The 72,089-nt window shown below is 35.7% G+C and overlaps 4 protein-coding genes, 2 long non-coding RNA genes and 1 other non-coding gene across 8 annotated transcripts; 2 read left to right on the top strand and 5 right to left on the bottom strand.

Annotated features, from left to right (window-relative positions):
• Window positions 1-22,444: 22,444 nt before the first annotated feature.
• Window positions 22,445-26,330, bottom strand: LOC121241938. Of its 2 annotated transcripts, XR_005935848.1 has the most exons (6): window positions 26,010-26,330; window positions 25,676-25,773; window positions 25,335-25,415; window positions 25,011-25,229; window positions 24,536-24,603; window positions 22,445-22,598 (listed from the first exon to the last, which is right to left on the bottom strand). It is a non-coding gene; the product is annotated as an uncharacterized LOC121241938 (long non-coding RNA). The 2 variants fall into 2 exon arrangements; XR_005935849.1 differs by lacking the exon at window positions 22,445-22,598 and having other exon boundaries at window positions 24,473-24,603.
• A 1,302-nt stretch (window positions 26,331-27,632) lies between these two features.
• On the top strand, window positions 27,633-31,625 carry LOC121243469 (transmembrane protein 147-like). Its single transcript, XM_041141583.1, has 7 exons — window positions 27,633-27,892; window positions 28,481-28,550; window positions 28,743-28,802; window positions 29,158-29,272; window positions 29,414-29,529; window positions 29,818-29,942; window positions 31,292-31,625. Exons 1-7 carry the CDS (start codon window positions 27,816-27,818, stop codon window positions 31,413-31,415), a joined length of 687 nt encoding a protein of 228 aa, XP_040997517.1. The 5' UTR covers window positions 27,633-27,815; the 3' UTR covers window positions 31,416-31,625.
• A 1,572-nt stretch (window positions 31,626-33,197) lies between these two features.
• LOC121243632 (succinate dehydrogenase assembly factor 1, mitochondrial-like) lies at window positions 33,198-33,785 on the bottom strand. Its single transcript, XM_041141753.1, has one exon. The coding sequence runs from the start codon at window positions 33,635-33,637 to the stop codon at window positions 33,341-33,343; it is 297 nt and encodes a 98-aa protein (XP_040997687.1). The 5' UTR covers window positions 33,638-33,785; the 3' UTR covers window positions 33,198-33,340.
• A 1,698-nt stretch (window positions 33,786-35,483) lies between these two features.
• On the bottom strand, window positions 35,484-41,410 carry LOC121242919 (B3 domain-containing protein Os01g0723500-like). The gene is given in 7 exon segments (XM_041140925.1): window positions 35,484-36,010; window positions 36,260-36,429; window positions 36,789-37,022; window positions 37,025-37,256; window positions 39,070-39,263; window positions 39,590-40,178; window positions 41,021-41,410. Coding segments are annotated over 7 exon segments (1,839 nt in total). The 5' UTR covers window positions 41,111-41,410; the 3' UTR covers window positions 35,484-35,680.
• Window positions 41,411-51,869: 10,459 nt separating this feature from the next.
• Window positions 51,870-51,977, top strand: LOC121243774. The gene has a single exon (XR_005936263.1). It is a non-coding gene; the product is annotated as a small nucleolar RNA R71 (small nucleolar RNA).
• A 5,271-nt stretch (window positions 51,978-57,248) lies between these two features.
• LOC121241856 lies at window positions 57,249-61,536 on the bottom strand. The gene is made up of 2 exons (XR_005935820.1): window positions 60,900-61,536; window positions 57,249-57,382 (listed from the first exon to the last, which is right to left on the bottom strand). It is a non-coding gene; the product is annotated as an uncharacterized LOC121241856 (long non-coding RNA).
• A 1,729-nt stretch (window positions 61,537-63,265) lies between these two features.
• LOC121242856 lies at window positions 63,266-66,379 on the bottom strand (the record flags this gene model as incomplete). Its single annotated transcript, XM_041140846.1, has 1 exon — window positions 63,266-66,379. A coding segment is annotated over one exon (2,925 nt), but the record flags the coding sequence as incomplete, so codon positions are not given.
• Window positions 66,380-72,089: the final 5,710 nt, after the last annotated feature.

Below are 72,089 nucleotides of genomic sequence, written 5' to 3'. Positions count from 1 at the left end.
ATTGGAAGTGGCTATTAGGTTTCCAATAGTAGAATTCAATAAAGGTTTAGAAGTTGGAGCATAGGAGTTGATTGCAGTTGGCACATATTATTGTAAGGGCTTTTGATCATTGGAATTTATTGGATGTTGTATTAAGGTTCTCGAGGAAAATGAGATTTTTTTTGGATAGCAGTCACTCTAGGAATACTGGTCGTGATGTGTCATTGGGGGACTAAAATGAGTATGTTGGATAGTGCCATGTCCATTGAGGAATGTGCTACGTGCCGTCAAGTTAAGGCTGAGCATCAAGACCTACTGGTAGACTTCAACCTCTCCCTATTCCAGAGTGGAAGTGGGATGATATTTCTATAATTTTGTTGTGGGTTTGCTGAGAACTCCTAGTGGGAAGAACTCTATTTGGGCGATTGTTGATGTCCAAGATATGTTGGCCATTTTCAGATCGTAGAGAAGGTTGGGTTTGTTGCTTATGGAGTGGCCTTGCCAGACTATTTTGGTGGTATGGACTATTTTGGTGGTATGTTCTTAGTCTGCTCTTAGTTGAATCTTATTCCTGTCTTAGTCTTAATGTTGACCTTGCCAATTTCGAGGACGAAATTTTATTTAAGGGGGGAGGATGTAACACCCCGCATTTTAGTGTATTTTTACTAAAGGATTATTTTTATTTATTTAAATTTTATTCTCGTATTTTAAAATTGGTTGGATTTTGAATGAGTTTATTTCCATGATTTTTATTTGGTGAAAATTATTTTTTATGTACTTTCTTAATATTTATTTATTGTTATGCATTTAAATTGCTTTTAATATTTATTTAATTACTGTGGAATTTAATTATTTCAATTTGACTTTACCATTACGTTTAAATTATTTTATTGAACTTGAGGTTTTGAAATCGTTTCCGTTGGATCATTTTTGTGACTCAAGTTATGAGGATTGGACCTCATTTCTTTTCCCTCTATTTTTCTTTTCCTTTTCTTTTTCTTTTCTTCTTTTCTTTTTTTTCTTTTCTTTTTTTTTCTCCTGCTGGCTTCCTTCTCGCGCGCGAATTCTTCTCTCTCTCTCTCTCTCTCGCCGTGCGTTGGTCTCCTCCCCAGCCCGCCGCCGTGCGCCGGCGGTGGTCGACACCGCCCGGCTCCACCGCTCCCCCTGCCGCCGGCGATCACCTCCCTCCATTTCCAGCTCCTCCATCGCCGCCGTTAACCACCACGAACCCATTGAAGCCGCGGCGTTCCATGCACCATTGCGCCGCCGTCGCGCCATCCGGCCACCATCTTTCTACCACTTCATCCCCAGCCTCTTGGCAACCCATTGGACCCAACCCCAGCTCCGATCCGTCACCGGTGAAGCCCCACCAAGTCCATCTCCAATTTGCACATTTTTGGCCTAAAACCACCCCTTGCGCCGCCACCCACGGCAAACCACCACCACCACTAGCTTCACCGACCTCCCTAGGCCCTACCCTATCAATCATGGGTCTTCGTTTGTCCTCGTTGAAAAGTTGGTATTTGTGACCCACGGCCACAGTGTATTTTACACTGTGGTGTTGCTCAAACGTCGTCTTTTTCAACTTCGTGATCCTCGAAAAATTATTATATTGCACTGTAAGTATTTCTCCAAAGAACTTTCGTAATTTAAATGTATTTTTACACTAACCTATTTCACTGTGTTTTTGGCATGCCAGACTGAGTCCTAGGAGTTCGGGGGTCGGATGGATTTGTCATTGGAGTTGTTTGGTTGATTTGGTTGAATTGGATATTTGTTGTTGATGGGTTGGTTGGATTTGTTGGTTTGGATATTGTGTTGGTACATGTGCATTTCATTATTTCATGCATGATCATGTTTGTAAAAGAAAACTGGGTTTTCGTGTATTGCATTCATGTTCATGTGATTTGAAAAGCTATGATTTTATGTGATGATATTTTCGGTACGTGTGTATCACGACCCCAAGCCGAGATGGGGCATTAACTCGGTGGAGCTCCTCTGGTTACTCGGGAGCGGAATATACTGAGTAAAGTCCCCTGGATTGTCGCCGGGCGACAATGGGTTCGGACGAGATGGTCTCGTGCCGACTCCGTGGTCCTTCTGCTGGCGGGGACTAGAGGATGTCTGGCCACGTACGCGCTGGGCGCGGAACTGGGCATCGCTCGTTGCGTAGTGTGAGTGCTTGGCCACGTACGCGCTGGGCGCGGAACTGAGCACCGCTGCGAAGCCAGGACGTGCGGATGGTCCATAGGGGAGACCATGGTGCATATGGAAATAATGCATGGTGCATTTGGGATTAATGCACTATTTTCTGGGAAAATAGTGCGAGTTGATTTTTTGAGTCAATCATTTTCTGGGAAAATGTTTTACGGATAATTTGGACCAAAATAGGATTTTGGTGTGTGTTGGAAATTTATCATTTTTGGAAAAAATGATGTTTTGTGGAAAAAAAAATGCATGTTTTCATGTGCATGCATGTTAGTTGCATTTAATGCATTTTGTATTACGTTGTTGTTTGGGTTATACTTACCTGCGAGACCATTTTGTGGTATCGCAGATTTTGATGCTGATGAGGAGGAGGAGGGCGAGCCTGAGGAGACGGCTCCGCCTGAGGAGTGATCTGGGATCACTCGTTTGTACATTTAAAACTATTGTAAATTATTTTATGGATGACTGTATAACGGCTATTTAAATCTTTACTGATGTTTGATTGTAAATAAATTCTGGTACTTAGTTGACTATCCGCTGCGTTATTTTATTTGAACACTGTTGTATGTACACACACTGACACTTCGTTGGGATGTGTGACCGTGTTGTCTCCATCCTGGCGTCTCGATCCCTGTGTATTTTTATAAGGGGGATTGGGGGCGCCACATATATAATTTTATTAATAGTCACTTTTTTAACTATTAAATAAAATAAAAAATTAATAAAAAAATTAAATATAAAATAAATAATAAATAAATAGTAAGAAAATAATAAACAAGCATGTGTTACCTTGAAATTTGAATCTCGTCTTCTCCTCCAGATCACCACTCTATCCTTTGAGTATCAATAGAAAGACAAAAACGAATGGAAGGAATACCGAAATCAACGCCGTTTAGGTTGATGTGAACCACGACATTACAACATATTATATATATATAGCAAATTAGCTTCGTCATCTCGTGTAGTATATATGACTATTCTTTTATCTTTTCAAGAAGATAAATAACGTGCTGAGATTTGACAAAGGGTAGACCAAGGCGCCTGAGATCAGTAGTGACTTGCAAACAATCAGTACTGACAATAATTAATAATGATAATTTTTCATGGTCAAAAAACCAACCCAAATTGAATACCTGTAAAAATTGGAAGTATGTTCTTCAACACTTACAGCATCATTAATATCACCATTAAAGAAGTGGGCTCACAGCTTCACACTCACAGACACGAGAGGCCTTGAGATCATCAAGATCAATATAGATTGAGAGCTCCAAGTTAGAATTACAAACTGACCCTTATTTTGACTTGTGAGCAAACAGGATTGATCACCTAACCATGAAAAAAGAAGTTGTGGTTGTTTAGAGGCCAAACAGATCGATGTTTAATTAGTTTATTCTTTGGTTGTCAGAATTTTGGCATATGTCATGACTTGCTAACAATCTGTGTACGTACCTGTTGCTTGGCTTAATTTCTTAGTTTCACTTCTTCCAATCTGACAACAGCTAATTGACTTTGGAGTTTAGACAGCTTGATGCAATTTTAGGAGTTGCCATTTGAGTGGGAAATATGGGTTAATCAATTTCCCAAACCCTATTAGATAATGATCATGTAACTCCACAACCCAAAAACAGAAGACAGAACCCTTTTTTTCTCAGAAAGTAGCATTTAGCCAAGTAAACAAGTACTGATCTCTCTTACTAGTCTAGAAAAGAAGTTGTGGATTCGAGGTGCATGGAAGTATCCTGCTTGCCTTCACCATCAAAAATCTACTCGGAAGAACTGTGAATTAGTGGGCGATATTTGGAAAGGTGAATGAGTTGGAAAGGACAGTACTAGAGGAAGCCTCTGATACCATTTAAGAAAATAGATGTGAGAATTATGATGTGGTATACTGTATTCTAAGATTTGAAGACTCGTACAGTTGTGCAGATAACTCCTCTTATTATATCATGATCCATGGCGGAGTTTAAAATACACAGTTGTGGTAACAATAGTGAATGATTAGTATATGAGATCATATCTATAGAGAATCAAGTCCATCACCATCTTATGCCAAAGGCCTGTGGCCTGATTGGCATAACTCCCAGCCTCCAAAATGGAAGTCTAGAATTCGAAAACCCTTCCTCCCCAACTCAAAAAATGAAGAAAAAAAAAAAAAAAAGTCTATCACCATCTGTATTGTTTAATATCTCGCTTACAAAAAGATGCTAAAACGATTTCTCTCAAGAATTGGAAGTAAAGCTACTTGGATTAAAGGGAAGATAATTGAAATGAAGAAAAAGGGTGGAAAAGGCCTAACATCAAACATTCTGAGAAACAGTCTCCAATACGACAAACGACAAAGTGGTTTACATTTTTAGACAGCCATATTGCTTAGAGGTTCTCCTGTCTTTCATCAAAGTTGGACCATTCGTTTGTTGCCCCACTCAGATCTAGGCAGATTATCGACTATATGTCGGCAACCAGCTCTTCATGTTAGGAATTTCAGAATGGCCGCTGAAATCTGGTACAAATCATTGATTCATTCTAATTAGTTCCCAAAGCTTCCCCAATTATTAGAACATTGGCAGGAGAAGATAGAAGAAGTTAATTAAGTAGGCACTGATACTATCATATTAGTTTTCTCTATATATAATAATCTGTGATGGAAAATGCTATATATACTTATAATTTTAGGCACATAACCTTACGTGATGATGTACATGTCAACTATTGAAATTGTGAAAATTTTAAAATTCGAGTTAAAAAAAAAAAAAAACTGATAAAATGAGGCGTATACTCAATACCCTATATATAATATTGTGCGTAAAATTGTACATACATACATGTAGCACTACTCAACCTGTGATATATCTGCATGATGTTTAGTACGTACTATATATATATATATATCTAAGGTGCTTCACAAAAAATAATTAATTTCATCTTTCTTTCCTTCTTATAACATGAATATATAGAGCGCTAGCTTTATGTTTCTGGTTTTCCATCAATCTTTTGATCATGCCATTTTCCTAAACTCCAAACTGGGCACTGTCATCATCTCCTTCGCTTTCACTCTCACCTTTTCCAACTTTTATTTTTACTTGCAATCTTTTCCTTTCGCATGGACCACAACACAAGCTTGGTACAATTATATATATATATTTGGTCCAAAGCATGCAGCTCATATATATTCTTTTTTACTCTTCTTTGACCTTTCTAACAGCGACATAAAGGTCGATGCTAGTACATATGCTACTTTTCATACTGTCTAATTAAGTAGTACTTCTCTTGATCATCACTTTTATGCAAGAAAACTAAACCCTAAATGTCAATATCAGCAAAAATATAATGAATAATGATATATACATATCCCAAATGTATAAGTTTCATGCAAAGTTCTTACAAAAAGGTAGACCCCACCACGAAAAAATGTAAAAAATTTACTTTTTTTTGTTGGGTCCGCTATTTTACAAAAGACTTGCGCGCTAGGTTTGTGCATTTAGTGCTTGTTCCTAGCATTAGTGAAATATAATTCCCCATTTTATTTTCATAATTAGGAGTAAGCTGCAATGTATGCATGCTCCACTTTTCTTTCATGATCATCTTCTAGTTGTAAAGTATGAAAGGAGCAGAAATAGTTGTTGATGTTCTAAGTGTATAAATAATTACGAAAAGGACATAAAGATGATCAGAAGCAAAAGGGAAATTAGATGGAAGGTCGGTTTCATCAGCCCTTGGATGTTTTTTGCAAGAACATTTTGTCTACCTGGTGATCATGAAGTTCTTTACCAAAAGAAAAGGGTTCCATTATTTTTTTAGTAAGCATAAAAAGTTAAGGTGATTATCTGTTTGTCAATGCAACTTCATTAGTTAATTCAATGAATATTATGTTTTTCTTTTTGGGGGAAATATCCAAAACTAGAAGCTTTCAAATTTGGGAAATGGAAATCAACACGCATGGCCAAAACATAATGTTAGGTACAAGTAGATCAGTACATCCAAATGTAGCCTGCAAGCTGCTTAAGTCTTAAAATTCCTATGTAGAATATGGGAGATAATGTGAGACAAGGAGAAAAGACAAATAATAAGTGAGAAAAGCATGGTATAAACAAAATAGAGATTCTTTTCAAGTTTCTACTTGTATTAGAAAGTTTAATTTAAATAGAGATAAACACATTATGTGGATCTTATAATATTGAGAATATTTTAACCGCAATTACACAAAAGTAAACCTCCAAATTGACGTGACTTAATGTGATATATTAGATTGTAAAATTATTTTTATTGTAAAGTAGATTTAACGTATCATATAAAATCACGCTAGTTTATGGGTTTACTTTTGTGGGATCTTTTCATGGTTACATCAATTCTCTATAATATTTAATATTTTTAGTAAAGCTATCAGACAATATGGATCACACGTGAACATTTATTAATATATCTTTTTCTCTCTAAAATCTCCCAATTTTATTTGTCATTTACTTTCTACTATTTAAAAAAAGTGATATAGACACAAAAATATTTTACAAAAGTAAACTTATAAATTGACGTATCTTCATATAATTCGTTAGATCTACTTTATAATATAAATAATTTTATAATCTGACGTATCATATTAAGTCATGTTAATTTGTAAATTTATTTTCATGTAATCCCTTACTACTAAAGTATTTCTCAATACTTGATGATAGATTTGAGTTCATATATTGGAGTCTTCTTAGTCGCTATGATTTATTGGGTCCGGTTTCTATTGGGTCGAGTTTCAAATTTCCAGCGGATACAGATATCTAAACTAAAACCCCAAGCCTGTTATAGAATTTTGCTCACACCGGGCTTCAACAAAGCCCAAAGACCCAAAAAGGGATTTATCCATTATTGGGACTAATAAGTGCATTTAAATGCTGAGATGATTTCAAATAATCTTAATTAATTTATGAATAATAATATTTTGTAAGTCTCATTAAGATATATTTGAATGTAAATATGTTTAAATGTGTATTTAAATGTATAAAATGGGTTCAGATGAATTTAACTTTTTTATAAAAAGTTAAAAAAAGTAATAGATTTTCATTAATGATTTGGTTGAGATATTAATTGAGATAAATTTAACAACCAAACACACCACTACATTAGAACGGATAAATATTCATACGAATAAGATATTTTGGGACGAATAAAATTATCTCAAAAAAGCAAAACCATTCGAATAAAAAAAAAAAATAGATTCGAACAAAGAATTAATATTTGTTCGAATAGTATATAATCTGTTCGAATAATAATTTTGGCGAGAAATTAATTTATCTTTCTTGGGAAAAGTTCATAACCGTTCAAACTTAAATTTATTTGTTCGAACTGACTAGATTTGGTGGAAAAACGTGACTGCAAGGTTGCTTTACCATTCGAACAAAAAAAATATCGTTTCAATTAGTTCAAACACCATATTTATTCATTCGAACGACTAATTTAGTTGGAAATTATATAAAAATTGTTCATCATCATTAATCAAATATTAATCAAATATATTTTGATTATTAGCATTAAACGACTTTTGAAAATATGATTTTTTTAATATTAATTTAATTAGAATATAATTATTATTAATATTAAATTGGTAGAATTATAAAATGTGATATAAATAAATTAAATAAATATTATTAATTTAATAATATTTTATTATTATATAAATAGTGAATGACTAATTCAATGTGGGGATTGAATTTAAATGGAATAGACAAATGCAAAAAAGTGTGATATTGGCTAAATTTTAGAGATGCATTTGGCCAAACCAATGAGGATGCTCTAAGGTGTAGCACAGAGCATCAGCGTCATGCTCTCCCATGGCACGGTAAAACTCACCGACAATATCTAGATATGCAGTCTCCCGCTGCTAACAGAGCAGTGTCCATCCCCGGTCGGTGATGATGGGTTGTATGCTTCATCCCTTCCATGAAAGATCGCATAAGTCATCCAAAATGATCTCCCGCTCAACAAATATAGGCCTCGTCTCCTAAGCACGAGCTACTCTACTACTTTGGCCGGTCTGATCTCTCGCACGTTTCCCTGGATGCCATTAGTATACTTTTTAACCACAAGGAAAGTAAGAATATAATTAAAATAATTGTATAATTATATTATTGAAAAATTATACTATATTGAACTGAATTGAAATAATTAGTTCGAACAAAACATATTATGTTTGAACTAACCATTGTAATGTAACTTCATAGTTCGAAGTAGGAAAATCTCTATTCGAATGGAATGTTCTGTTCATTCGAACAAATTTAATTTGTTCAAAAAGAAATATCTGTTTGGCAACTAAGCGTTTAAACGGATTTGAGTCCATTCAAACAGAAACAAGCCAAATAGCCATGACTAAGTCGACTCAGCCCCAAACGAAAAAACGCAATCTTGTGAGGATCCTTGGTTTTAATCGGTAGAAATGATTAAGGATTGAAACTCCAACATTTCTACCGATTATTTGGTGTTAATTCTATGGAAAATACCAAAATGGGGGATTTCAAATTCGAAATCCATACCCCCTCAAACACAACCCATTCACAACTCATTCACAACTCATTCGAACAAAAAAATGAAACAATAGATATGGAGACTTGACCCATATATCTTAGAAGTTCAGATGTGGGCTTGCTACGGAGAATGAGTGGCGGATGAGTGGCGAAGCTATGAATAGGCAATTGGTCTCTCGAGGGATATTTGTTCAAACTGGGAATGTAAATGACAATCTATTCGAACTGGGTATATGATGTCTGTGACGTCTTGTTCGAACAGTACAAAATCCGTTCGAACGATTATTATACTAATAAATGTTGTTTGAACCGATAGAAAATCATTTCGAATGGTTATTATACTAATATATTTCTAATTATGTTACTAATATTAATATATAATAATACTACAAAGTACAAAAGTAAAAAAATAATACTAATAATAGAATTATAATACTAAGTAAAGGTGTAAATATCAAGTAATAAATAAAAACTAATAATAGTTTAATGATAATAATAGGCGGTAAAACCAACCATATGCATGAAATAAGTAGGACAAGCTGTCTAACCGACCATATGCATGAGAAAGTAAATAATATACAAAAGATATACAAAATTAACTTCATTAAAGACATAATACTTACAAGGAGATTAATTCTCAGAAAAGTTAGAAGCAGAAGACATGAAGTAAGGAGTGAGGAGTGAGGAGGACTAGAGTGATTTGGGCAATAAAGGAAGAGGCTTCAGATGAGAAATTTTGAATGCCCTTCTTTTTTTGTGGACTCCTTTTTATGGACACTAGAACAATATAAAACAGTAATTCTAATAATACATGAACAGTATCAACCGACACTAGAACAGTACAACCGACACTATAACAGTAGAGAACAATAATTCTAATAATACATGAATAGTATCAACACGTGAACTAGAATAGTATATATAAAGTCATTTGTCGTTTTCCTGAATAATAATTTTGGGCAGCGACAATAATCTGACAACTCGAGTAAGGAGGAAAGAGTTGAAAGACACGGGTGCGAATGGGGAATCTGTTGAGGTTCAGGTCACAGTTCCAAGTGTTGTGAATGATCCTTTGCTTGAACCTGAGTATGGGGTCCAGAAGCGGGGTGAGAAAGAGAATGGGGACCAGAGGGGTGGTGAGCCTGAGGGGGAGACTTCGGGTGCAGTTGTGAATGGGGATCTTGTTGACTTGGTGTCGAGTGCAGTTGTGATGGTTCCGTGCGCAGTTGTGATTGATTCGTTGCTTATGGAATAGGTAATTCTTGAAAATGAGGTTGAAAAGGAAAATGATAATGAAATATGTGTTACGGAACATGTCGTGATATTGCCTATGGATGATGAAACAAAACGTGAACCAAGGCAAATGGGCTCCGAAAAAGAGTCTAATTCTGCTGTCATGATGAAACAGAGTGTGAATCAGGAGGAGGATGCAGATGCTGAGAAACAGGTTGCAAAATGTGCTGAGGATAGCTTGAGTTTGGAGGTTGTTGTCTCCGAGCCAGAGATAGAATTACATCCTGAAGTATTTCCACAGGACAAAGAGTATATGACTGAATCTAAGGCCAATGAAGGTAAACGAAAGTACAAGAAAAAAGAGTTTTGTTAAAATGAGAAGCTCTTATCGGGTCCTTGCTCGAGCCCCTAACCTTCCTCAATGATTGGACCTATTTTTGTATGGAACATTAGGGGAGTTGGGACTTCTAAAGTTAGATTTAAAAAGTTGGTAAGTTAAAACCGAAAATAGTTGCCCTTTTGGAGCCTTTCCAAAATCTGGAAGTTGCTAAGCGATTGGCACTATCTCTACATTTTGATAATTTCTTATCAAATGAGGTTGGGGGGGGGGGGGGGGGCATTTTGGATTTTCTGGGATAGCTCAATGAAGGTGAATCTGATTCGTATGGGAGAACAATACATTTCTCTCAAAGTGGGTGAAGGGTTTGAGAAGTTTTTATTAACTGTGATTTACGCTAAATGCACAAGGGCTGATCGGCGCATATTGTGGGATGAACTCAGTGCCCAGTATGTGGGCTTAGACTCGTGTATTTTTTTTTTTTTGGGACTTCAACATAATTCAGAATGACTCAGAGCGACATAGGGGTAGGCCTTGGCCACTTGAAGCTATAGAGGATTTTAATAACTAGATTCAACAGGGGGGTTTGATTGAAATGGCTTCAAATGGAAGTGCCTTCTTTTGGTGTAATGGTTAGCATGGACTTGCTCGCTCTTGGGCACGGTTAGACCATGTGTTGCTTGATGTATCCTTCCTCTTAGTTTTCCTAATGTTATTTGTTCCTACTTGCCATGTTCCACTTCGGATCATGCTCCTATGTGTATTGAGTTCAAGCAAGACCTTTTCTCCTATGGTCCAGCCTCTTTTCGATTCCAACAGATGTGAGTGGAACATCATAATTTTCTAGATTGTGTCCGGCAAGCTTGGGCATCTCGATCAGGTGGTTCAGCCATCCAGAATCTGATTTTGAAGCTAAAATAGACTAAAGTTGCTTTGCGTGTTTGGAACAAAAGAGTTTTTGGGCATACAGTGCGTCATATTGCTTCTCTTGAGAATAAGGTTGAGGAGCTTGAATTAAAGCTTCAATTACATTGGGAAGGAGATATTGATCGAGTGTTTCAGGGGGCCATTTCGGATGTGACGCCCCGACTCCCACGTACAAAAAAAAACAAGGGAATCGTGACGTCAGGATGGTGACAACACGGTCACACATCCCAACGAAGGGAGGTGAGGTCGCCGGAGGGAGGGGGAGCTGGTCGGCTGGGCGGTGTCGCGCACGGCGGCGCGACGGCGGCGCTGGGAGGAGACGATGGAAACGGGCGGAGGAGAGGAGAGAGAGAGATCGCGCGGGAGAGGAGAGAAAATAAGGAAGAAAAAGAAAAGAAAGAAAAGAAAAAGGAAGGAAAGAAAAATGGAGGGAAAAGAAATGAGGTCCAATCCTCATAACTTGGGTCACAAAAAAGATCCAACGGAGACGATTTTAAAACCACAAGTTAAATAAAATAATTTAAACGTAATGGTAAAGTCAAATTGAAATAATTAAATCCCACGGTAATTAATTTAAATATTAAAAGTAATTTAAATGCATAACAATAAATAAATATTTGGAAAGCACATAAAAAATAATTTTCACCAAATTAAAATCATAGAAATAAACTTACTAAAAATCCAACCAATTTTAAAATAAGAGGATAAATTTTTGAACAATCAAAAATAATCCTTCAGTAAAAATACACTGAAATACGGGGTGTTACATCCTCCCCCCTTAAAATAAAATTTCGTCCTCGAAATTTGTAGGGCCAATCATCACTCTAAAGCAGGGTACCAAATACAAGCAGAACACTCTTAAGAAAATCACACAACCTCCAACACCCAACGGGCATGGATACAACTTGCATAACTTTCCAAAACCCAAGAATAAACCACACATGGCATCCATTACGAAAGGTAAGATTAGACCCATACCTGCCGTAACTCCAGCGTCCTGAGTCCCTGGAATCTCGTCGCCAGCACTACCAGGAGTCACTGCATACACCCGAGCCTGAACTAGTTGCCTCTGATTAGTCCTACCACCGCGATGACCACCCTGATTTCCTTGGGTCCAATTAGGGCACTCACGAGCAAAGTGTCCTGTCTGACCACACTCAAAGCACTGGTTCCAACCCTGACGACACTCGCCCTCGTGGGCTCTATTACATCTACCACAAACTGGAGCTCGGCCCCCAATACGTATACCGGAAGCTGCCTGCGCTCTGGCCCCGATCCTTTGCACAAACTTCTGTGGCGACCCGGAGCTGCTCCCTTCACCATAAACATTCAGTCGCTTCTTACCCGGAGGGGAACCTACCACAGCACCTCGCTCTCGCTCAGCAATTGAGGCCACATTGACCAACCTCTGAAAGTTCTGGATTTCCAAACATGCGACCTGCCTGCGGATTTGAGGGCGCAACCCTTCTTGGAAACGTTCAGCCCGTATCTCTTCCGTAGCAATGAGGTGAGGAGCAAACCGCCCAAGCTCCATAAATTTCCTTGCATACTGCTCGACAGTCATGTCTCCTTGAACCAAATTATTGAAATCCCGAGCCATTTGCCGTCTCACCGAAACAGGAAAGAATCGATCATCAAATTCTTTCTTAAAACGCTGCCAAGACACAACAGCCAAGGATCCCAACTCCATCTCTAAAAGTGACCGCTTGGTTTCCCACCAATTCGCCGCTTCACCTTGCAGCATATAGCTCCCATATAATACCCTCTGGGCCTCAGTGCATCCACAGACTTCAAACGTTCTTTCCAGATCTTGAATCCACCTTCTAGCCCGTAATGGATCCTCTTCACCAGAAAAAGCAGGGGTCCTATGCGCTAAGAAGCGCTCATAGGTGCACCCGGCCTGCATCGCCCTGTACTGCTCTCCTTGTTGTGGACGAAAATTCTACTGAAGAAACTCCGTCATCCTATTCAACGCCCTCGCCATGGCATAATTTCCATCACCCCTCGGTAATTCATCCTCGGGCTCATTAGCTTGCCTTCTTGGTCGTACCATTTTCCTGCCATAGCGTAACCCTTAACCCCACTATCAGTTTAAAACAAACTAAAAAATATAATTATAGTAAAATAAATTAAAATACAACCATATCACATAAAATAAAATAAAATAAAACCAACAAAATAAAATATCATAAGACAAAAGGAATAAAACAAATGAAATAGTACACAAGAAAATAATTGAAACAAGTAAAATTGCCTGCCATATAATAAAATAACTAAATAAACTAAAATAACAAAAATAAGATAAATAACAAACAATTAACGTACAATTAAAATAAATAAATTAAATTAAAATAATGTACTCCCAACAAAATAATTTCAAATCAAAATTTTAAAATTTTCTGGTACTACACCTATGGGACATGTGGTTTTACCCAGAGCCGAACTGCTCTGATACCACCTGTGACGCCCTGACTCCCACGTACAAAAAAAAACAAGGGAATCGTGACGTCAGGATGGTGACAACACGGTCACACATCCCAACGAAGTGCCAGTGTGTGTACATGCAACAGTGTACAAATAAAATAACGCAGCGGATAGTCAAATAAGTACCAGAATTTAAATACAAATATTTAACACAATTTATCTTTAAAAAAATAAATATACAGTCATCCCAAATATAATACAAAAGGTAAATACATAAATTGATAAAAACACATAACTCACTAAACAGGAGCAATCCCAGATCACTCCTCCAACGAAGCCAAGCTAAGGCTCGTCATCATCATCTGCATCAAAATCTGCGATACCATAAAATGGTACCACAGGTAAGTATAAACCAAACAACTCTCGGGATAAAAATACATTAATGCAACCAACAATATAGCAAAATACATTTAGCCATAAAATATCATTTTTTCCCAGAAAAATGATTATTTCCAACACACGCCAAAAATCCCATTTTGGCCCAAAATAACCGTAAAACATTTTCTCATAAAATGATTCACACAAACAATCCATTTATCGGACACTGTAGGCGGGAATCGCAGGCGGGACTCACCACCGTCCCTGCTTACCACCATCCCTACCGCGTGCACCGTAGGCGGGAATCACAGGCGGGACACAACCACCATCCCTGCTTACCACCATCCCTATCGCGTGCACCGTAGGCGGGAATCACAGGCGGGACTCTACCACCATCCCTGCTTACCACCATCCCTACAGTTCCTTTACACACAATGAATACTTAACAGAGCACTGTAGGCGGGAATCACAGGCGGGACACAACCACCATCCCTGCTTACCACCATCCCTACAGTCTCTTTTCCTTTTACTCATATGAAAATCCAATTTCCAATAAACACATGAACATGTATGCAATCATGCGAAAACCCAGTTTTCTTTACAAACATGATCATGCATGCAATATGCGATGTACGTGAACAAGTCATAACCAACAACTAACAACCACAATTCATAATGCAAACAAACACACAACTCCGTCCACAATCCATCCGACCCCCGAAACTCCTCGGATTCAGTCCGGCAAAACAAACCAATTCACAGATAATATGTGTTAGTGCAAAAATATATTTAAATCACGAAAGTTCTTTAAGGAAAATACTTACAGTGCAATATAATAATTTCCGGAGGATCTCGAAGTTGCAAGTGGTGATTTCTGAGCAACACCACAGTGTAAAATACACTGTGGCCGTGGGTCACAGATACCCACTTTTCAACGAGGACAAACGAAGACCCAAGATTGATAGGGTAGGGCCTAGGGAGGTCGGTGAAGCCAATGGTGGCGGTGGTTTGCCGTGGGTGGCGGCGGAATGGGCGGTAGAAGACCAAAATGCCCAAATCGGAAATGTAGTTGGTGGAGCTTCACCGGTGACGGATCGGAGGTGGGGTTGGGTCCAATGGGTTGCCAAGAGGTCGGGGATGAAGTGGTAGGAAGATGGTGGCCAATGGTGGTGCGACGGCGGCGCAACGGCGAAAAGAGTGCCGCGGCTTCGAAGAGCTACTGGTGGTTAACGGCGGCACGGATGGAGGTGAGGTTGGTGGGGTGAGGTCGGCGGCGGCTGGGGAAGCTAGCGGGCTGGGCGGTGAGGGCCACCGCCGGCTCACGGCGGCGCTGGCGTGAAGGTGGCCCGCGGCTTCGTGGGGGGCGTGTGGGCTACCGGCGGCGAGGTAGGGGCTGAGATTTGGGAGGTGAGGTCGCCGGAGGGAGGGGAGCTGGTCGGCTGGGCGGTGTCGCGCACGGCGGCGCGACGGCGGCGCTGGGAGGAGACGATGGAAACGGGCGGAGGAGAGGAGAGAGAGAGATCGCGCGGGAGAGGAGAGAAAATAAGGAAGAAAAAGAAAAGAAAGAAAAGAAAAAGGAAGGAAAGAAAAATGGAGGGAAAAGAAATGAGGTCCAATCCTCATAACTTGGGTCACAAAAAAGATCCAACGGAGACGATTTTAAAACCACAAGTTAAATAAAATAATTTAAACGTAATGGTAAAGTCAAATTGAAATAATTAAATCCCACGGTAATTAATTTAAATATTAAAAGCAATTTAAATGCATAACAATAAATAAATATTTGGAAAGCAAATAAAAAATAATTTTCACCAAATTAAAATCATAGAAATAAACTTACTAAAAATCCAACCAATTTGAAAATAAGAGGATAAATTTTTGAACAATCAAAAATAATCCTTCAGTAAAAATACACTGAAATACGGGGTGTTACATCGGATCTAGCAATTTGGAGGCGGCGGGAAGAAATTAGATTGGCTCAAATGGCCAAGCTAAAGTGGACGGTGGATGGGGATCGAAATTCCAAATTTTTTCATGCTTGCTTAGCAACTAAAACGCGAATGAGGGTTCTTGAAATGCGTTTGAATAAAGTGGTTTATGTGTCCCCAGAGTCCATACACCAAGGTGTAGTTGATTATTTCTCATCCTTTCTTCAGGGTGAGCCGTCGGTTGAGAATCCAAATTTTGAGGGGCTTATTGACCCAATTATCTCTGTGGAAAAGAATACCTCCCTTGTTCGCACACCCTCCTTGGAAGAGGTATTTGATGCTTTGTCTTCAATTTCAGTTAATAGTGCTCCTGGTCCTGATGGTTTTGGCTCTGATTTTTATAAAAGTTGCTGGGAGGTGGTTAAAATTGATGTGTGGAATGCAATGTCAGAGTTCTTTGCTTCCAAGTCTCTACCAAAATTTTTTACAGCTTCTTATTTGGTTCTATTTCCAAAGGTGGATTCTCCAACAGGTTTTGATAAGTTCCGCCCCATTAGTCTTTGCTCAGTTTTTTATAAATTTTGTTCTAAAATAATTGTGAATCGATTGACTAGTCTCTTGCCACGATTGGTTTCATTGGAACAAGGAGCCTTTATCCTGGGTCGAAGTATCTATGAGAACATTAGTCTAACGCAGGAAATGGTTCACTCTATCAATAAAAGAAACCACGGCGGTAACATCATGTTGAAAGTAGACATGGCCAAAGCATATGATCGTATGGATTGGAATTTCCTGACAAGGGTCATGCAAAGCTTTAGGTGCTCACCCCAATTTTGCAAACTGATTTTTTTTTTCTGTATTTTTAGCCCCTAGTATTCGATTATGATGAATGGGACAATGAAAGGTTTTTCCCGGAAGGTCGTGGCCTTCGACAAGGTGATCCTCTATCTCCCTATTTGTTTATTATTCAGCAGGAGATCCTTTCCAGGTTGATCCGCCGGAGTGTGGCGGAGAATAGATTTGGGCATTTTCATCAAGCCCGAGGTACGCCTATCATTTCTCATTTAATGTATGCTGATGATGTGGTTATTTTCTCTAATGGAAGTCAAAGATCAGTTCGGGTGCTCCAAAGTATTTTAGACCAATATAAAAGATGGTCGGGGCAGGCCATCAATAAACAAAAGTCTGCCCTGTATTGTTCAAATAAAATCTCATCTTCTCGCAAGTGCCATCTTCTCCGTAGTACAGGTTTTGTGGAAGGGCACTTCCCTTTTTAGTATCTTGGAGTTCCCATTATTCTAGGACGTCTAAAAATTTTAGACCTTGAAGGCATGATGAATAAAGTGAGACAAAAACTTAGTGACTGGAAAATGCGGCTCCTATCTTCTGGAGGGAAACTGGTTTTACTACGTCACGTCATTTCTAGTATGGCCCTTCACCTTTTTGTTGTTTTACAGGTCCCTCAAGTAGTCATCAATAAAGTCCATCAGATGATGAGCTCTTTCTTTTGGGGTGAATCAAATGGGAAAGATAAAAAGAAATGGGTGGCGTGGAAACACATTTGTAGACCTGTGACTGAAGGAGGGCTTGGGTTGAGGCATCTCAAGGACAATCAGACATCTCTGCATATGAGGTTAGCTTGGAATCTTTTGTAAGGTAATTCTCTCTAGGCAAATTTCTTTAAGGCTAAATATGTGGGTTCGAAACCTTGGGTCCTTATTGATGTTGATAAAGGCTCGAGATTTTGGAGAATGGTTGCTCGTTGTGTTCCTTTGATTTTGAATAATTCTAAATGGAGAGTTAGAGATGGTGATATTTTGTTCTGGTATGATAAATGGAGGGACAATGGTCATTTGTGCAATGATAGGCCTATTGTGGGTCACCCTTTGCTAAAACTCAAAGAGTGTCGATTGTCAAACAGTTGGGATGTGAATCTCCTAGAGAATTTGGTCAGTTTAGAGAACATGGATGATATCAAGCCTCTTTATCCAGGCTAAATTCGGGGAAGGATGCTCTTGTCTAGACTCCCTCCGAGACAGGTATGTTTTCTACGAAATCTGCATGGCATTGTATTCAAGTTAGAGGATCATCATTGGATTGGCATTCTTGGATTTGGCATAAAAATCCTCCCCTAAAAATGTCTATTCATTTATGGAAGGCTTGGCATAGGGCTTTGAGTGTAGATGATAGATTGCGCTGTGTTGGCATCCATATTGTTTCCAAATGTGATTGTTGTATTGCAGGTCATTATGAAGACATTAACCATGTTCTCATTGAGGGAGATTTTCCAAAATAGATTTTGGTCCTTTTTCGGTAACCTCTTTGGCCTCCCGGTTGGTAATAATTGGAAGATGCATGTCCCCTCTTGGTTCTGGCGTTCTCAGTCCAATTCTCAGATGGGTATTATTATTGGTTTGCTCCCTGTCATTATTACTTGGAGAATTTGGAGAAGGCGATGTCTAGCTCGAATGGAGGTAAATTGGAAGCTCCTGATGCGATCATCAAATCTATTTGTATTTGGATTGGTACTCTTTGTCAGGCAGTTGAAAATTCTTATAATTTGTCCCGTTATGATGCCATGATCCTTGAGTCTTTACAGATACAACCAGTTCCATTAAAGGAAAGGCGATGCAAATTAGTCAAGTGGCATAAACCGCCTTCAAGGTGGTTTAAATTGAATACAGATGGTAGTAGACTTGGGAACCCGGGTTCTAGTGGTATTGGTGGAGTTATTCTCAATGATCAGGGACGGCTTGTGCAGGCTTTCGCCTCTCCTATTGGTTTTGGCTCTAATAATAAAGCGGAGTTACTTGCGCTTCTTACTGGTTTGCGGCTTTGCAAATCTCTTCATATTCAGAATGTGATTGTAGAGGTTGACTCTTTGGTGATTATTTCTTGGTGGAATCGGGGGAGGTGTGGGATTTGGTACTTGGAGGATTATTGGGAAGAGATTGTTAGTTTGACTCAAGTCATTACTTGTCGATTTCAACATGTGTTACGCGAAGGGAATAAAATGGCGGATTGGTTGGCAAAGGATGGTGCCAATGGTGGCAATTTGGTCTATACAAATAATTCTATTTTGCCTCGGGCCCTTAGAGGTTTGTTGCGTTTGGATTTGTCTGGTATTCCTTCATTAAGATGTCGTTAAGTTTTGCTATTGGTAGTTTTTTGTGGTCCTTTTATAGAGGCTTGTTTAGTTGTGTCTTCTTTATAGGCTTATTTTTTATTGTTTATTTTGCTTTATGTTTCGTTGGTTGGTATTGTCCTTGAATGTAACCACGGTATTCCTCCGCCACAAGTGAGGGCTTGTTAATAAACTTGGGATGGGGCCGCTATGTGGGTGGATACTGACTCTTTCTAAAAATAAAAAAGAAAAAAGAAAAAGAAAGGATAATGATATGATAAATGATGAGATGATGATGAGTATGGTGATTAAAGAGATGTATCGTGATGATTATGAAGATGATGTAATGAGATCGTGCAGATATGAAAAGATGATGTAATGAGATCGTGAAGATATGAAAAGATAATAAGATGATAAATGATATGAAAATATAATGAGCTAAGCCAAGCAAATTGGTAAGTAAGGTCAACTTGGCCTACAATGCGATGGAGAGTAGGGCTACAACCCTACCTGCACAGCTGGATGAACTTTAATTCGCTCATTCGAAAGTCTAGGGATGGGTGCTGAGTTAGGCCTTGGGCCCACTTGGCCTTTAATATATACAAATACAAATATAAATATAAATATAAATCATAATATCATATATATTAAAAACATAAAACCCAAACTATAAATACCACTTTTTCTCTCCCTCAGTCTCTGTACTATCATTTCTCTCCTTTCCAGTAGCCATCCCCCTCCGCCTTCCTCTTCTCCCCCTCCCCCTTCTCTTTTCGTCATTCATTTCAAACTTTCACACCTCAATGGCCACCATCCCCTCTTCTCTCTTTTTTCTTCTCCTCCATATTTCCCTTCTTCTCCACCTCCTTTAAATGAGCTTCTCAATTCTCTCCATTATTGTGGGTACTCATGGTCAAGCCGCAATGTATGAAGGTAAGACCAAAGTTTGGCCGTGGATCTCTACGACACAATACAACGATTTTCGTCGTGGGTCTGTATGTTAGAGACTCACTGTGACTATGAGTGATGGGTCTGCAAGTTTAACAATCCATTATGACGACCATGGGCTATAAAGATCTGTGACCAGAAACCACAGCATGTGGGTCTGTGCATGTTTATTACTTGGTTTGGCTTATTTGTTTCATTTTATATGTAATTTTGTGAGTTTGTTTTTATTTTTTGTTAGATTTGTGATATTTTTCTCATCTGTAAGTTTTTTGGTTTTGATCTGTGAGTTTGTTGGTTTTTGTTTTGATTTTTATTGCACTTCTTTTAGTAAAACATGTGGTGTTGAATGGGGTGATCCAAAGATGATGGCACCAATATGCCCCCTAGTTTCCAGACGGAGGCACCCACCCACAGAGTTAAGCCTCCCACCCCCCATCTCCACGTCCATGCAAGGGCAGGTGCATGTAACAACTCTAGTGAAGAGTGGATGCTTAGCAAAATGATAGTAAAAGCCTCTATGCCTATTTCTCTTTAATTATTTAGCCTATCTCTCAAATCCCAAATAAGAGACAACATAATATAAATATATATATATATATATATATATATATATATATATAATGTTTCCAATGTAAACCACCAGCAATGGTAGTAATAGAGAATGCAAAAAACAATACAAATATTTTTATAACACTTATCTTATTTTTATAAAAATAAACATCAATTTGAATAAAAGCAATAAATGGTATATATCAAACCTGTAATTTTATAATTTCGAAATAACTTCATCTCTTAATAACCTGTCCTCACAAAATCTCTTACAAATATTTAAAATAAATTAAGGAAAATAAAAGTATACAATAACATATATCAATAATTATAACAATAATGAAACTAATAAGGATGAGCTCAAAACTAGCAATGATGATTATATGAAAAGATGATGCAATGATGATGCAATGAGTTCATGATGATATGAAGATGAGGATGTAACGAGATGGATTGTGACAGTCATGAAGATGTAGATGTGAAGAGATCATGATGGTATGAAAAGATGATGAGATGATAAATGATGAGTATGGTGATGTAATGAGATGAATCATGATGATTATGAAGATGATGTAATGAGATCATGAATACATGAAAAGATGATGTAATAATAAATTATATGAAAAGATGATGAGATGATAAATGATGAGTATGGTGATCCAATGAGATGAATCGTGATGGTTATGAAGATGATGTAATGAGTTCATGAATACATGAAAAGATGAGGTAATCATAAATGATATGAAAAGATGATGAGATGATAAATGACAAGAAAAGACAATTAGCTAAGTTGCACAAATCGTTAAGGATAAAACTCAACACCTTGGTCTACTATGCGATGGAGAGTAGGACTGCTACCCTGCCTACACTCCACAGATAGACGAGCTTTAATTCGCCTGTTGAAAGTCCAGGGAAAGGGTGTCAGGTTGGGCGTTCGGCCCACCCAGCCTTTAATATATATAAATATAAATATAAATCATAATATCATATATATTAAAAACACAAAATCCTAACTATAAATACCACTTTTTCTCTCACTCAATCTCTCTACTGTCATTTCTCTCCTTTCCAACAGCCATCCCCCTCCCCTTCTTCTTCTCCCCCTCCCCCTTCTCTTTTCCTCATTCCTTTCAGACTTTCACGCCTTAATGGCCACCATCTCACTATTTTTTTCTTCTCCTCCATATTTCTCTTCTTCTCCACCTCTTTTAAACTAGCTTCTCAATTCTCTATTATCGTGGGGGTACTCATGGCCAAGCCGCAGTGTATGACACAGTAAGACCACAGTTTGGTCATGGATCTCTACGACTCAATACCACAATTTTCGTCATGGGTCTGTATGTTAGAGACCAACTGTGACTATGAGTAACGGGTCTGCAAGTTTAATAATCCACTATGACGACCATGGGCTATAAAGATCTGTGCCCAGAGACCATGGCATGTGGATCTGTGCACATTTATTACTTGGTTTCATTTATTTGTTTCATTTTATCTGTAATTTTGTGAGTTTTTTTTTTTTTTTTGGATTTGTGACATTTTTTTATCTGTAAATTTTTTTGTTTTGATATGTAAATTTGTTGGTTTTTGTTTGGATTTTCATTGGACTTTTTTTTGTAAAAAATGCGGGGTTGAACAGGGTGGTCTGACGATGATGGCACCAATCTATTCCCTGGTTCCCAGATGGGGGCACCCAACCATAGAGTTAAGCCCCCCACCACCCCTCTCCCCATCCATGCAATGGCAAGTGCATGTAACAACTCTAGTGAAGAGTGGATGCTTTGCAAAGTTATAGTAAAAAGCCTTAGTGCCTATTTCTCTTTAACTATTTAGCCTAAATCTCAAATCACAAATAAAGACAACATAGTTTATGTATATGTGATATTTGCAAGGTAAACCACCAACACTGGTAGTAATAGAGAATGCGAAAAACAATACAAATATTTTTACAACATGTATCTTATTTTTATAAAAATACACATCTATTGGATAAAAGCAATAAATGGTATATATCAAACCTGTAATTTTATAACTTTGAGATAACTTCATCTCTTAACAACCTGTAATCACAAAATCTCTTTCAAATATTAAAAATAAATTAAGGAGAATAATAGTATACAACAACAAATATCAATAATAATATCAATGATGAAACTAATGAGAATGATCACAAAACTAATGATGACGATGATGATGATATGAAGATGAGGATGTAACGAGACAGATCATCAATGAGATCATGAACATATGAAAAGCCGAGCAAATCAGTAAGGGTAAAACCCAACACTTTGTGGCCAACCATGCAATGGAGAGTAGGCCTGCGGTTGAACACTTTTGTTGAGGCTGGTTAATGCTACTATAAGGAACCTTTAAGGGTGTGGTCAATTAGGCTTACGGAAGTGAAATATGAAAGGTGAAGGGCTAGGAGAGATCATGAAGTAGAAATTGAAAGGAACTTCAAGAAACCAAGGTTGGAAGATGTTGCTGCCACCTACAAATTGGGCTGGTTCTATGCCTACTTAAAGCTTATATGGTAGCTAAATGGTGCATTTACAAAGTAACATGGGTGGAGCATCTAACTATTGTTTGATGGAAGGGAAATTGAGTGGTGAAGGGCTGGATAAACAGCTGCTGCTGCTCTGTTGCAGTTGTTGCTGCACTACTTGGATGTTATTTGTTGTCATGGCCACTAAGTTTTGGTTTTTTTCATCACTTAGTAATGCTATAGTGCAAATAGACTAAAGGAAATGAAGGGAAGGTAAGGAAAATAAGTACTTTAAGTACTAGGCGTAAAAGAACCAAAATAATAGTAGAAGAGTGCAACTGGAAATTGGAGAAAGTTGAGAAATTGCAGCACTGCTGCTTTTTCTGTTTTGCTGTTGTTTAGGTTGCTATTTTCTGTTCCTGCCACTACTATGCGCTTGTTTATAGTGTTGTTGAGCTACAGGAATTTAATACAGTTATAGATGCTAGAAAGAAAGAAGAAGTAAAGTTGAAGAGAAACTCGAGAGACTAGGGGCTGCAAATTGCTGCTGTAATAGCTGTAGAATTGTTGGGTTGTTTCAGATGTGCTATGATGCAGCTGCTATTTGAAACTTCTAAAGATTAATTCTTATACAAGGGGTCTTGAATGATGTGGCCAATTATGGCTTGAGAGGAGAATTTGGACAGGTAAAAGTGGGACTGATTTGCAGCAATTAGATCAAACCAGAAACATAGTAAGATAGATGACAGTTTTTTTTTTCACTTTGAGTTGTTTCTCTAACCTTCGAGCTTCCTCCTTTTTCTATACACTTCACTATTGTTTTCGTGGTTTCTATGAACGTCTTTCCACCTCTTGACATGGCCTAAAACAAGGGAATGGTGGAGAGGATGAGAGCTGAACAATAAAAGAAGAGAGAGTAGCTGTGTGTTGCTGTTCCCTCGGTTCCAGCTACTTACATCTGGTTTTGGTCTGAAATTTTAAGATCATTTGGTACTCCTAATGTAACGTACTGAGCTTGAGTTAAAGAGATGAGATAAAGGCAAACTAAGGGGCTAGAACTTAAGAGGAATCAGAGCTAAAGTTTCTGAATTTTCTGCACTAGCTTGTACAGCCAACAAGTTAGTTATATACCTGTTGCAAAACCCCCATCCTTCAACTATCATCCCAACTACACAAGCAATGAACTAGCGTTGAAGAAAAAATTGGGAATAAGCATGATTTATGTGTAAACATAGCATAAAAACAGCAAGAGATAGTTCTTGATAAACCAGAAAATTCTAAGAGAAAACTTACTAGTTTGAATGAAATCCTTGGTTGTTTACTTTAGTTATTAGCTTGAGTAGAAGGTAAAAAAATACATACTGATCTCTACTAGTTTAACACATAAAAATGGAGGCCTAAACATAATTGAAAAGTGATTCAAATAGAGGAAGAAGTATAGTTAAAACTTAGCAGAACTTTTTTGTAGAAACTGTACAGCTTGGAACAAAACAAGGCAGAAAATCATCTCACCTCTTCAAGCAGTAGATTGCACGAATTATGCATGTTTCTACCTTCCCTCCACTTGGTTACACACCCAACTAAACAAGTATTAGGGGAAAATGTAAGGACAGATGAGGTTAGAAGACACCATGACAGAATTTGTTGCAGAAAATTTCAGAACTTGGAAGTGTGTTGCTGCAATCTTTTTAGGTGCTGAACGGAACTAAGAGAGGGAAAAATGGAGTTTTAAACTAAACTGAACTTAGTCTTCTTACAAATGAAATTTAAGCCAAAGTTCCAGCCTTGTAGAGTGAATATATAAGCTAAAAATGAAGGGGAAACTGCTGCAGCACAAATAGAAAACATCACAGATTTTCTGATGCACTTTGAGCTCTAACAGGTGGGTTTAATCCTATTTACAGATCCTACTTTCCTTCCTTATGATTATCCACTCAAATACACAAGATATAGAAGAAATATGTGAGGAAAGGTAGGTGAAACTCACAATATAAATTCTGGACAGCGGCCGATATTCAAGGAAAAGCTAAACATGGCTTATGTATTGTGCAGGCTGCTACTCTTGCTTATTACTTGAATTTCTACTGACATCCCTTGCTTCAACTGCTATTGTCCATTTCAGCTGCTACATGATGGGAAAAAGAAGAGGAAAACAAGAGAGGAAGAGCCATGGACTTTCGGTTGAAGGAAGTGAAGACGATGGGATCTGTTTTGGGACTCAAGGTGTCGACCGATAGTGGGTGTTAAGGAAATATGTAGTCTTAAAACAAAGATAGAAAAAGAAAGAGATAAGAATGGAGATGATGAGTACCTGGTAGGATCACAAAGAAAGTTTCAAAATAGTCCATACAGAATCCGTTCTCATTGAAGGGTGCGGATAGTCTGAATATTCCTAGCCAAGAGGATGAGCCAAACTAGAAAAGTATTAGAAGTGGATTTGCAATAAAACTACAAAATCAAAATACCCCCGTGGAGAATTATAAACATATATGAATCAATTTTCACTAGAAAGATTGGGGAAAAGAACGAGTAAAACAATGACTGCATTCGTTTCAGATACGAATTGATTTGAAGATATAGAGAAAAAAAAAAACACAAAACTAAAGATATGTTGCAAATCGTTAATATTTCCCCCCTATCACCTTCACTTACATATGACCCGCAGAGGCCTTGCAGAACCACGATCGTAGTAGGTCTGCCTTGTCGTGAGAAATCTTTGAGGTACTTCTCACTGCAGGATAGCTGAGGACCTGTGAGGCAAAGAAACATTAAAAATAGTGTAGACCCAACGGAATGATGTGAGGAATACTCAAGTTAGTAAGTTTTCAAGCTAATAAGAGGAAGAACCAGACAAGAAAAACCTAGCTAACAAAAGAACAAGAAGCATATGCACATCAATCCAAAAGGGAGAAGAGAAAGGGGCAAGCATATCGCAAATCTTTAACCCCGAGCAGACAAAATGGAGGAGATAAAAAGACGTACATACCATCAATCTTTAATTCGAGCAGACAAATGATTTCGTGCCCGAACACGTCTGATTCTCACGACCTCGGCTTAGATTAGAAATCACCGCTAGCATTGAAAACAATTAATCGAGAGGCAATTTTTTGCAACAGAGGTACACCGATTGAGCAAAATGGAGGGCAAAGATCATACCGACACAAGTGAGGATTAACTAGGAATTTCACCGGAAGTCTCTCTCTATTCAAATTGGACAATGGAAAGAAACTAACGGCTAAATCTATTGTCTTCCCACCGTCTCGTGGATGTATAAAAGCTGAGGGCTTTGTGGGTTTTTTCTTCTTTTTTTTTTCTTTTTTTTTTTTTTTTTTTTTTTTTTGCCGTTGCTGGATTGGTTTGCATTTTGTTTTTAAAAATTTTTAAAATAGAAATTGAACAACGGAAAGAATGGCTAAATTTCTCTCTTTTATTGTCTAAATTTGAGTTCATGTATTCGAGTCTAGGCTTCGTTTGAACCTCAATTCATCTCAACTCATCATTATAATTTTTTTAAATTTTAACATAAAATATAATAAACAATTCAATTTTTTTAAATTTTAAAATAATAATAATATTAAAAAATAATATTTTAACAATATTTTATCATCTCAACTCAACTCAACTTAAATCAACTTAGTTCAATATCCAAACATAACTCTATAATATCAGGGGATGAAACTGGTGTATATTTTCAGTATTTCACCGACAATATAGCTGGACACACTTGGGTCCCGGTTTCTAGAGTCGGGCGCGCTCACTATTTTTTTTTTTTTTGCAATATTTTTTTTATTTTCTATTTATATTTTCTTAATATTTTTTAAAAAATATAACAAAATACATCAATATATTTTAAATTATTTTCTTAATCACTAAATAAAAATTAAAAATTAAAAAAAAAAATTTTTTCCGAATAGTCAAATAGAACGACAAAAATTAGTGGGTAAAGTAATTTTTTCCCGGTTTCTATTGGGTCGAGCCGACCAATGCTTTTCAAATTTCTAAACTAAAACCCCAAGCCTGTTATAGAATTTTGCTCACACCGGGCTTGGACAAAACCCCAAAGACCCAAAAAGAGATTTATTTTATTTGAGAGCGACTATTTATCATTTTACACTATATATTTTATATATTTTAAAATTATTTTTTATTATTATTTTATTTTATTCTTGTTAAACTAATTAAATTATTTTACTTATTATTTATATATCACATACTTGTTATAGAAAAAATGAAAAATAAAATAAAATAGATATGGTGTGTGGTGTGTGGTGTGTGAGATGATAAGTAAAATTATTTTATTTATTATTGGGTCTAATAACAATAAAGCTGCATTTGGATATTGAGATGATCTCAAATAATCTTAGTTGATTTATGAATGATAATATTTTATAATTTTTATTAAGATGTATTTAAATGTAAATATGTTAAAATATATGTTTAAATAAATGAAATAAATTAAAATGAGTCTAATTTATTTTATAAAAAGTTAAAAAAGTAATGAATTTCGATCGTTATAAATTGAGATAATTTAATCAACAAACACAGCACAGCGGATATATAGCCCAATCTCACTTACCACAGAAACGTGGTGGTAGTTTCGTTATTTCCTTCAGTACTAAGGTTCATTTCATTCAAACTAATCTGTCCTGCTCTGCTCCGCTCCGCTCCATGCTTCCATCTCTCTGTGCTCCAGACCTCTTGTTTGGATTTATTTGTTCCTCCTCGTTGATCTCGCTGGGCTTCTAAGAAAGAGGGAGAGAGAGGGAGAAAGATAGAGAAGAGAGAAGAGAGGATGACGTTGTTCCATTTCTTCAATTGCGCAATTCTCACATTCGGCCCCCACGCTGTGTACTACTCCGCGACGCCCTTGTGAGTTGCGCTTTCCTTCAATTTCTTTTGTTCATTCTCTATGTTATGTCTTACCGATAATTTCATTTGCCGAAGCTCAATTCCATGTCTCTTATTTGGTATTTACTATGTTTTAAATTGGAAACACTAACTTACTTAGGATCACGATCTGATTATGAGGCAGCGTCGCTGGTTGTTTCGTTGGCTGCGGAGAATATTTTTTATTTTTATTTTTCTTGTTCAAATTTTTTAACAATCTCAACAGAACGTACATTCTAATTTCGCGGTTATTACACTAGAAAGTTCATTTGGACTTCGTGTTCAAGTTTTAGAAACTTCTATTGTAATTAGAACACAGTAAACAGTTCTTATGTTATTGCACTTAATTGAACCTGGCAATTCTAGTCTTTTCATAGTTATGTAGTAATTAGATATAAAGAATTAATCAGGTGAATTATTTTGGGTGAATATGGAAGTGAGTGGTGAAACTTTTTTGTACTAAATCAATTTGTTGGAGAGAGAGAGAGAGAGAGAGAGAGGTATTCTTGGGTGATTTATCTGCCGTATCAATATTAAATTGGTTCTGCTGTAACAAGAATGCCTATGCAGATCCGAGTATGATACACTAGGTACCTCTGTTAAAGCAGCTCTTGTCTATCTCGGAACAGCTTTAGTAAAGGTTTGTCAACATTGTTATAAACGCAACTCTGTCTCAGATTACATGTCTTCAAGTTACATCCATGCTTCTACCTTATGCTTGCTTTTTCTCCCCTATGAATTTTCCCCCCTGATCAGAGTTGTCTTGTGCTAATGCTTTTACCCACTTTCTTTCTGTTTTTGGTGGTGGTTGGGGGGGCGGATATTTTCACAGCTTGTTTGCCTGGCGACCTTCCTAAAGGTATCAGAGAATGATAGCTTTGATCCATATCAGGTATGTTTTTCTTTTGACTTAAAATTGCTTGCATTGATATACAGAGAATGGCTTGAGGGAATACTAAGGTATTAGATAAAGAATCCAAGGCTTACAGACTTTGCTATAGGCATAAAGATCTAATATTTCAACTAAACAACTTTCATTTTCTGTATATTTTACATGGAAGGAATGCACTTTTTATTTCTTTCCAATCCAAGGCGCTTACAGATCTTGATTGTCCTTTGGACAAGTGAGAGTGACATTAAGCTCCAGCATAATGTTTTGATATCTGCATCAGAACAATTTTTTTTTTTTTTCTATTGAAGATATATATAAGGTATTAAGTTTAATAACAGACACCTTTCGTTTTCAGGAACTGCTGAAAGCTCTAATTGGTTTTATAGATGTTGCTGGGCTTTACTTTGCCTTGACTCAGTTGACTCACAGAAACATTTCTCAGAATCATAAATTCCAAGCTGTTGGACTTGGTTAGTAATAGATTAAAATACTATGTTTTAGAAATCAGTGGTCTAGATCAACTTTCGAGCACTTGTAATCTTTGAGTATTCTTTTCTCTAACTGCATATATGTTAACGTTAGGTCTTTGACAAATTTTCACCTGTTGGTAGGTTGGGCTTTTGCTGATTCTGTTCTTCATAGATTGGCACCTCTTTGGGTGGGCGCTAGAGGACTAGAATTCACATGGGACTACATTTTGCAAGGCATTGAAGCAAATGCGAATCTGGTATATTTATTTCTTCTTGTTTCTAGTGTGTGCTTGTGGCTGCAGCTTTTGACAATGTCCTTTGCTCTAGGTTAGTGATTTGGGACAAATGATATGTTGAAAGCCAAAGATTCATGTAATGATCTTATATTGATCAGATACAAGAAGATTATATATAGATCACCTCATTGATGTGGAAACTTGGCTGTCATATTTTTAATTTGTAATATGCATGTTGACTTAATTCTTGTATGTAGCTCATTACTTCTTCCGTCTTCTATTGATATTTAACTTCTTTTTCTGAATTAGGTATTGAGTATATCCCTAGCTGCATTGGGTTCTTTGATGTGGCTCCGGAAAAACAAACCCAGGACTCTGATTCCAATAATATATGCATGTGCAGGAATTGTGGCAACAATGCCATCTATCACAAGGTTTGCTTCTCACAACTGCTTCATTTAATAGTTCGTATGTATTTTGCATAATTACCAGGGATATAAGGACAAAACCCCTTGTGTTTTTAGCACAATTTAATTTTAAGACCTTAGCTTTAGTCCGATTCAATTATAAACTCTTTTTTTTTTTGCGGCAGCACCCAGCTTCAACTAAAGAGGCTAAAGATAGGTTGCCATAAAGCACTTCCTACACGTCAATGAAGTAATAGATGATCCAGTATAACCTGTCACCTTCTCAGATTTTCCCACGTGACAATTTTTCCTAATGCTTCCACCCAAACAAGGAATACCACTCTCAAGGGAGCAGTACTCCAATATTCATCTATAGAAAATGAGAACTTCCATGGGGAGTCAACACTCAGTGAACTGATTTCCTCCAAAGGCTTTGGCTTTCTTTGGTTTCCTCAAATTTCCAAATTCTTTTTTTAGTTCTTTTTAAATTCAACTTCGATCCAAACATCTTTCAATCTCAAAAGTGTTTTTTCTATCTCAACTTTGCATCCAATCATTTGCCTAGATTTCAGTCAAAAATTAAAAAAACACAAAATTCAATGTAACTTTTACAAAAGCCGAAACAAAAATAGCATAAAAAAGTATATTCAAACAAATTTTCAACTCTATCCATCTACTTTCACAAATCTGAATACAAAATATATTTACCTTCACAAAACCCAATAAAAAACACCTCAAAATTTTTCAAAAAGTTCTCTAACATTCTCGAAATTTAATTAACCAAACACACCCTTTATCTCTCTCGTTGGCATAATTCCATACCACTTCCCCAGCAAAACCCTGTTAAAAGGGATAATTCCTGTATACCTCCTGTATACCACACTTCCATCTGTTTTTAGGGAGCAACCATGGCCCAACTTAATGTGGTTGATTATACCAACTGGAAGGGGAACCAAATACATAAAGTTGGCAAATTTGAAATAGTTGATCATTTATCAAAGTTATCATGCCACCTTGAGATCGTTTCATCTTACTCAAGAATTCCTTCCCAAATGAATTTGGCCTTAAAGTGAACTCCCCGTGGGAAGGCCAAGATATATCACATGCAAGGAAGTGGTATCTATTCTATATACGGTGTGTACTTGGATGGAACCTGTTTGCTAATTAATATAATTATCTTCTTTTTGACTTCTATTTAGTGACCCTCTTGCCTACTTGCTGTGTCTTCCAACTACGCCTTATGCAGTTTTTGAGTAAAATTCCAGATTACTTGCAGAAAAAATAGTAATAATCCCGATTTTTTAGTAACCAACTACTTATAAGTATGGCTCCTGTTTATGGTAGATCATGATGTTTTCTATTTCCATTTTTTTCAGCTATCTGAGGAGAAGTTTAGGCTGGCACATTCCAGAGGTGGTAGGCTTTGAACTGTTCACCTCACTAGTGATGGCTTTTATTAGTTGGCAGCTCTTTGCTGCATGCCAGAGACCCTCTTCCTAAGGTTGCCTTCATTACTCCGGTACCGTAGACTGACTATACGACAAGCAAAGCCCTAAAAAAGACAGCTTAAATTTTCTTGACGCGCTTTGCTTTATTATTTTAATTTCACATCATCTTGAATGTGGCCTCTAGGAATTTGTACGATCGATTGTTCTCTTTAGACTCTTTTAATCTGTTCGGATAGAGTATAACAAGATTTTGAATGGAAAATATATATATATATATATATATATATATATATATATATTGAGGTAAGTAGGGTGGCTTTATACTGAAATGATTATTCCTTGTCATTATTCTTTCATCATGTGACATCAAATGATCGGTACATGTCATATAAGGAGATACCTAAAAGTATGGATGGCATGTTTTGATCATATGGCCATATGGGAAAGAGACATTTTTTCTCTCCTTGCTGCTGTGATATTCTTTTTGTACATTTGGATTAGAAGAAGAGCAGCAGCAAAAGAAGGAAAAGCAAGAAAGAAAACTTGTGTGTTTGTTTGTGTCTGTTAAGGCTCCGTTTGGTTGTTAGACTATATTGAGATTAACTCAGTTCAATCTAATTTTAAACTGAATATAACATCTAAACATCCAACTCTCAAATCACTAAATTTTTTTCAACTCAAAATCTTTTTATACATGAGACTCATAATTTTTTTCAATTCAATACCTCTTTACACAGGATCTATAATCTTTTTCAAATTCTTATAAATATATTTAAACTCATTTTAACATCTAAATATATCTAAACTTATTTTAAGTAGGCCTCACAAAATTTACTTTATCATCTCAACTCACTACTATTCATAAAAAAAATTAATTTATCTCAACTCAACTTAACATCCAAATGTAACCTAAAATAAAAAATTGCTATACTAATCGCTTGATACGCTTTTTGCTTGCCAGAATTCTCTTTGCCAAATGCGGCTACTAAACTTGGATAGCCATTCTTTTCTTCTTTCTATTTTAATTTTTTGTATCCCTTTACGCCTTCTGTTTCCTCTTTGGCGCCCTCTTCATGGCTGTCGAAGTGGAAACGCACAATTCTCATGGGAAAAAACTATCTACTACTTTCTACACTAGAGTTTTCCTTCACCAAGAAAATTCTCATTTGCAAAGAAAATCTTGGGGAAAAATACTAGAGTTTTTCCTCACCTACCAAATCCAGACGGTTTTTGAGCCAAGTGTACATTTTCATCTACAGTTTTGAGTGCTGAAATGCATTTCTCAAACTGTCTCATTTTATCTATCTTTGTTAACTTTGGCCATAACATCCATTTTTGTTGTTTTGGCATGACTTAAAATGATTGTTTGCACTAATAAAGTATTAGAATCTTGAAGGGAGTGATACTCCAAAACCAAAGCCTTCACTACTTGGACTAACTCCTTGACAAAAAATCAACCTTCTATAAAGGAAAACTTCCGAAGATGCTATGCACGAAACTGAAGTTTACTCTACAAGGATAGATCCGAAGGCCCTGCCTTGGACAGGTTCTCCGACATAATTAAAAAAAAAAAAAGTTATCGAGCTTCTGAAAAATTTTGCAAATATTTTCATAGGAATGTGTTAGCAGAAATTGTCAACATAACTTAATTTCATTTAATCATTACAACTTTTTTAACTTTCAATACAAAATAAAATAAATAATTTAACTTTTTCAAATTTCAAAATAAAAATAATATTAAAAAATATATTCTAACAATATTTTATTCAATTTTTTAAGTATAATCTCATCTCATCTCCGAAAACAAACGAGTCCTTACATGCGGTAAATGTTCGATTGCAATGATAGGCAAGATTTAATCTATTTATTACATGTTGCCATTGAAGGTATCTTCTCTGTTCAACAATTATTCAACAATAAAACAAATTTCAGCTGGCAAATTAGTATAGCCATTGAATAAAGAAATGTCTTCTTCCTTCATGGCTTAGGATTTTTGGTTTCGGATGCACCGATGTTCAAAGATGACAACCCAACAGTATCAGGACTCTTGAGCTGATCGAGCTGTTTCTTACCTCGGCGTAGTAAGTACTCAATGTAGAGAAAACTTTTGCGATCTACTTTCTTTGAATTCTGACGAAACTCAGCTGAAACGACGGATTCGATCTTGCGTCGATCTTCGGCGGATTTTGAACGAGCTACTCGCAAAAACCCTCTGTATAGACTCAGTACTTCCTTCTGCATTCCAGAAAGCCTCGGACCACCGGAGGCTCCCATGGCATCTTAACGCCAAGTTCGCAACTGGATACACTTTTTGCGAGCACAGAGAGAGAGAGAGAGAGAGAGAGAGAGAAGGGGGGAGGGGTTGGGGTTATAAATGATAATTAGGGTTCTGAAATACTGAGCCAAACGGCTGCGTTTTGAGTTTTTCTTGCATTAATAGTGACAGATTCATTCAAAAAGAAAGAGAAAGGAAAAGCATTAACCATTACGGAGAAACTGAGAGAGAAGTGAATAGTTTGGAAATGGGTCCGATGAATGTCCTCCCTCCGCCCATTTTACTCCAAATCTTCACATGTTTCTGCCATTTCGGGTAAGCAGCAGCTCCGGAGGCGGAGGCTAATTAGGATCATAGCTAATTTAAGAGACTCTAGATTTTGACAGGAAATCAGACCCACCAAGAAATCAACAAAGTTTTACATTTTTCTCTGAGAAGAAATCAAGCAAGCCAATGTTTTCCTGAGCAAAATGACGCCTGGTTACTTGCGGAGTGAAGACCCTCTTCTTCTTATTCTGTTGAATGCTATAATATTTGCAGCAAATTGAATATGCGCTGAACTAGAAGAAGTACTGGCACGCGAGAGAGAGAGAGAGAGAGAGAGAGAGTTCAAACAGAGATAAGCAAGGCGAGGATTACAAGACAAGTTGAATGAGTCCAGTGCAAGTGTGCAATGACAGATGGGTTAACAGAGGAACTGGGTTCGTTCCTGACCGCAGAAAACACAAATCGCTGAAAATCTCCAACAGTCCCTTTTAGAGTATATTTTTTATACTCTAATATATTTTTTATGAATGTACTTTATTATTCTATTCATATAAATCTCTATATTGAAATAGTTATTTTTTTATTATATGATAATAAAATAATATAAGATGAATTTGACTTTAACTATTCATATCAAATCTCTACATTAAATTATCTATTTATTCATTATATAATAATAAGTAATTAATAATTTTAAAAATATTTTAATTTTTTTAATTATGAATTTATTTTATTTTATCATATTTTACTATTCATAATATTATATATTAATTAATAATCATATTTTAATTATATTTTTTCAATTGTCATTTAAAATAGAGAGAGAAATAATTAATATAAAATGTATTTGATAAATGAATAGTTCCTTTCAAATTTGAAAATAATTTTAGAAGTGATTGTAGCTAAATTACAATTATTTAGAATTTAACTATTTCAATGTGATCACATTTTATGGTTTAATAGCTAAATCTTTAATGGATTTAACTTTTAACTAATCCAATGATAGTGCTCTAAAGAAAAGATTACCCAAATTACACTTTTTATTAATATTTATGAGATTTCTAGGTGAATGTTTTATATTTTATATATATTACTTGTGGGTGGGTAGCAATATATTATGCATTTATAAATATTAATGTTTACAAGATTACAATCGAATAAATTAATTTTAAATGAATTTATCTAAAAGTTTTTCAATTTTGCAATGTCATAAATGAATGTTAATACTCAATTATTTAATAATATTAAAATTATGCTGTTTTAAGTTATTTTTAAGTAAACTATGTACATGAACTTATAAAAATTATTAAAAGACCTTTTATTTTGTAATAAATAATTCAAGTCTATAAATCACAATGAATTACTAACATTTCATGTCTAATAAACAATTTTATCTGTAAGACCACACACACAACTTATATATACCCATTGACACACATACACATACACATGCACATTTGTGCCAATTATATTAATAAGAAAATAATCTAAAAACATTGTTTTTTTTTTTTATCTTTTTGAACATTTAAGTCGTTCTCATTGTAAAAAAATAGGGTTTATATTTGTTTGGCTCCAATTACAAAAAAGCATCGATTTTTGTTCATGCAAGATTTGTTGATAAAGGAACTAAACTGGAATGCAAGCTCAAGCATGAAAAACGGCTAAACTAAATCTAAAATGGCCCCCGTGCATGAATCAAAAGACAAAGGAGTTGCTCATAGCAAATAACGTCAATAACATATAAGAGAGGTCGATGATATTTTTTTTTACATGGGTCATTGAGAAGGCTTACTGTTGGTGTAGGATACAACAGCTAATTCATTAGAAGTAGCTGAGCCACTTTGATGGTCGAGCCCTTTTTTTCCACTGCCGGATATATGCACGAGCATTTCACATTTGCCAACAAGTTCAAAGATGCAGACATCTCCAATCTTAACATCATTCCCACGAACAAAGGCCATCCACCCTCCACAAAATGTATGCCCCATTCGCCCTTTAGAGTCAGGGACAGAGTTCACAGTCCAAGATTTCCCTCTTAAATTACGAAGTACAATCTCACTCTTGCAGTCGGGGAGATGCGCTGTAGAAAACTGGTATGGAATTTTCTGCAAGACAATTGACCAATTGGGAAATGAGTAATGCTATTTATCATCATCCCGTGATGTGGTATCAAATGATTGTTAAACCATTTGCTATTTTTTACTTGTTTCAATTATTTGATGTCATGTTAAGAGATGATGAAAGGACATTGAATATCATTTTTCATTTGGAAGTAGAAATTGATGCCAGAAATAGTTTTTGGAAAACAAAAGAAAACTATATGAAATGTGCAAGCATGGATCTGAAAGACTCACCAAAGTATATGAACCACTGACGTTAAACTGCTTCATGATCCTCACAAAGATGGGAAAACAAGAAGAAAAAGACCGAGCTACTCTTTCTTCGTCAAGTGCTAACATCATTCTCATGCTGCCTTTATTTTGTGAGCTAATTTCATCTTCCTTGACTTTTTTTCTCTGAACAACTGTCTCCAATTTGAGTTCAAAAATTGATTTAGAATAGAAAAAAAGGAAGGACTTTCGAATGAATCATGAAGATGAAAAGCATCCCAATAGTTTGGCATATGATTGCAGGCAATATTGTATGAGGAACTGCATTTATACAAGGTGAATATGTGTCTAAAAATATAGGGCAAGAAATTGGACGAATTTGAAGTTCAAACTTAATCTTTGACCATAAATAGATTGCAACCATGGCCCCATCTATGTAAATAATTGACTGAGAATGTGGAAGCCAAAATCTTTGGTGAAGACATCAATCTTTTTTTTTTTTTTTTTTACTGATCTTAATTATTAACTGTAGAAATATAGTTAGAATCCTTACCCAACTTTTTGTTTGCAGATTTTGACTGAGAGGAAACTGGAACTTTGGTATAATTCTTGGTGCTACATTGTTTCCTGACATCAACACTGAAAGTCTGTTCATGGTGTCTCTTTGATGCTTTAGGAGATTTGCCTCTTGTTTTCTTTGGCAAACTTTTAAGATTTTTATGTCCGGCACTTGGCCTACTACAAACTACTTTTCCATTCTGGCAGTCTAGCACTTCCCTTCCAACCCAAGGATATGCACAAGTAACTCACACTCATGAACCAGTTCAAAAATGCAGATATCTCCAATCTTGATGTCATTACCACGGACAAAAGCCATCCATCCACCGCATAGAGTATGACTTGTATTTACTCTTGTAGTGGGCACAGAGTTCACAGTCCAACATTCTCCTTCTAAATTCTGAAGGACAATTTTAGTTTTGCTGTTTGGAAGATGTGCCATCGAAAACTTATACGGGATATTCTGCATGACAGAAACCAGTTAGTAAACACAAATCGATGAAAAAGACTAGGTCACAAGAAAAATAAAGTAAAAAGTTATAAGCATGGTAGATTCATGCAATGCGGATGAAACCCTTCAAAACCCAGAGTTACCCAACCTGAAACTGCCTGAAGAAGTTGCATAAGCAAGAGAAAAAAGGGAAGTAATGTGAACCACTTAGAAAACCACATTTGACCAGGAAAGGTCATTGTAATAACAACAGGGATTAAAGGTGCTAGCTCTTCATTGTGCCAGATTTAAGACTTCACCTGACAAGTGCTGGAATTCCCTCAGGAGAGCAGCACCATGCAACAACTAATCTGTTTTTCATTATTCTGTGAAGTCAGATGGTGGATGAATCAAGCACAGTTGGGCCAAAATATTGGAGTTATGGTAGAGTTCTCAAGATGCGGATGAAAACAAAGAGATTATTCAGGCCATGAAAGAACTTCACTCAAATCGCTTCATAATACAACATTTTAGCCTGTGCCTTTTTTAAGAGTAAGATAGAATTTTATTTATGATGGGAAAGGATGATATCCCATACATGGGAAGTATACATGAAGCCACCCCAAAAACAAAGGGGAAAAGTACTACAAAATCCTGAAAATTAGAAATAATGGGCCTTTGTCCAATGATACAAGGTGTTAGAATGCACTTTAGGTTGTGTTTGTTTCATTGTAAAAGGAGAATAAGAAAACGATGTTTGTTTCAATGTAAATCTGAGAAAAAATAAGAAAGCAGTCTGTTTCAATGTAAAATGATAAAAATAAGAAACATTTTCAATCGAAAATATTCTCAGAGAAAATTATTGTTTTCTACAAATGGGTGGAGAATAAAAAATGTTAGAAAAAATATTGATATTCAAATTTGATTGATATGCAAATTATTTACTCAACACCACCACCCAAAATCACCGTGCCACCAATTTTCTATTTCTACAACCATCATAATATTGTTGGAAACCACTACAATCAACACTCTCACATAAATTCTTGAAACTCCAATCCCAATAGGGGCAAGATCTTCTTAGGCTGAAATTTAGGTTGACTTGAATATGTAGGGAATGAATTGAGACTAAGCGAGAATAGACTTGATGGAGCACATGAAGTCTAATAAGTTGGAGTGCAAGATGGAGGAGAGGGAACCAGAGTCAAAGCTAGATTCCATGCAAAAGGGATGGTTATGATAGGACAAAAGGATGGCACATGGCAAGGGATTGTGTAGTTGAAGCTGTGGTCGGTGGCAAGTGGTTGCATTGGTGGACCAGCAGCGCCAACAAAGGAGTGGAGGTGGTAGGGTTGCTCTATAATGGTTGACAAGCCTGTTCATAGGATTTGGGCATGGGGAGAGAGGGGAGAGAACAGTGGGGGTGGCAAGGGGTTGTGTTGGTGGAGTGGGGTGTCTTGTAGAGGAAGCAGAGGTGGTAGGGTTACTCTATAGTGGTAAACAAGCCTGGTCGTAGCATTTGTTGTGGGGAGAGAGGGAGAGAGCAGCCGGAAAAAAGGATTATACATCTTGAGAGAGGTAATCATGTAACGTCGTAGAGACTTAATTTTCCTGTTTACCAACCTAACATTTTCCATTGACTTTAATTTTCACACATACCAAACATGAAAAGGTGGAAACATCTTTCCCAAAATATTTTCAGCCAAAATAAATGCAACCTCAGATAACAATGTGGTACATTATGGAAGTAATTTGAGGGAAAGACATAACATATCTGAAAAAGATTATTCATTTGAAAAATCTAAATGGAAGAAAAAAACACAACAAAACGAAGGAAATAACCCACCAGAGTGTATGAACCACTAACATTGAAGCTTTTCATGATTCTCAAGAAATAAGGGAAAGAGGAAGTAAATGATTGAGCTACTTCATGTGCCGACAACATTGACAAACCAACTCTACCATGCAGGTATAGATCATCTTCTTCACTGGTTCTACTCTGGATGGAAGCCTTTGTATTGAATTGAATAATATCCGACACTGCAAGACAACATTATTCTTTTTTCAGTCGGATCTCTGCATATGTATGATTTTTAAGTTCTTTTCCACATGCTTAAAATTTGAGTATCACTTGGTGTATGCAAACTTTTCTTCGCTGCAAATATACAGGATATTAAGCAAACTTGATTCTTATCATTGATTTCAGAACAAAATAATTTCTTCACATGCTCTATTTTACAAGCAGCTTACACAGGAAACATGGAAAAGTTAGCAGAATTCTCAGGTTAGTAAATCGCTGCCCTTTCTGTTGCAGTAGTCAAGTTCTTGTCCTCAAAACCTAAGAAATAAACAGCTGGCTTCCTTACCTCGTTTTTCCTTGACAGCTTTTGATTGAAAAGGCATATCAGAATTCTTCATTGGACTACCACCTTGCTTCGTTTTATTGGAGGAAATTGTTTCTTGACATGTTTTAGCCAAAACAACCAGCTCATGCTGGCACCCATCCCCATTAGACATATCCACCTTGCCCTCCTGGTGCTTGTGTTCAGATTCTTGATAGTGTTGCGAATAGCTCCCCCTCAATTTCTTTGGCACACCTTCAAAAATTCTTTCCGAAGAGGAAGTGGCTTCCTCTCTTTCTCTCTTCTGTCCCATACCTCTATTAAGGCTGCTAGAATCTTGACTGCATTTAGACTGAAATGCAGCTTCTTTCTCACATGCACTTTGATCAAAAACCTCCACTGTGAAATGCAGCTCGCTATCATATCTGAAAACCAAAAAATCACCGCATTCTATGAAATGATCCCTCACAAATGCTGACCATCCTTGATGGAGGAATAAATCATCATTCTGCTGAATTAACTCAACATGCCAAGTGTTCCCGCTAGGACCCACTAATGTCACTAATCCAGATGTTCTGCCTTTCATGTGTCTGATGAATCGTACTGGAAATTTCTGTGTCAGATTTGAATCGTCACCATCCAACCATGCAACACAAATTCCATTAAAAAAAACAGATAGCAGATAGTCACTATATGTGTATGATGATCCTAACTAGATATTAGGCAACCTAACAATTCCTTGGCAGACTAAAACGAAATGCAGAAAACACGTTCTCAAATTTAGCATATTTAAGGTATTTATACATGCAACTTATGGGTAAATGACATGCAATGACCTTTAGCTCGACTGGATAGCCTATCTGGGAAACTTGTTCCGCATGAAAAACAAACATATTTGAGGAAATAAGAGTGACTCTGATGACCGCTCCATCAAAGACCCTTGGTTGAAATTCTAGCAAAATACCAGAATACAATATTTGAAGAAATAAGCACCCAGGTAAGTTTGGGTAGTGAGAAGTGTTGTGAATAATAGTGAAAAAGTAATAAAAAAGTAATAATAAAATATTGAATAGCAGTGAAAAGTAATAAATAATAGCAAAAATAAAGTGAAAAGTAATAATAAAGCAACGAAGAGTAGCGAGTATTCTGAGAATACTATCGTGTGGGCTTCATTGGTAATCGTAACATACTTGGATTTGGATACTGATACTCAGTAAACTAACGGTAGACTCTAACATACAAAAACTCTTCTCAAATTACAATTGCTACCCCCACATTGAGATTTAACGTAAAAATTTTGGAAACCCTAAGAGTTATCTCCGCAATGAAAAAGAATAGTAAAATAGGGGTCGGAAGAGTTACAAAAAAGAGATAGACCAGATTATATATGAATAATACAGATATAGATGCACATACAGTGTAAAATGAGAGGAAAAAGGGGGAAAAGAACAATACCAGTCGATCTGAGCTTCTAGTGGAGGAGTAAACGTGAAAGAAACAAGGCCGCTTGCCATTCCGTAACTCCTCGAGAGTTTCTTCTTCCATCAAACCCTCTTTTCTCTATTGCTTTTTTTTTTTTTTTTTTTTTTTTTTTTACACACTAAACAGATTTTGACAGATTTTCCAACGAACCAAAGAGCGTTCCAAGATTTTCCCGAAAACTATTAAGATAAAGAAAAAAAAATTGAAAACAAAAGAAAGAGGTAGCGAGAAAGAGGGAAGATTAGGGTCGGTAGGGGGGAGAGGAGGAGGGGAAGTCGAGAAGATCAAATCGAAGCAGAAGAGAGTGTACTGTATAGCTCTCTGATTTTGGTAACACTGCCCCCCCATTTGCAGGTGCTGGACGAGAGGGCCACTGCACGTGTCAGGTTTTTAAGCGTGTGATTCGCACGTAGGAAATGTCATCTTTCTGTCCGTGTGAGGTTGTGTGTAGACGCTGGACGAAGGCGCGTGAGTATAAGATTACAATTTGGACACAGAATCTTCAAAATTTTTAAAATTTTTTAAAATTTTATTTTCAAACATCACTTAAATGTAAAATATTTTTAAATTTTTAAATTTTTATCTAATTATTACTTAATCATTATCTAAATATAAAAATTAATAAAAATAAAATTTTTATAAATTTTAAAACAAAATATTACTAAAAAGTATTTTATAATATTTTTGTTTAATTTTTTCTCTCTCATATCTCAAAATCTCATAAAACACCTTAACTCAAATTATTTTATTATTATTCACAAAATTATAAGATACTTCGAGTGTCCAAACGAACCCTTAGATTTTATATGTAATATCTTTATCCGAACGCTAAGCCTCGTTTGGATATAGAAACGGTTTCATCTCATATTACCTCATCATTACAATTTTTTCAAATTTTCACATAAAATATAATAAATTTTTCAAATTTTAAAATAATAATAATATTAAAAAATAATATTCTAACAATATTTTATTTAACTTTTAACTTTTATTTAAAACTATTTCATCCCATCTCACTATCCAACTGGGGCCTGACACGATAAGATTCAAATCTTACATTTAACAATAAATGTAACACAGGCCCAACACAAAACTCGCGTTTGAATTTTTTTTTATTTATGGATGAAAAATTCACTTGGGTTTTGTTAAGTAAATTTGGATTTCGACTACAGACCCAATTTATTTACGAGGACCTAGCCCTATATTTGTTTTTTTAAAATGTTTGTTATCAATTTCTAACGGTTTAAGGTTTCAATTCTAGAGTACTCTCGTTCCCATTAAAATCCTTAAACCTATTATGCAACTCGTGCATTATGGTAGACGTTTTATTTTCAACCTTGGTTAGTTCTTGGTTGTTGTCACCATGTTCACAACACGTGTAACGCCCCGACCCCGAGAGTCCAGAGAGTTAACTCATGTCACTTAAAATCATCTCCAATAATACTTTTAAAATAAACCAGAGTCTCCATAACATATTAACCTATTTGTTCAACACAAATATACATATTCATACATAAGGGCACATCAGAAGTATCTCATTAATATACATAAACTTTTCCACAGAGACTAGGAATATCCATTACTCAAAATACCAAAACCACATAAAATATCAGCACTACCAAAAGACTCTTCAAAAGTCCTTGTACCCTAAGGCACTTAGTCTTCTATGATCAACAAAACTTGCAAGTACTCCATATTCCTGACTTCCAGCTGTTGCATCAAAATTATCTGAAACATATTATGGAGATATGGGTGAGTTATCAACAACTCAGTAAGCAGAAAACATATACTAGTATGCAAATATGAGCATTTACAGAGTTCAGAATGCAAAACAAAATACTTTTTCTTTTCAGAATGCAGAGTCAAAATATGTTATCAAAAATATTAGAGCGAAAGTTCAAAAATATTCTTATTCAAAATTTCCTTGGCACAGCATAATTGAAACATCATATCAGAACAGAATTACATGTTTAACTCCCATGGTAGGATTATGCAAACCCCAGCGGCCAACCAAGAAGAAACAGAATGTGAATCTTCCCCTTATTATTCTCGGAGCCCCGAATGTGCACATAGGAAAGACCACGCAGAAAACCACTTTGTTTCCAAAGTAGGTGCACCAGAAACAGAAAAGTTGATACCAACCAAACAGAGGCCACAGTTTTACACTCGTGGTAAGGTTAAAACAGAACAGAAACAGAATGTCATGCCAGAGGTTTCAGAAATCTCATCATATCAAATCAAAGTACATAACATTTTTCAGAACAGAATAGAATCAAATCACAAAAATATAATTTATGCACAATTTTTCGTATTCGCTCTCTTTTACATAGTTTAGAAACAGAATGCCAAAACTTTGCGCATGTCTACACTAGTCATGACAGAAAATACTTTATTCTTATACAGAATTTCATAAGTCATGCAGAACAAATAACTGAGGTCGTTTCAAATTTCTTTTCATAACAAAACATGCATATTTTTTCAAATATCAACCTAAGTCCATTTTATTTATTTTAATGCAAAGTCTAGTATAGAAACTCTGCTTACCTAGACTACTTAGTCTTTCAAAAAAATTTCTCAATAAAGCCGAACAAATATTAATCGTCACCTATAAAAATCACGTAATTCCCGTAAATTTTCAATCAACCATGTATTTCGATATTTAAATCTAAAATGCTAAAAGAACATATTTTAAATCCACAAAACCTAAAATTCTCATAATTCCTAAAATACCATCATTTTCTAAAACCATCAATATCCACTTAATCGAATTCGTACCGAATAAGAGATTTAATCAAACAAGTATTAAGACAATTACGGAACTTAATAAAAAGTAATATTTAAAATATCTAAAGTACCAACAATGTATTATAAATTAATAGAATACTTAGACTACTTTAAAAATCTTATAAAATACGTCATGAAAAACTCCTCTATTAAAAATAGGTTTACTTCCTTTAGTTAACAATATTATTAAAATATTATCTAGACAAAAATAATATTTTATGAGACTTAAAACAAAACTCATTTAAACATAACCCAAAAAGACCTATCTTCCGAAAACATATATCTGGAAAGTACACTAAGGGTAAATTAGTAATAGTACTCAACTATTAAGTTAACACTTTATATATATAAATATATATATATATAATATATATTATGTACGTATATAACTTATAAGAATAAGAATGGATGAATAAACACAAGGGAATAACACCAAGTATGCGGTGGCAAGGGCTTACCCAAGGGAAACCAAGGCATGCGTGGAGGGGTAAGGCGCGACGAGGCTGGCTGAAGGGACTGTGGTGGCGCGGCAGAAGAGCAGGAGTGCGGCAGAGCTTCCGTCGAGCTAGGTTGAGCACGAGAGAAAGAGAGGGAGAGGTGAGCGAGAGAGAGAGAGGGCAGAAAGAAACAGATGCTCACCGTGAGGGGTTGCTACAAGCTGCTGAGGTGGCCTGTGGATGTCCGGCGTCCTTTTCCGTGCAGGTGGTGACAGCTTGGAGCGGCTGGCGAGGTACGGTTGTCTAGTGGTAAGAACTCTCTGTTTTGAGTGAGAAAAATAGAGACATGGTGCTCTGCTTTTCGAAAGTGTAAAAAGAGGTGGGGTTTTATGCAAAGAGGGTGGTGGTGCATGGCTGAAGTGGTGGACTTGAGTGGTTGAGGTTCCGTGCGTGGACTGAGTTTGGGGGAGTAGCAATGCGTTGGCTTGGCTATGGGGGTGGTGGGGCTGCTGAACGCCACTGAGGCTTGCAGTTTTACAAAGGTTGGGCAAAGGCCAGCGACGATGGGGAGAGGGAGAGCTGGAGCTTCCGTGCGTGGAGTTGCAGTGGCTGGGTTGTGGCTACTTGAAGGTGGTGAGGCGGCCTGAATGGAGGTTTCAGTTTGATATTCTGAGAAGAGGAGGACGAGCGGCACAATTCTAGGGTTGAGGATGCTTAGCATATATATACGATATATATAGTAAAGAAATAAAAACCTAGAGGAAAAGGATGGAGGGACTGCATGAAAATGGAAAAGGGACGTAGCCGTGCAACAGAGTCTAGAAAACGCTTCCATGGGCTGGGCTCTTAAGTCTAAAAAGAAAAAATATATATATACTTTGGCCCACGTCTTGGATCCTGTAGGGATTATTGCATGGCATTTACCTTAAGTTTTGGGTCTCGACTCAACCTAAAAAAAATACACTTATCCCATAAATTTTTCTGATGAACATCCACTTGATCCATAAAAGATTTTAAAACCTAATTATCAAACCTATTGAAAAATTATATTCCACCAAAAAATATCTTAGGCCCAAACTCTCTTCTAAAACTTCTACTCGTAATCCCAAACGAATTTTCATAACTATAAACCCAAAATTTTGTAAAGCAGTTTGACTGGCTCGGGTGTTACAGCATGTCCTTCATGCACTCCCCAAACCATGCACGTTCCTTTCCCATTATGTTCACGGCGACAGTTCATTTAAGAGATATATTTATACTCATGTATATGCAGTTATTCATTAGTTTTGAGAACTAGGGTTGCCGCAACTTCCTCATAGGTTTTAGGAAACAAATTGACCAAGAGGTAGCAAGACGTTGCTGTCGCCAGCCAGACTCCTCCGCCGCTGCTCCTGGACGAACCGAGAGAAAAGGAAGCTAAGCCATGGCTCAACCCACGTTCATCATTGCACCATAGCCCCTCCCTCCATTGTAAATGAGCAACACCAAAGCCCAAGCCCACTGTGCGCCACCACCCTCTTCACAAACTCAGCCACCACACGTGCCTTTCAAGCTGCCACTCCTCTCCATCTTGCAGCAAAACAGTCCCGAACGGGAGAACCAACTAGCCTAGGTATTTCCACACACGACAGAAACCGTCGGGCCATAGTTTAAACCTCCACCCAACACCACCACGCTGCCACCGTGCGATGCTCACTTCAGACCATTGACTACCTAGTTGCACCACCACAAAAAGGCTCTGTTTTTCACTCCCAAAACAGAGCACATGTTTTCCTCCACTGTGAGTCACAACGCTGCTGGCTAACTACTCAGCCTCAAGCAAGAGCCACCAGAAGACGTTGATTGTGCAGCCAGGTCGGCCATGACCCTCTCGGTAAGCCCACTCCCATCTTCCCCCACGATCTCATCTCCGTCTCTCTCACCACTCTCGGACTCTCTCTCTCTCTTGCTCTCTCTCTCATCACTTTCTCTCTCTCTTAGTGCTCTTCAGCTGAGCCGTACACTGTCGATCTAGTCCAGCCGCTGCTTCCATCGTCCCTAGCCATTTCTCTCGATGAGTTTGCCATCGCACAACCTGTTGGTTTTGCATTTTATATACAACTCTTGCATGTCTTTTAAGTTGTTAGAATAAATACGTGCTTACGTTCTTACCCTTACTAATTTATCTGCTGCTCGTAGTACTAGTAGCCTCGTTGACCGTTGTACCTTGTTTCAAAAATTATATTTTTAAATGTGTTGATTTCACATGAGTTTGATTTTTAAATTGGATTTGTTGTAGTTTACAAAAAATGATTTTTAATGAATTTTATTTTTATTAAGAGACTAATGTATTATTTTTATTTTAGATTCTGTTTAGTATTTTATTAAATTAGGCATGAACTCTTGGGGATAAAAATATTATCTATAAACTTGATTTCACAGAAAATATTTAAAGACTTTAATTATATTATTTGGTAATAATTTTATAATTTGATTTTGGCAATAAATTGTAAGTGTTTAAACTTTTATTTTTAAATACTTTAAGCCTATTATATGAAATAATTCTTGGATAGTTTTAAATTAGATATGATTAGTAATTTACGATAAATTTTAATATAATTATTATTAAGAATAATTTATGAATTACTATTGCTTAAGAAATTTATGATTTCCTACTAGATTATATATTGGCAGTATTAAATTATCATTTTAATAATAGTGTATGGAGATATGAGTTTTAAATATGATTAAGTTAAATTTTCAAAATGAATTTAAGTTGTTTTACTGTATTTAATAAAATTATATTATGATAAGTTAAGATTATTTTTTATGATAATAGTATTTATTGGATTTCTGATAACTAGATAGTTATCAATGCTATTTTTCGTAGTATGAGTAGATGGAGAATTTTAGCAGTCTTTTTAAAAGTTTAGTAACGTTTAGTATTCTGTATAGGTGACGATTGATATTCATTTGACACGATTGTGGAAAGATTCAGAAAAGTTAAAAAGTCCAGTAAGCGGAGTTCTTATGCTAAATTTGCATAAAAAGAAATGAACTGAGGTTGGTTTCTAAAAATGTACATGTTGTTTTAAAAAATAAAAGGTGAAAAACAACTTCAATATATGTTTTGCATTCATTCATGAGATATGTAAGAAAGAAAACATAAATGTTTTTGATATGATTAGTGTAGACATGAGCAATATTTGACATGTTTCTTAAATGTGCAAAAGAGCGAATAGATATTTGTGAATTTTTGTATATGTGATATGAAAATGATTTGGATCTGTTTTTTATTAAATGGAAATAATATAAATATGTTCAACACGTGGCTTAATATGATATGGATATGAAAGCTTTTGGCATTCTTATTTGTTTTGATTCTGATTTTGAATATGGTTCTGATATGATGATACTGGTTCACGTGAAATGATTGGTACCAACATGATATGATATGATATAAGTGCATCTACTTTGGAAACAAAGTGGTCTTTTATGTGTTCTTTCATGTGTACACACTCGGGACTCCGAGATTAAAAAAATAGAAGTTTCACAATATGATATTACCTAATTTGGCCATCGGGGATAGCACAACCCTACCACGAGAGTTAAACATGGTATATGATATGATATGTGACATGATATGAAATGATACGATACGATATGATAAAATGAAGATGTTCAGTTATGTTATGCTAAAGTGTTTTTGAATATGAACAAAGCGTTTTTTAATATGAAAATTGTCTTTGAATAAGAAAAATGATCTTTTAATATGAATAACTGGTTTTTGAGTATGAAAAGATTGAAAAGTCACTCTGATTTTTTGATAACACGTTTCTAAAATCTGCATATGAAAATGAAATGTTTTGTTTCTATATACCAAATTTTCTGAAAATATTTATGTTTATATACTAGTATATGTTCTATGCTTACTAAGTTGTTGATAACTCACCCATTATCTCTATAACATTTTTTAGATAATTTTGATAGTACAGGTAAGGATCAAGACTAGAGATCTTGTATAATGCTACATAAGCATAGTAGAATAAGTACAAAGATGATACTTTAGTTATCTACGTATTGTATTCAATAGTTCTGTTTTGCTTTGTCGATTGGGTTTTGATTACGCTCAAACTAGTAAATCTGCTTAGGAGTATCCGAAAGTAAATAGAAATTCAAATCATCGAAGAATAATACCTCTTTTTTTTCTTTTCTTTTCTTTTTTTTTTTTTTTTTGTTCTTTCTTTCTTTCATTTTTTTTTATATATATAATTTGGTGAACAATAATGTCATCATGATATTTTGCTATTTCTATCCAGCCTTGGTATTTTTGCCTTGAAAACTCATTCACTTGAACACCTTGTAACTCGTGTTCTTCCATTTTTTTTTATTCCGTGCAAAAAAGAAGAATTTCACATCTAGTACACACTTTGAAGTAACAAGAGTAGGAAAAATCAATATATAGGTTATACTCTAATGTGGAGAGGTATGGATAATATAGGTATATGAAGAAAAAATGTTATATGTGTTTCTTGGCTCAAAGTTGGCTACAAGGGATCTATAATTCAAAAGGTTGGCTTGAAAGGCTCAAACCCTAAATTGACCTTCATCATATCCTAATTATATTCACCATCATACCACAAACCATACAATAATATTCTCAAAAGAAGTGCCTAATTCAAAAAAATCAATGATCGTTTATCACAATTTTCAACATTTTTTGGCTCCCAATCCTCTCCAAAACTCACAAATAAAGACTTAAGAAAAAGAGTTCTCTAGGTATATGTGTCAAACCACTATCTTACCATAAAACTTGGATGAGTGCATTAGAAATCTTGTGAGTACCTCAGTATAATGATCAAGATGGGTTTGTTAAATTCACTAAGATGGTTATGAATGAGAATGAGTACACATGTGAAAAGAATGTACGTGTGATGCAAATTTTAAAATAATATTAACACATGAAAATATGCCATAGAGTTCCAACAAGCCTTTTAAATACTGAATTTGCACCACCACCATCAACTTAAATGAAATATTATTCTCAATGTTTAAGACTCAAAATTGAATGGAGAGTAGTTAAAAATAGTAGAATACACCTGATGAGTGACGTGTGTAGCTCGCTAAGCACCAAAGATGGTAACTTGAAATAAAAAAAAATGAAATTAACCTGCAAACAAAAACAAAGAAAACAACATCAAACAAAAAAGAAAATAAAAATAAAATAGGAGAAAATAAAAATAAAACAAAAAAAATAAAGAAAAATATACCGGTGTGGTGTGGTCAAGGTTGATAGACAGGATCCACAAGTGGAATGTCTTTCACTTCCAGAACTTGCCTATCAATTAATACTTTAAGGCGTTGACCATGTACTTTAAAGATCCGACCATACTTAGGATCTTCTATGTCTACCGCTCCATTTGCAAAAATATTATTCACTACAAAATGGCCTGTCCATCTAGACCGATGTTTTCCTTTGTGCTTATGGAGTCTAGAATCATATAAGTATACTAGGTTATTAGACTTAAATGTCTTCGTACCAATATTTTTATCATGAAACACTTTCGTTTTAGCCTTATAGATTTTAGAATTCTCATGTGCATCATTTCTCAACTCCTCCAACTCGATCAATTGAAATTTCCTAAGCATACCATCATTCAATTTTGAAAAAATACTAATAGGAAAAGTGTCACCTCGGCCAAGAAATGCATGCTTAAGACCTGAGGACAGTGGCTTCAATTCTAATTTAGGACTATCCACGCTTGAATGAATCTGTTTTTCACTTTTCTTAGACAGCTCCTCAAATTTCGGTTGCCAAATATGTGGATCATAATCTTGAGATTCATCAAAAATAGCACAAACATCAATAATATCATATGAATCATTCATTGTATCAAACTTAAAATTAACAAGAAAATGTTCAAGAGAATCATAATCATGAGTTGTGTGAACTCCCTTATCTATAAGTGTGTCAATCATGTACGTTTGGTGACACTCATCATCTTCTATTGGTTATTTTTCAATATGAAAAATATTAACCTCAAGAGTCATATTCCCAAAAAAAAGGTTCATTAGACATTCCTACAATTAATAAGAGCGTTAGTAGTAACGAGAAAATGTCTACATAAGATTACGGAGATTTTAGAATTACAGTCAACAACAAAACTAGTATCAAGATTAAGAAATCAACAGGGTAGTAAAACTTGTCAATTTGGATCAAAACATCCTCAACTATTCATTTTGGTTTCTTAACTGAACGATCAGCCAATTGAAGCACAATAGAAGTGGGCTTAATTTCACTCAAACCAAGCTGCAAATAAATGAAACAATGCATCAAATTTATACTAGCTCCTAAATCTAGCAACGCTTGCCCAAACTCATGATTCGCAATATTACATGCAATGGTTGAACAACCAGGATCTTTATACTTAGGAGGAATCCACTGCTCAATTATAGTACTAACATGCTCTGTCAGGAATGTTGTCTTCTTAACATGGTGCTTCTTTTTAACTGTACACAAATCTTTGAGAACTTTTGTATAAGTAAGAACTTGTTTAATAACATGTCAAAGAGGAAAATTGATCTTTACCTGCTTGAGGTTCTCCAAGGTTTCATTACTAGAATTCAAAATTCGCATACCAGATTTTAAATCTTGAGGAAATGGTACCTTAACTGGGCTCTTAATTACCTTGGCTTTCCTGGGCAACTCGACACTATCATTGCTTTGTTTCTTTTCAACATCCTCTGGCTTATCAGTTGTTGGGATGTGTAAGGACTTACCACTTCGTGTCACAATGGCATTGACCTCCTTCAAATTTTCTTGAGCCATATGTTGACCTTGGGGTGTGGATTGAGTTTGAGAATAGAACTTACCACGCTCATTCACACTCAAAGAGTTTATCAACTTGGATACATGGTTTTTTATCTCTTTATTTTCTTCAATAACCTGCATAATCAAATATTCAAACTTTTAATTAGTTTTACTCTATATCTCGATAAAAGCATATAAAGTATCTTCTAAAGGGTTCCTAGAAGAAGATGATGCATGATACGATGTAGGATAAGCTTTAGGTGGTTGTGCAGGCTGCTGGTTTTCAGATTTTCAGCTAAAATTGGGGTGATTACGCCACCCCGGATTGTAGGTATTTGAGAAATGTGCAAAAGGCTTCTTGTACATATCTAAGGCATTACATTGTTCATCATACATTCCTCTCATTTCAGCAAATGTGGGACACGCTTGAGCTAGGTGATCTACCCCACCATACACAAAACATGGTCCAAAAGACTCAACATGAGTAGCCATGTGTGTTGGTTTTAAATCTTTAGTTTTTAACACTTCTAACACCCTAGTAAGCATCTCAACTTTAGTTTTTAGGTTACTCTCTTCCCTAAGATGGTAAATTCCACCACCATTTTGGTTTCCTGCAGGTCGTGACTTATTTGTGCTCTCAGTAGCACTAGGTCTAGTCCAAGTGTTAGCTTTTTCAGCAAGCTCATTGAAGTATTCTATGGTCTCATCAGGATCTTTCTATAAGAACTCACTATTACACATCATCTTCACAAATTGGCACTTTTTAGGTGCAAGTCCCTCATAAAAATAGCTAACCAAATGCCAATTCTCATACTCATGATGAGGACATATACTCAACAACTCCTTAAATCTCTCTCAAGACTGATACAAAGTTTCACTGTCCTTTTGTGCAAATGTGGAGATTTGCCTTTTTAAAGCGTTGGTCTTATGTTGGGGAAAGTATTTATTAAAGAAGACCTGAGTCATCTCACTCCATGACTCGATAGATCGTGGTATCAACGAGTATAGCCAACTCTTAGCTCCATCCTTAAAAGAGAAAGGAAAGAACTTATGTCTCATAACATTATCAGTTGCATTTTGATTATGGAAAGTCGCAACTACTTCCTCAAACTCCCTGATGTGCACATATCGATTTTCATTTTCCACGCTATGAAAAGTAGGGAGTAACTGTATCATCCCTGTTTTAAAATCCAGTTGGCTAGTATTAGCTGGAAACATGATGCATGATGGTGTGGCTATGCGTGTAGGTTGGAGGTAATCCTGAAGAGTTCTAGTGGGTTGATCTTCGTGTTCACTAATTTCTTCGGGACTAGATGGATTGTCAAATAAAGGATTTAAAAAGTTTGATTCTAACTCTAACATAGGCCTATAAGCAAATCTACCCAAGGTATCTCTATATCTGTGCATGCAAGTAAAAAAAACAAATTAACACTATGAACTAAAAATACTACAAAAAGAAAGAAAAAAAATGCACCTAGTTAAAAGAAGAAACGAAGTTACCGCTTTTACAAACTTCTAAAATAAATTATTTGTATCAATTCTTCCACATCTCTCCGGCAACGGCGCCAAAATATGATTATGTGCAAACTAGTATGTAGTGTTATAGTATAATTCAGTATATCAATCCACAGGAAGTCGAAAGAAACAAAACAAAACCCAAGCTTAAAAGAAAAATTAAATTATAATATGACAAAAATCTAAAAATTCTACTTAAAACACGTAATTAAAATGAGATTAGGGTACGGATAAGAAGGTAAGTAAAGCTTTAGGCTTCTATCAAACGGATCCAATACTCTGACTTTTTCAATCCAAACGATATACACAATTAAGAGTTATAGCACCAAATTCCTAATTGAAAAATATGACATTATATTCATCTACTTTCTCAAATTTAATTCTAGAATCTATTTTCCATTTACAAACCATGGTTTTCATATATAAAAATGAATATCAGAACTAGAGACAACACTATGTTCACAAACAATAATACAGTAAAAGATCACATTAATGGCATGAAAAGCCTGTTTAAGTTATAATCATATATTCATAATCCTATAACTCAACAAAATCAAACCATGGCAAGATTTAATATAATTGTCTCAAACTTATAATATCCAAAACAAATAGAGAATTGAATCCTAAAATCTTAAATAATAAAGCTTAATTTATGAATTGAAATAAAGTCAAAATATTTTCACCGGTCAATTTCCGCCCTAGGCTTTACCCAAGATTTATTCTCCATAAAAGAACTAAAAAATAAAAATGGTATTTTTCTCTTCTCTAGATCTATGTCTCATCCCTTTCAAAACTCTCAATTTCATGCTAATGATATGCTTATATGGGGTAAAAAAAAACCTTAATGTCTTTATGATTCCCGCACAAAAAAATAGCCTAAATTTTAAGACTCATCTCGATAACCACGTACGTACTTCATAAGTTCGAATTTATAAATTTTTATTAGAGACACATTTGTAGCCCTTTAAGATAGATTTCCAACGCATCCATAATCATATCAATCTGTTATGTGAGTGGAAAGTTATGATCAAAATACTAAAGTATATCCAGATTGTCTCATAGTGCATTTTGGACTCCGACTTTTTCTCTTGATTCGAGTTACTTTCAAACTCCATCATTATCCTTATTTGAAGAGTCCTACACTCATTAAACGTTCTTAGATTGTTCCAACGTCTTGCCCACTTGAAAGTCTTTTGAATTTGACTGGGTTTTGACTTGCTCTTTTATAGACCCTGAAATTAAACATAAAAATCTGCTTAGAAGTATCTCAAAGTAAATAGAAACTCAATTCAAGAATACACATTATTTTCTATAATTTATATTCATATTTTAGCATTATAGTCCAATAATAGGGTATTTAGAGTGCACTTTCGTACACTCATCAGGTTTTTATTTTTTGAAAGGTTGATGTTTATTTTGAGACTTAGTGGTGTTCATAGTTAATTATTTTGGGAGTAAGAGTTTTAAACATTGAGATTCATATGTAATTGAAAAGTTAGAGTTTATATCTAAATTTTAATTTATGATTCTGAGTGACAAGTAATAACTCTCCAGTCTATCCAGGACCAGGACGTTACAATAAATCTTAAAAGATTACTAAGTTAATAATAAATGAATTTGCTTGTACAAATGCCTAGCAGTAGCATTAGTTTAGCCATATATAATTTAAATTTATTTTTGCTTTATTTATTTAATTTTTATTTTTTGCCTAAAGCATACTTATTTTGCCCTATTCTGAAATAGGCATCTCACATGTAATATTTTTGAGATTTTCAAGGACACAATCTCCTCAATGTCTTTAAAAGTGGATACAACATCTAGACTTCTCCTCTAAGATGGTACACAACCAAAGATAATTTTTCTTTTTCTTCTGTTTAATGGAATCTAAAAACATTGCTCAACCCAGTAGATCCAATTCATGTCGTCTTCTATACTATTTTACTTGAAGAGTCTAACTTAACCAATTTGAGAACTTAAGAATTAGAAGAACTACTCTAATTTAGGGGTGGGTAGCAGGACCCCGTACCCCGCTACCTAACCCCCATCCTTCCTGCCCCCGCATGGGTGGGCAGGCTACCCCGCTCCGCATGGGCGACATGCCCCGGCCCCCTATGTTGAAGGCCTAGAGGGGACGGGGGCGGGGGCGGGGGTCGGGAAGACCCCATCGAGGTCCCTCCCCTCGCTCCGCTTCACATATATAAAAAGAATATTTTTTTATATTTATATATATAAATAAATATATTGTATATAGATATATACAACTTATTAAAGACTTGAAATTGTATTCAAGTTATTAGATTGCCTTGGCCTCCTAATCCAACCTTTATGTAAGAGGCCAAGGCAATACAATAGTCATACTTAAGCAATGTGAGACTGACAATCCAAAATCTAATTCTAATGAGTTTAAGTTCTTTTTGCATTTATAAATTTTAATTTATAATTTAAATTATATTATAATTTGGGTTCAAAAAAAATTTTTTGGACAAAAAAATTTTTTTTAGGCTCAATGTGTTGACTTAGGCGGGGGGGCAGGGCGGATGAGGTTTTTTTCCCTGCCCTTGGCACCGGGGAGGGGGAAAAAACCCCACCCCCCGCATGGTGTGGGGCAGGGTGCAGGGAAGAGTCCCCCCAGCCTTGCACCATGCAGGTAGTAGACCTACTCTGATTTGGTCCGCCTTGAGTGCGCAATTCCTTAATTCTTCTCTTTTTTTGGATCTTCAAACTCGACTCGAACAAAATATTGTCATTGAATTTGTAGCATAGTTTTCAATTCCATTCCATTCCGGTCATTCCGACTAGAATTTTTCGTTATGGTGTAGTATCCAGTACAGTATCTCTTCGTTTCATTTCTTTCCAAATTCTGGCCCGTTTCAGCCATTCAGGTCAAATTCCAACTAGAATTAGCATTTTGGGCCCTATTTCATTCCGGACTGCTTTAATGGTAGTTTTGTATTTTTCTTGAGTTTGAATGGCATTTTTGTCAATTTTAAATCTAGATAGTATTTAATTAATTCTAAAATCTAAAAAGTATTTATATCATTTTAATTCTTTTTATAACTTTAAATATGTCCCCTTCTTCTCTCTTTTTCTAATTATCTTTATTTTTAATAATTTCACAGCTCTTTTAATTTTGTTTCTTTACTTTTTTGTGTCTCAACTCAAATTTATAATTTTTTTAATATTATTTTTTGACATTAATATCTCTACTTTTCTTTTAATGTTCTCAACGTATATTCATTTTATAAATCATCAATTTATCTATATATACACACACATACATGATGCGCACTTACATATACATGTATTTATTCTATTAGTTATCAATATATACATATAAAAATACGTGTATATATAGTTAATCTTGAAACGGTACACTGGAACGTATTGATATCGAAATATTCTGTTACAGTGCTTAAATTAGAATAATCACTGAAACAAAATTTAAAATATGAGTAATGCTAGATACAGTCATAGAGTGAGCAAGTGCCACGTACTCCTTTTGAAAAAAATGAGTAAATATAGGACCCACAAGAAAAAACTAATTTTGTAATGGTGGATCCCTCTCTTTTCAAAAAGAGTGTGCGGTGCTTGCATAACCTATAACTGTATCTAACATTACTCTTGTTAAAAATGGAAGACGGCTATTTGCCTTTCATTTTTTTAGTCTAGTAGACAGTTGCTCGTGTTTGTATAACCTCTCATGCATATAACCTTTATTTGTAAATTCATTGTCAATGTAGCCAGTAACTTTGATAATAAAAGTGTCAAAACTAATGATTGATGTCTCAAATATCACATTTTAGAGATTTGCACTATTATATGTATAAGATATGGCCATTATAAATATATTAATGTTTTAGTTTTTGTCGATCCGATCTTATCTTAATCAATGTAAATTGTCCAAGTTTGATAATTTAGGGTGTCAAAGCCAATTTTGATAGCTTTTTTAATGCAAAATTTAACATTACAGAGTAATCACGAGGTATGCATAAATATATAAATATATATATATATATATATATATATATATATAATGTGATGAGAAAGTTTACTATGCCACCCCAAATATACTGCTCGGTTTGACAGCTTGGTATTTTTTTTTTTTTTTACCGAATGATAAAGAAAGTGATTTTAAATGTATTAATATATGTTTTTTATTTTTAAAAATATTTAAATACATTAAAAAATGTGAATAGAAAAATGAAAAAAAAAAAAAGTAATTTTTGCAACTAGCGGTAACATCGAGCGGTGCTACTCGGGTGGCAGAGTAGCACTGCTCATAATGTGATTTTCCGAACAAACTATGACACCTATAAGCTTCAACTGCATGCATTTTATATGAGAGATTTTTTAAGGGATGATGTTGGGTAAAATCATATATTTTTCGCCCTCCTAATGTATGTCCTCAGCCTTTGAAAATTAAGAGAGTTAGCCGTAAACTCTCTCGATGTAATTATTTAGGATTATTTAGGATGTATTGATTTCTTAATTTTGTTTTATATAATGAATTGATTAGACATCACCATGATCTGCAAGAGGGTGAAAGCAACAAAAACCTCCAGCAATAAATAGAGTTGAGAGTTATGAATCTATCAACCAAAAACTATAATGAGATTTTGTGTACTTTTACCAATATTTATTTTTTTGCTCATAAACGCCAAAACAACGGGCATTGTTAAGACTGATGCCAAGAAGATGCAGAGTAAAATTTGTATTACTCAAAAGTGAAGGTTAAATACAGAAGTGTTGCTTTTATATCAACACATACAGGTGGGAAAAGTAAAGTTTTAAATAACTACCTAAACTAACCTGGACTAAAATAGAAATAAACTAACCCAAAAAGAATCAACCCCTTCAAGCTGGAGCATGTATATTAATAATGCCCAGCTTGGATATTAAAGAAGAAAACAAAGGAAAGCCTAATGGTTAAGTAAAACAATCAGCTAATTGATGATGAGAAGACACATGAAATGATTTTACAACTCCTTCTTGAACTTTGTTACGAACAAAATGATAATCGATCTCTATGTGTTTCGTACATTCATGAAATACAAGATTACTGGCAATGTGAATGGTAGCCTTCTTATCACAATAAAGAGCAGCTTCTTGAGAATGATAAATTTGCAAGTCATGAGTCAAGGATAGCAACCACACGATCTCACAAACTATGTTGACCATGGCTCGATATTCTGATTCAGTTGAGGATCTAGAAGCTGTGGACTGCTTCTTGGATTTCCATATGATGAGACTTCGCGTATCTTGACAGCCAACCCAATCTAAGTCAGTAAATGCAGTCAAGTGAAGATTAGAACTAGCAGAGCAGAATAAACCCTTGACCAGGTGAATCCTTAATATACTGCAAAACTCGTTGAGCAGCATGAAGGTGAGGCAGTTGAGGGGAGTCCATGAATTGACTTAAAGTGTGGACTGCAAAAGTAATATTTGGTCTTGTAATGGTAAGATAAAGTAGCCTACCCACCAATCTTCTATTTGCTTGAGGATCTGTTACAAGAGGACCATCATCCCGAGAGAGTTTAAGATTTGTTCCGTAGGGGTTTTGACATGTTTAGAACCCATGAAACTAGTATCTGATAAGATCTCTAAGGCGTATTTCCTTTGAGAAAGTGAAATGCCAGAGCTGTTTCCTGCAACCTCCAAACCCGAAAAATACTTCAAAGATCCAAGCTCTTTAAACTTGAATTTCTGATCAAGAAATGCTTTGAAAGCGTTGACAAATTCTAGATCATTACTGGCAATAAGGATGTCATCCACATACACTAGTAAAGCAATAAAACTAGTACCTTGAAGCCATGTGAAGAAAGAATAGTCTGTTTTGGATTGTTGAAAACCAAGATCAAGAAAGGTACAAGAGAACTTAGCAAACCATTGTCTTGAAGCTTGCTTCAAACCATACAAAGATTTGTTTAATTTACAAAGACTTCTTCCAACAAGTCACCATAAAGAAAATCACTGTTGACATCTAATTGAATTAGATGCCAACCTTTAGCAACCGCTATTGCAAGAAGACACTTGATAGTTACCATTTTAGCAACTAGACAAAAAGTGTCAAAGTAATCCACACCTTCTTCCTATGTAAAATCTTTGGCAACCAACCTTGCCTTATACCTTTCGAGTGTCCCATCAGATTTAAGTTTGATTTTATAAACTCATTTGCATCCAATTGGACTCTTTCCATGGGGAAGAGTAGTTAATGTCCAAGTGTTGTTAGTTTCTAAGTCTTTAATTTCTTCAGCCATAGCAACTCTCCAATGAGGAAGTTTAACGGCTTGGTGATAAAATTTGGGTTAAAAAAAGGTGGTAAGAGCTAAGGTAAAAGCTTTGTGTTTAGAAGACAAATGAGAATAACCAAGTGAATGGAAAAGATGATACGGCTTACCTGATAAAGAACCAGAATTCTCATTTGAAGGTGGAGAAGAGTAAGCTTGTAAAGATGCCAAATGACAATGAAAATCTTGCAAGTAACCAGGTGGTTTGTGTGCTTGTGAAGATCTTCTAGGAAGAGATGGAGTTGTTAAAGATTAATGTGGAGCTAACTGAGTAGAAACAGAATCTGTATGAATAGGAATAGACACAGATTGATGTGGAGATGAGTGAGTAAAAACAGAATCTGTATGAATAGGAATAGACACAGATTGATGTGGAGATGATTGAGTAGGGATAGAAATAGAGTGATCAAAAATAGGTTTAGGAAAAACAGGATAAGAATATGGAGAAGCCATATGATTTTGAGTTGTGAATTGAAAAGAAAAGATGTGTTCATGAAAAACAACATCTCAAGAAACAAATACAATATGGCTATCAAGATCATAAAGTTTGTAGCCTTTAATAGCAAGAGGATAACCAATAAAAATGTATCTTCTTGCTCGAGGAGCAAATTTTGAACAATTATGAGTTAGTGTAAAGGCATAGCAAAGTGAGGCAAAAACCTTAAGATGAGAATATGAGGGTGGCTTTTGGAAAAGTAATTCATATGGGGTTTTATTGTCTAGCAGAGGAGAATGAATTCTATTAATCAGATAAACTATTGTAAGGATGCAATCTGACCAAAAAATTAAGGGGATATTAGACTGAAAGAGAAGAGCACGAGCAACATTGAGGATATGCTGGTGCTTTCTTTCAACCATTGAGTTTTGCTGAGGGGTGGCTACACAAGACAACTGATGAAGTATGCCTTTGGAAGAAAAGAACTGAGGCATTGCAAACTCATTACCATTATTAGTTCTTATGGTTTTTATTTTAGAATCAAACTGATTCTCAACCATGGTAATGAAATATTGTAAGAACACTCGGGTATCAGATTTAAACTTCATTAAGTAAACCCAAGTACTACGAGAAAAGTCATCTATAATAGTTAAAAAATATTTAAAACCATCTAATGACTGAGATTGAAAAGGGCCCAGATATCACAATGTACAAGCTGAATTGAACAAGAGGAGCTATGTTGACTATGTAAAAAAAATGGCAATATTTTATGTTTAGCAAGTGGACAAATCGGACAAGGTATTGTATTATTATTAACATAAACATTAGGTACAAGATGAAACAACAATTTTATCCTAGAAAAGGAGAGATGGCCCAATCTTTTATGCCAAACATCAAATGTAGAAAAATCAAAATGTGAAACAAGAGCAGATTTGAAATATAAATCTCTAGAAAGAGAAACAGGATCATCTAGTTTGTGCAGTATATATAATTCTCATGTGGCTTTACATTTCCCAATCGTTCTCCAATGGGTGAGATCCTGTATACAACAAGCAGTACCAAAAAAAATTAAGCAACAAGATGTTGATTTTGTTAGTTGACTAACAGAAAGAAGATTAAATTTAAAAGAGGGTACACATAGAACATTGTGTAAGATAAGCTGTGGGGAGAGATGAATGGATCCTATATGTGTTACTGGTGCAGAAAATCCATTAGGCATTTTAACAAATGAATGGTGAACAGGATGACAAGAAGTGAAAAAAGATGTAGAATGGACCATATGGTCCGTAACACCAGTATTTATAATCCAGTCATCATGAGCAATATATGAAGGGGAGACTGCTTTGATAGAAAAAACAGAAGTAAATGAAGATTTATTTGAAAGGTGATTAATTGGAGAAGTTACATTTGCTGCCTGAGAATCATGAGACACAAGAGTTATGGAGTACTAGAAGCTGTTGGCATTCTTGTTAAGACTGATGCCTAGAAGATGCAGAGTAAAGTTTGTATTACTCAAAAGTGAAGTTTACGTACAGAAGTGTTGCTTTTATATCAACACATACAAGCGGGAAAAGTAAAGTTTTAAATAACTAACTACACTAACCTGAACTAAAATAGAAATAAACTAAACCAAAAGGAATCAATTATCTCTAATAAAGGTAGCAACCCCTTCTACCTTTCGGTCCTGCTTGGGTAAGGTAGCCTAATGCCATCTCGACAACCATGCCCACCTTACAGAAAAACCGTTAGTCCCCATCATACAGGCGGATGGATGGAGGGCAAGAACCGACCGCTCCTCTGTTCCCAAATGACAAAAAGACCCCAAAAAAATATTTCTTCCGCCATTCCCTCCATTGCACCTTCCAGGCCCAAACAACCAACTAAAATTGAACGAAAAAATGAAACAAAAAATGGAACCACAATGGATTCAAGGCTAGAAAAATGATGCCATAAGTCTCCGGTTTGCGATCAGAGAATGGCACCACCATAGAACGATGTCATGTTCTTCAATTCGTGACCTAAGAATGATGTCGTGGGTCCTCGATTCGTGACAAGAAAATGACATTTTGCATCTCTGGTTCGCAGTCAGAGAATGACGCCATGCATCTTTGGTTTGCGGCCAAAGAATGACACCGTGAGTCTCTGGTTCGCAACTAAAGAATGACAATGTCACAATCAGAAAAGGGATCTAAAGGACTTTCCAAAAACCCATGACGTCAGAATAAGAGGAGTATAGGAGCGGCTTGGGGAAGAAGAAGAAGAAAGGACTTCCTTTAGAGAAGAAGGGAGGAGAGGAGGAAGAAGAAGGAACAGACGAGAGACTCACTTAGAAAACCGAGAAAAAGGACAAGAGACTCAAGCAGTGAGCCTAAAAATTTAACCAGTCTCGCCCGCTCCATAAACTAGGCGGATTTTTCATTTGATTGTGATGCAAGTCGGGTGGGATGCAAGGGCAAGCCAAGGGACATGACCCTGTTGTCCAATCCTATATTTAGAACTATACAAATCATTTTTCATTTTATATTAATTTATCTTTAAGAAAAGTTAATTATAAATGAAAAAATATAGGCATGATTGAAAGATTTTCGTTTGACTTGTATAAGAAAATTGCACCAGAGTAATATCCTAAAAAGGAAGAAAATGAGAAACTGTAAGAAATATTTAAATAAGAATAATGGATCAATTAAAAAAAATAGGAATAATGGAAGACTCGAACCTTTGGTAATTTTGGATGGATAAAAAATAAAGTGTTATATTTCTGACCATTCAAATTCAGCACTCTTTCAATTATTTTAATATAATATTAAATTACTCAAATAGGTAAGCGGCTCAATGGGAGAAGACCTTTCAAATTTTAGTTAATTATTTCACTTTAATTTTTTAGGAAAAATTTTTTTGCAAGCAATTTCGCACACCAAATCGCGCACCAATGTTAAATGTAAGGCATTCTCTTATTTATTTTTATAATAAAAAAAGTTATGCGAGTGATGGTACGCAGTTTGGTGCCTTAAACCGCTTGTACCTAGCAAATCTCTAATTTTAATACCATGAGAATGCATCTCTCCCAAGCAAGTAATTCATTATTTTATTATTATTTTTTATTATTATTCAATATTTTTTCATTATTTTTTTACTACTCTTTACAAAATGAGAGCTGCTACAAACACAAAAGGATCCCACACAATAATGTGGTAAGTGTGCCACGTCTACCCACTTTTTTTTTCTTCTTTCTTTTTCCCCCTCCCCGTGTGTCTCCCCCTTCTAGTGCGTCTCTGCCTGCTTCCGCCTTCTTCGTGGCCGCCATAGCGGTCGGGGACCACCTACAGGCCGGCAGAAGCCGTCGTCGTCTCCCCTCCCCTCACGGCAGCGCCTCTCCCGTGCATCTCCCCTCCCCTCCTCCCCTTTTCCCTCTCTGCCTCCGAGCTTCTTGTGCACAGGAGCTCCCATCCCCTTGCCAGACGATGTCGCTTGGACCGCCGGCGGCTTCTACGAGCCTTGAGGTGGTCTCTAACCACCATGGCGGCCATGGGGAGGCGGAGGCATAGAGGGAAAGGGGGAGGAGGGGAGGGGAGACATACGAATAAAAAAAAAAAAAAAAAAACAGATGTGAGTGGGATCCCTTTATGTCTATAGTATTTTCTTTACAGAGTATTTGAGATCACCTCACTATCCAAATGCAACCTTAAGCTCGTGATTGGAAAAAAAATATCAATATGTACCGTGCATGGAAGGAGAGACGAAATAGAATGAAAGACATTATTTAGCAAAGAAATTATATATATATATATATATATATATATATATATATATGCACACCAAAATATATGAATATAGTTAGTTCAAACACCTATTGCACAAATTGGAAACGGTTTTCAGATCAATTTTGACTCTTTCACATTCCATATTACTTCCTCAGCTCACATATGAATTTCAAGTAGTAGTAGTAGTAGTAGTAAAAAAAAAAGAGACTTCACAATACGATACCTTTCCTTCCATTGTTTCTTTGCTTCAACATCTCCCACTAATTCAGTGTCATTACAGAAGGGTTAAAGCTCCAGCATTTCCACCCGCAGAGAGCTAAAAGCGTTGGTGTGGGGACTGGGGTTGCTGTATCTTCAAAATGAAAACAAAAACATATATGGATACAAGCTCCGAATCCTAACTTTCTGAACTTTCTGGGACTGTACATAATTCATCCCCTTCAACAAATGATGGATTAAGAAACTTGGACACAAAAGCCCACATCTTATATACATCTTCAAAGTTGGTAAGAAAACTGAGTGATGCAGTAACAACCTCAACTCTGAAGAACACATTTTTACCATCTTGGCAGCCATTAGCCATTGGTTTGCACAAGGCTGTATCATCAAGGTCAAATCTGCAATGCTGTTTTGGACCATCCACTCTCTGAACGTGACTAAGGATACCAATTCCAAGAGAAATGCCATGTTTCTCGGCCAACTTCTGTACAATTTCTGGGTGAACAAGCCCTCTTCCACTGCCCTCCCTCACATTGAAAGCTACAGCCGCACCCCTTTCATATTTAATTTTAGGGCCGTATATTTGCACAAGCGGCTCTCCGTTGCCTTCATCTGAACCAGGTAACCGAAGTTGAAGTAATGAGGTAACAAGCCAATTGATCATATACCGCAGTCTGAGGGTAGTTTTGTTCAAACCCAACATATTAACATGGTCAAGATGCTGACAAATTATCTCAGGCTCCCTCCTTCCCCACTCTTGCTCGTTACCATATTCACCATCACTTACAGACTCATCATCACCAAGGGTAGTCCTAGATGCTTCTCCAGACACAAACAAACGGTTCAAATCTTCTTTTTGGTTATCTTCTATGCTAAAAGAGATCCTATGGCCCATGCTCGCAACTCGGTCACCATCTTCAAGACCAAAAAATCTACCACCAGCAAATCGATTACCTTCCCTCCTTCCAAGCAGTCTATACTCACCTTCTGTTTCTCTCCTTATAGCACTTTCTTTCACTTCTGGACGTATTTCAGAGGTTGAGGAATGCTCACAATTACGAGGCTGAAGGCTGGAATTCTGGTTCTTGAGTCTGGATTCATCTGCAGTAGAACTCAACATTGTATCACTCTGCACTTGCTCTTCTTGGATCTCAACTTGCTGGGAATCTGCGTAATATTCACTAATTCGAGATGATTCTACAAACTGCTCTTCTTCAGGAATCTTCTTAACATGGTCAAGTTCCTGAGACACTGATAACACAGCAGCATCGAAGGACAACACAGGATCCTTATGCAGTTTGAGGTTTACCCTCCTGTCATCATATATTGGGCTCTTTGATAATTTTGAGGTTGGTTTCGGAGAGAGTCGCTTATTGCTTCTTGTGCCAGAAAACCACAACGGTGGCAAAGGTGAGCCTGCTTTCTGTTTTGACAATTGGCCAGAATTATCAGACCCAAATGGACTCTGACCCAAATCGATCCAGTATGAATACTCTGATGATTCATCCTCACTGAAAACTGGACTTTTCATAACCTCTCCAACTGAAATGCTATCAGCCTCCTCAAATAAAGTGCTAGCGCCATCCCTGTCTGAGCTGTTATCTTGTTCTGCCTCAGCCTGAAAGACATCCCTCACCTGGTTGGAAGTGAAGACACCTGAAAATGCAGGCATCTGCGACACCCCATGTGTTTCTGGGATGGACTCTTCATTGACATTTAATGCATCATTTTCGGTTCCAGCCAAAACATCATCCACGGAGTCACTAAGGTACTGGGGGAAAACCGGGAGGATCCTCACCATTCCTGACCCAGTATGTCCAGATGGGTTTTGTAGGCTTCCCATCACAGATTTCTTTATCAAAAGGCATCCAAATCCAGTTGGGTCCGAGCCAAATACCCTGTAAAATGAGGTGATAATAAAATCTGGCCGAAAGAGGGACAACCCGAGAGAGTCCATGTCCTTGGGACCTAATGACCCAGCATCAAGCAATACATGCCAATTGTTTTGCTGAGCAAGTGCCATCCACTGGTAAGAATACTTGGCCCCAGTTACCCTCGACTGTACAGGAAATACAAAAAGCCCGGCTGCAGAATCCTTCTTCCTCCTCTTCTTATTTGCAATTTTCTTTCTCAGCTCCCTGGAGCAGAGTTTCATGGTAGGCCATTTAAACCAGGCACTGTGAACCTTAGCACCTTTCTCCTTGGCACCCTGAGCCATCCAATTCACAGACTGGCTCTCATGATCAAACATGGTCAAAAGCTTCTTGTTTGTTTGGAAAGGGTAAGACTCAGCAAGCAACTTAAATGCACAACCTCTACTCACAGTAAAAACAAGCCCATATTCATTTTCAGGTATGTTTAAATAATCCATAATCCTAGTCTTGATATCGTCTTCCGCGGTACCTTTCTCGGCACCTCCATAAAGGGCATGGTTGCACAAATTTGCAGTTATCTCAGACAAAGTAAATGCCGATGACTCCCAATATTGTTGAGTTTGAAGATACGAAAAGAGGCCAAAGCCACAGTAATCAAGGCATACCTTTGCGGACGACTCGGTTAGGTGGCGATACTCGTTCAACCTCAACTGGTCAATCTTTTCCGTGGATTGAAACTTGGGGTACGCTGTAAGGAACTTATTGAAGGCATCCTGGAAGCTAGGAATGCGCTCCTCCGAGCTAAAGGTCCGGTCCGCAGCGAGAGCAGTGGCACGCAAGAATTCCTTCTGGGCATGGAGGCGAGCAAGGGATCTCGAGCGCCCGAGACCGCCACCACCCTCTTGGTTCGAAGGCTCCGAGGAATCAATGTCTTGTGATTTAGAAAGAGAGCCAGCCTCAGATGCTTCCTCAAGAGCCTCTCTGAGCTTATTCTCCTGCAATTGCCGGAGAATCGATGGCCTTCTCTTCCCTTCCTCGGTCAGACCAGAACCATCTCTCCTCCTGCTCTTCTTGTTCTTGATTATAGCAGCACAGTGAGTTATAGGGTTCCATAGTGACATATGAATGCCTTTCTTCCTCTCTTTCCACAGAAAATCTTTCAAACTAGAATGGAAAGCAAATGGGGTTTCAGTTTTGTTTTTCAAAATGAAATCTTTAGCCTCAGAGATTCAGTCTCAGACATACATTTCGAACTTTAGGTATACTGCTGAGGAGCCTTTACTTTATACCAACCTGACAGACATTCAAAGCAACCATAAAAGAAACAAAGATCACTCAATTAACACCCAGAACTTTAGTGAGATAAACAAGGCTCATTCTCAAAGAAGAGGGAAAGGAAAAAGAAACAAAAGGGTCATCTGATTAGGAACAAACCTTTAATTGTGATCAGAGAAATTCCAGCTTTAGCATCCTCAAAGGGCCCATGATTAAGGCCTCCCAATTCAAATTCAACACCAGCACTTAATGGTGATATCCACTAGAATAAACAAATTAAAAACCACCAGAGATAAAGAACCTAGACATCCAAATTTTTCGTCCAAAGATTTGGACTTTACGAGAAAAATATCTCATAGAATCAAATTCTTCAGACAGAACGAAATTGAATCGAGAAATTATTAGACCCTGAAACACCCACACTTGAACCAACACAAACTACACACCCTAGATATATACACACAAAAGTACAACCTGAACTGGGGAAGAAACACAGCAGTAAAATTAGCTTCAAAACCCCTTCCCTGCTCTTACTGTAAGTACTACCACACCGTTATCAACCACTTTTTCACTCTTGTGTTTATGTTCTCTCAGCTAGGACGCAAAGGCAAATCTTTTGCAACCCATTAAATTCCTCATTTACTCTTCCGGTCAATACAAACATGTCCGCATTGAATGCCCGCTGTTTCTCACACTTCCCCACCATTATCACATTACACCACACCAACTCTTTATCTTCTTTAATTTCCAGTTTAGTCCCTCCCCTGGCCCCACTTGGTTAGAGGCCATGGCCACACTGCGTTCTTTCGTTTGACCTATACACTGCAGATGGAGTGCAAGCATCAGAAGATGGAGTGGATGTAGTAGCACTAGGCTCTTCGACAAAGCATCAGAATGTTTGAGAAAAAGCGTTGTGGGCTACTTTGACTTCAAGACCCGATTCTTTCTTCGATAAGTGTCTTTGTTATCGAAGATAAATATGCTTAACTTCTTTGATTTGTGGTGTTTTTGGAAAGAAAAAGATTGAAAAAAACAGACTTGTAGATAATGAATGGCATTTACTTCACCAATGATTGAAAAAGTTTGTGGAAAGCACCCGTATATCTACCCTCCAACCAAAATTGAAAACGAAAACAAGACACAAAACAATCAACTATCTACCACTAGAAATGCTCAAAATAGCAGACACACACCTTCTTCTTCTTCTTTTTTTAATTTTCATGAATAATGATACTATCATATCTATTTTGCTCTCTCATTTGAGCTGATATAGTAATTTTTTTTAAAAAAAAAAAAATTATTTACTTACAAATTAAAGAAGTGATTATTAATATATTAATATATTTTTATATTTTTTAAAAATATTTAAAAATATTAAAAAAATATGAATAAAAAAATAAAAAAATTGAGCACGCTTAGTGGTCACTGCTGGCGCGGCACTCTTTTTTTTATTTGCCTTTTTTTTATTTGTTGTGTTTTCCTTCATTGTTGCAATTTTGATCAACCACTAAAATTCCTTGAGGAGTGGCCACTGACAGAGGTGCTCATTCTTTTAATTTTCTTTAAATTCAAACTTTCGTTTTCAATAACATTTATTATTTTTTTATATTTAGAATATAGTTGTATTTATTAGAGTTTCTTTTTATTTTATAAGGACCTTGCCACGTGGCATTCCAATTCTTATGCCGTGGATAGTTTTGATAGTTTAATATCAGAATTTCAATAGAATGACTAATTTGATCAATTTTAAACAAGAAGAGTAAAAGGTTTATTTTAAAAACTTAAAAGAGAAATTTGAACCTACGACAAAGCATAGGAAGTAATTTACTATTTATGCCTATTATTATGTCTTTTAAATTTCAATTACCAGCATTATTGTGGAGTTATTATTAGGCCCCGGTTGGATAGTGAAATTATTTTATTTTATCTCATTTCATCATTACAATTTTTTTAAATTTTTATATAAAATATAATAAACAATACAATTTTTTCAAATCCCATAATAATATTAAAAAAATAATATTATAACAATATTTTATTTAACTTTTAACTTTCATCTCAATTCATCACATCTCAACTCATTATCTAAACGGCACAGTCTTAAATGATTATTTGATAGCATAGATCTTTTTATTCCTCTCATTATTTTATTGTTTATTGGGAGGGTGCTATAAAATGTAAAACATTTATCAGTTGGTTGAAGGGTGCTTACATTACACCCCTTAATCTTCCAACAAGGATACTCTTAATATATCATATTATTGTTGAAAACAAGTTATTTTGGAATCAACTTAAGTATTTATTTGTTGGAATAGGCTCGGTGAATTGGACCCATTAGATCAATATCGTGTTATTAATAATTGGGTAAAATTAATTTTACAATCTGACATATCATATCAAATCATGTCATTTTATATATTTATTTTTATAAAACTCTTTTGTGATTAAAATATTTCTCTATGAGTAACACTTTATCCAACGAGTCTAATTCCAACCGAGACCGAAGCTAATCCGAAACATAATATTAATGAACATAAAATTTAAAAGGTAAAACGTGTTTTTTTATTTATTTTTAATAAATTTATCTCTCACGAAGTGTCATTTGTCCTTTTCTTAACTCCAAAGTGACTAGTTGTGCCAGATAAGAAATTGAAATCTAAATCAAGGCCTAGGTCATGGTATTGGCTTTTACCAAATCTATATTTGTGATTCTCAATGATCAGATTCCCCAGTACTATTTATTACTTTGTACTTGGAGTTGGCCTCTTCAATCCATTGTATTGAGTTAAGCAAAGGAATCTAGAGTTTAATTATTTGTGGAGCAGTGATATCTATACAGTATATTTTATAATATATGTTGTAAAATGATAATGACATAATATACTTTCTAATTTGTTTTTAAAAAAATTTTCAATTCATCTCATTTCATTTCATCTAATCATTACAACTTTATCATATTCTTATACAAAAGAAAATAAATAATTCAATCTTTTCATATTCTAAAATAAAAATAATATTAAAAAATATATTCTAATAATATTTTATTTAATTTTTAACTTTTATCTCAACTCAATTCATCTCATCTGTGAAAACAAACAAGAAATAATATTTTTATAAAATGTTGATAGTTTTATAAGATATTTTACAAAAATACTCATCCTTTTAAAATATTATTGTGTAAATAAAATATTATTATATAAAATATTATGAAAAGTGACGTGTTTATCATTTTTCTTTTATTTATTATATAAGAAACACTTTGTCGGATTTAGATTGTTTAGAATTCTTTACCGAACTCTAGGGCCTATATGACTCTATAGTGAAATAGATATATAAAGTAAATCTTATAATATTTATAGTTGTCCATTTAAATCTCGTTTGTATAATGAGATGAGATAAGAAAATTTATGAATAATACAAAAATGGTTTGTGAATATCAGTTAAATAGTTTCAGTTAATATATTTTATGGAATTTTAGAAAATGAGAGATAAAAAGTTAAATAAAAGTATTATAAAGTTAAAATATTATTTTTTAATATTATTTTTGTTTTAAGATTTGAAAAAATTGAATTATTTTTTATGTTTTGTTTGAAAGTTTGAGAAAATTGTAATGATTAGATAAAAAAGTTAAATATTTAAAATTGAAAAGTATTTGTGTTTGTGATATTTGGAATATTTGGATATTAAAATGAGATGGATTGAGTTAGGAGGATTTTGTTATCTAATCCAGCCTAAATTTTTTAGTAATATTAAATATTGAATAAATATTGTGAAATCTAGATTATATATCTATCTTTTTCACATGACTAGTTCAATTAAAAACTTAGAAAACATAAATCTTACTTACTCAGTGTTTTAAGTCTTTTCACAAACAAATGACTATATCGGGTTAATTAGGCGTATAGTATTGGTGCAAAACTCCATAAATATATTCCTTTAAAAATTAAATAGATAAGATCACCCTATTTATTCATCGCAATAGATTTTTTATTACACAATCGACATAGCCTAACCGAAAAATACATGTAGTACACTAATTAATAACTATTTTTATACTTTTTCTTTCTAAACTAGCAAAAGATTTGCATTGATAATTTAATATTTAAAGTATAAAGCGTTTGTTAGATTAAAAAAGAAAACAACTTGTTCTCTTATTTTATTGTAAAACGTTGCGTCTATGGTTAAATGAGAACATAATGGCCGGTTGCCCCTCAAACTCAAGTCTTGTGTAAAATTTAAATAAACATATATAAATCGTAAAGAGGGTTTTTTTTTTTTTTTTTGGGAAATCTTCTCGTATTATCTTCTGAAATTAGTCGTGGAGAGGTCTTTTTAGTTAGTATGAACTTGAACAAATTACACAGGGCGAGTCGCGTGCATGGATTATGTCTTGTCTGCAGATCTGTCTGCTTTTTCTCAGCAGTGATGATCGATGTTTTGAGTAGTACACAAGGTCCCAGCTACTAGCTAGGTACGTATTCCACTAGTGTACCGCGTAGTGCATGGGTTTTTCCTGAAAAAAAAAAAAAAAAAAAAAAAAAAAAAAAAAAAAAAAAAAAAAAACCCTAGCTTCATGTTCTAATGCTTGATTGTGTATTAATTCTTTATGTTGATCATGGTCATGACTCATGGCAATATTTAATATAGGTGATATGTGATTAGATGATTATCAAACGTATTGTTTCAAGAGAAATGCTAATTTAACCATAAAGATATTTTACAAAAATAAATTGACAAATTGACATAGTTTGACGAGGTATATTAGATTGTAAAGTTATTTTTATTATAAAGTATATCTAACATATCATATGAAACTGTATCAATTTATAAAAGTACTATTTTTGTGAGATCTCTTGTTACTTTTATACAAAATATATATGATTAATCTCCGGTCTTTAGAAAACTAACGAAAAATTAATATCACATATCAATCTTTGATTGGCTGACCTGGCATATTGATCTCACTTGTCAGCCAATAAAAAAAAGGCTGACCTGAAAACTCTACAACATCGATATTATATCATGTTAATTTGTAAAAATCATAATTATTTTGTGAGTCTATGCCAAAATTATCTTGGAACCATATAGGTGAAATGGCTCGAAATAAAGATGCTGTGTGGTTCGCATGCAGTCATGCTTTTGTGAATGGTAGGTATAAGGGTTTAGAAGCTAGCCGAAAACTGAGGGTAATTGAATACAGTCTCTTTTGATCTTAATTAAGAGGTCTTTTGCTTTGGTGCTTTCTTCTATTTTGTTGGGATCACTTTTCCTATATATGATGTCAATTCCATTCAAACTCTCCTTTGCTAAAAAGTTCATCAATATCTAAGTGATCGACATCCAACATTAAGGATATTGGCAGGGGGGCTACCCACCAAAGCTTAAAAGCATATCTTTGGTCCACCAATGTCACGAGACAGCCATGCAAGTGTTCCAGGGTGATGTCTTTTCTTTATCCTCTTTTATTTATATAAATATTAAGTTTCACACATAAATTTTATACAAATAGATTTATACAAATGAAAAATTCTACAAATCAACAATTGTTCATAAACCTACACTTACACCTGAGGTGGAATATTTTTTTTCCCCCTACTACAGAAACACCCGTTTTGGATTGAGCCCCATTTCGAATTGGCCTCTCTCTGCGCAACGCCACCCCGC

This window comes from Juglans microcarpa x Juglans regia, chromosome 8D, assembly GCF_004785595.1.
Source record: "Juglans microcarpa x Juglans regia isolate MS1-56 chromosome 8D, Jm3101_v1.0, whole genome shotgun sequence".
In the NCBI taxonomy this organism is placed as follows: Eukaryota; Viridiplantae; Streptophyta; class Magnoliopsida; order Fagales; family Juglandaceae; genus Juglans; species Juglans microcarpa x Juglans regia.
Note: the sequence above shows the minus strand (reverse complement) of the source record. Positions and strands in the feature narration are given on the sequence as shown.

Excerpts from the sequence above, each read along its gene's own strand:
- LOC121243632 (XM_041141753.1), bottom strand. The coding sequence starts at position 33,637 with ATGGGAGCCTCCGGTGGTCCGAGGCTTTCTGGAATGCAGAAGGAAGTA.
- LOC121243469 (XM_041141583.1), top strand. The coding sequence starts at position 27,816 with ATGACGTTGTTCCATTTCTTCAATTGCGCAATTCTCACATTCGGCCCC. Across the intron at positions 27,893-28,480 it reads TACTACTCCGCGACGCCCTT|ATCCGAGTATGATACACTAG; the intron begins GTGAGTTGCGCT and ends ATGCCTATGCAG. Across the intron at positions 28,803-29,157 it reads ATAGCTTTGATCCATATCAG|GAACTGCTGAAAGCTCTAAT; the intron begins GTATGTTTTTCT and ends TTTCGTTTTCAG.